The sequence below is a fragment of the Zingiber officinale genome, chromosome 6B, assembly GCF_018446385.1.
Source record: "Zingiber officinale cultivar Zhangliang chromosome 6B, Zo_v1.1, whole genome shotgun sequence".
NCBI lineage: Eukaryota > Viridiplantae > Streptophyta > Magnoliopsida > Zingiberales > Zingiberaceae > Zingiber > Zingiber officinale.
Genome location: NC_055996.1, coordinates 101,171,299 through 101,243,387, shown reverse-complemented (window position 1 = coordinate 101,243,387; position 72,089 = coordinate 101,171,299). Strand labels below are relative to the sequence as shown.

Genomic DNA, 72,089 nt, shown 5'->3' with positions numbered 1-72,089 from the left:
AGGGTTTCCATACGCACCGTTCGATCACTTCATCGGACGGCCTCAGAGCGTGAAAGAAATGGGCCGTCGACTAAAAGTAACCTGTCTATTTAAGATCTGACGGCGCAGCTGGGTGATCGATAAAACCCTAGCCGACCAAATTTGTTCAGGTCCACCTGCCAGATTCACCCACTCTTGTTTTGGTAAATCTAAATCGCCCCTTAATGGTTATTAATTAATTCTTAATGGCTTTTAAATTTTATTATTAATATTTAAAAAGATAAAACTTGTTGAAATTAAAATACTTATTTTACTCGTTTAAATCACCCTCTAAATCATTTGTATTCATAAAAATATTTAATAATATAATAAAAATTCAGAGAATATTCTAATATTAATTTACTTTTAGAAGGTATTTAAAAAAAACTGATAAATAACTAAAAACATATTTTTTATTATGTTTTCCCTCCATTTTCTTTTCACCTTCGTGTGTATATATATTTATTTCTACTGACCTAACTGCTTCCTCAATTTTTCAATCAAGAAGTGATGAGTTTGTGGACATATTAATAAATATGCTTTTATCAAGTTTAGGATAGTTTCGATAAAAGTACTAAATTTTCTTATGAAATAGTTAATTAAATGTAAATATATATATATATAGAGAATTGATCTGCTACGAATTATATATATATATATATATATATATATATATATATATATATATATATATAAAAAGACTTCAGAAATATAATTATGACCGTCTCTTATTTATCTAAAAGCATATTGCATTTATTTTCGATTTCTGGTAAGCACTTCAACAAGTACTATTTGATTTTTAATTGGAAAGGCAAGGCCGGCCTCCCATACTTTTTGAAAGGACATGAATCACAGCGTATGTAAAGATGTAAACGAATCCAATCGAATCGAATCGAATAGTATTAGGCTCGAGCTTAGCTTGTTTAAATTATATTTAAGTTCGAATTTGGCTCGAGCTCGAATCGAACTTTTATCACAAAACTCGAGCTCGGCTCGTTTTAGAATTATCAAACTCGCTAACAGTTCGAGTTCGGCTCGTTATTAACTCGATTATGAAAGTTAACGAGCCTAACTCGTTAACTGAGCTCGGGCTCATTTTCGGACTCATTTAGAGCTCGTTTTTGACTTGTTTTAGAACTCGTTTTTTGACTCATTTTAAAGTTCATTTTAAAACTCGTTTTAGAGCTCATTTTTTGATTCATTTTAGAGTTCATTTTTTTGGCTCTGCTTAAGGTTCATTTTTTTGACTCGCGAGCCTATAAACGAACATGTTCGTGAGCTCACGAGTCGAATATTCTTAAGCTCGAGCCCCGCTCGATAAAATTATCGAGTTCGAAATCGAGCTCGGTTCGATAAAATAAACGAACGAACTCAAACGACCTTTTTATCGAATCGAGCTCCGAATAACTCGGGAACCATTTGATTTATTTACATCCCTAAACGTGTGGACTCTTTTCATGGAAAACGCGAGATATCTAATGATAGATTATTAAAAATTCATCTCAACATCTTTTAAAATAATCATATATGTGTACATCAATTATACTAACACGGAGAACTTCAAGGATTAAGGAATATATACAGTGACGGGCACACCAAAAAGCTAAGAGAGGCTTCAGCCTCCCTGACTCGGCTGCCACCCGATAGTACGAATTGTGGGGGGTTACTTTTGTAACCTCCGCATATGCCAGCATCCAGCAGTAGCCCGCGCCTAGCTCAGGGTAGCAGGGCCACAAGGTACAACAGGCGTGCAGCCTGCGCCTAGATCACTAGGGCTGTAAACAAGCTGAGCCGAATCGAGCTTTGGGGTATTCAAGTTTGTTTGATAAGATAACCGAGCCGAGCCGAGTCGAGTCGAGCTTAAAATGAACCAAGCTTTTGAAATGAGTGTTCAAGCTTGGCTTGATTTATTTTTTATGAGCTTGAGCTTGTTTGAAGCTTGGCTTGAGCTTGGTTCGTTTAGATGTTATCAAGCTCTCAATTCAAGCTTGGCTTGAGCTTGGTTCGAGCTTGGTTTGAGCTTGGTTTGAACTTGGTTTGTTTACATGTTATCAAGCTCTCAATTCAAACTTGTTTGATTGTTTGAAACTTTTAATTGTTTGATTGATTATTAAGATTGATAATTTAAATTTATTTATTTATTTTATTTTATTTTATTGTTTATTTAGCATATTAAAAAGAATTTTAGTAATAAATATTGTTTGTGAACATTGTTCACGAACGTTAACGAGCTGAAAACATATGTGTTCAAGCTTGTTTGTTTAGCTTAACGAGCTGTTCAAGCTTGTTTGTTTAATTAATCTAATGTATATTGAACGAACATAAACAAGCTCTTACCAAGCCGAACACCAAGCTTGTTCACGAACGCTTGGTTCATTTATAGCCCTATAGATCACGGTAGCAGGGCCACAAGGCACAGACGCTACGCTTATTCTTCGACAGCAAGGCTACCCAGCAAGAAGGTTGCTTGTTTTTTATGTTTTTTTTATTTTAGTAAAACAATGATATTTTATTTTATTTTATTTAAACAAAATTAAAAATAATAATAATCAAATTGCTAACCAAAATGAGTCAAGTTATTGAACCCGTGGTTGTTTTGATATGATCAAATAAGTTAGGTTGAGTCATATTTTATTTTAATTTCCGTGTCTAAATGTGCAGGAGCTTAGGAACACAGGAAATCGAGCAGAAGACACAGTTGACGAGAAGGACGGTACAAGAAGGGAGTCGACGGGCTCGGTGCATCCGAGGGACGAAAGAGCTGCGGAAGAATATACCGATGGACGAGAAGAACGTACGCAACGTTCGAGGGACGAGAAGCCGGAGCGAAAGTCTTCTCGAGGAGAAAACTGGAAATTGGATTCGAGTAAACCCTATTTCGGTTGGCCGCAATCACCCGAGCGATCGGAGTTTCCGAATGCCTAAATGAGCTGGAAAAGCAAGTTGAAGGCGGCCCAATGCAGTGTTGAGGGCACCTCCGCTTTCTTCAGGCGGGAGGGCGCCCTCAAACCAGTCAACTTGACCGTTTGCAAGTGGATAAAGGTTTATCCACTCATCTTACCTTGGAGGCGCCCTAAAGCCTTTAGATAGAATTTTCAGGAGTTTTATACATCCAAGATTATCAACGAAAACCCTGTTTGGTTTAGGTAATCGATGATTCCCGAGTAATATTCCATGCCCGACACGTCAGCAAAAGGGGCATGCAATCCAAAATCGGAAAAGCTCGAAAAACTGAAGTTTTTTTTTATTCCAGGATTAACAAAAAAATTTTACCTAAAATATTCTCGAATAAGAGAAAATATGATAAAAAAAGGAAAATATAAAATATAAAAAATAAAATAAAAAACTTTAAAAAAAAAAAAGCATAATTTTTTTTTAAAAAAAAATAAAAAACAGAATAACAAATATAAAAAATTTTAAAATAATAATAAAAAACGTTACAAAATTTTAAAAATATATATAAAATAAAAAAAGAAAAAACATAAAAAAAATAAAAAAAACTTAATAAAAATAAAAAATAAAAAAACTTAATAAAATTAAAAAAAACTTTAAAAAATACACATAAAAATAAAGAAAAATGTGAAAAAGGGAAAAAAAATATAGAGTTTAAATAATAATAGTAATAATAACAATAATAATATATATGGTTGGTTTTATAACTAAGGGTAATATAGTAAAATATTAAAATAGATTATTCATTAAAACCTTTAAACAAATAAGTTTTTATTGCATTACCTAGGTTGAACTAAACAACATTTGGTTATGTTTTATTCCTCATAACTTTGGTTATGTAATTACTTAATAATCACATAACCAAGGTTATACATGATAACTTGAACCAAACACACCCTTAGAGCTTTCAATGTGTAAAAGGCTTCTCCGCCTTCAAAGAAGGACATTCTTAGTGAGTTGTTCAACCGCCTTGGATTAACAACCACCCAGGTTGTAACCAAGTCAACTGCTGAGTCTTCTTTAGTTCTGTTATTTTATTGTTGTTGCATTTTTAGAGTTAAAGAACGAGGAAGATATTTTTTTTATTTCAGATAATTCACCCCTCCCCTCTTGTCGGCCCGCTGCGCCAACAAATGGTATCAGAGCCCAACCACCTCAGAAGGACTAACCATCGTCTGAAGCAACAAGATCAAGACGATGGCCGGACCGCCAATCTTTCCACCTAAATTCGAGCAAGATTTTACGTCATGGAAGAAACGAATGGAGGTATTTTTCAAAACCGATTTTGAAATATTATTAATAATTAAATATGATTTTGTAGCTCTCAAAAATCGCCAAGGAGAAGAAAAAGAAGAGTATCACTAGACCAAGAAGCGAACGGACGAGCCGAGTTTCACCTACTTAGTGTGCTGCCAACTCAGGAAATAAATCGGATTGGAAATTACAACTCCGCGAAGGAGCTTTAGGAAAAGTTCTTGGAGTTACACGAAGGGACTTCCAAAACAAAGCTTGCTAGACGGGACGTGCTCCAGAATCAATTGACGAACCTTCGGTTGGAAGAAGGAGAGTCAGTAGCACAACTACACAGAAGAATCAAGGAGCTAATCACCGGACTAACAAACCTCGGAGAAATGGTAATGAATCGAGACGCACAAAGGTATGCGTTAAATGTGTTCCCAAGAACATCTGAATGGACAACTATAGTAGATTCCTACTATATATCCAAGGATCTTGAGGTAAGTACTTTAGAAAGTCATTTTTCTACTTTCGAATTACACGAATCTCGATGTGCATGACAAAGAAAAGGACCGAGTCAAAACGTTGCCCCGAAGGCAAGGACCAACGATTCAGACTCCGATGAATCAATTGATGAAAACAAAGCAACTCTTCTAGTAAGTAAACTCAATAAATTTGTTCGGTCTAATAAGTTTAAATCGTAGACAAAGAGAGATTATCGAAACAAAAGGAAGGTGCGATGCTACAACTACAACGAGGAAGGACACATCAAGGATGACTGCCCAAAATTAAAGAAAAGAGACATGGAGAAAGAAAAGTCTCAAAGATTGACATCCTCTAAATATAGGAGTCTGAAGGCCACATGGGATGAATCATTGTCCTCTGAATCTGAAGTTGAAGTCTACGCCAGACTTGCTTTAACAGCAATCCACCAAGATTAAGATGAGACCTACTCAGAAATGAGCATAGATGAAGGGGGAGAATCATCAGAAGAAGAAAGTAGCGATAAAGGAGGAGCATCAAAAATCGAGGTAAGTGAGGTACGTGCTCTATCTCCCAAACAATCCTTTAAATTTATTAAAAGTCTTGCTAAAGATCTAGTTAAATTAGAAAAGGAAAACACTGAATTAAAATTGAATTTAGCAAAATCATGTCCTCTATAATTGTATGATAACCTAAAATTAGAAAATTAAAAATTAAAAATTAAAATTGAAAAATTTGAAATTAGATACATGTTGTCAAAAATCAAATATTTTTCAAAAGGCCAAACTTAAGATTTATGGAAAATTAAACTTGTCACGCCCCGAGGAAGTTCCTGTCCGAAGAAATTTTGACAGCACCTCCCATGTACGGGTGACAATCTGAAGCATTTCTACAGACACAATATACATCAGCCACATGCGGCTGGAATATATACACAACCACGCAGATAATAATCTCAACCTACACAGCTGGACAAGTATAACAACAATCACGCAGTTATATATATTTTAAACAGCCCACTCGGCTGAAATCAAAACCAATACAGCAGAAAAACATAAAATACTAGCCCATACAAAACCAAATAAATCACTGCTAGCCGGCTAGGCTTACAACACACAACAACACAACACAACAATATAACAATTCCAGAAATAAAATCGGAACACAAAGCTAAAATACACCAATTATAAATACCGAAGTAAAAGTACACAAACGCGTAGACATGTCTTCTAATGTGATGTGGGGACCGGCAGCCAGGATACTCCAAGCGTCTCCATAAACAACATAGTACCTGAAAAAGATAGTGTCCACGGGGGTGAGTTCAACAACTCAGCAGATACCTAGTCGACATGTATAGTAAACTATAACAAATAGTAATAACTATGGAGTACAGTCTCCTGAACAAAAGAAGGTAATGCATAATAGAAAAGGCTGAAGAGTACAGTGCTGGAACCCCAAGGTGTTTTGATGTGATCAAACAAGCTAAGTTAGGTCCTGCGTTTGTTTAACCCTTGTGTCTAAGTGTGCAGGAGCTTAGGAACACAGGAAGTCGAGCGGAAGACGCGGCTAGCGAGAAGGACGGCACGGGGAGAGAGCCGACGGGCTCGGTGCGTCCGAGGGACGAGGTGACCGCGGAAGAGTACACCCGTGGATGAGAAGAACATGCGCGACGTTCGAGGGACGAGAAATCGGGAAGGAAGGCTGCTTGAGGAGAAGGCCGGAACATGGGTTCGGGTGAGCCCTATTCCGGAAGGCCGAGATCACCCAAGCTAACGGAGCCGGAGCAGAAAGACCCGGACCAGAGGCGAGCTGAACCGGAGAAGAGAGCCCGGACCAAAAGTCAACTGGGTTGACTTTTGGCTCCAGGGCGCCCGGAACCCTTCCGGGCGCCCGGAAGAGACTTTTTCACAAGATCGAGCTTTGACTCGATCCATCCGTTGGGGGATAAATTTTATCCCCCCAGGGCGCCCGGAACCCTTCCAGGCGCCCCGACCAAGGCTATAAATATAGCCTTGGTCCAAAAGCTTTTCAACAATCACGATCATTCTATCTCCAAACACTTGTATGGTTTAGTTGTAGTTAAGCTTCTGTTTTCTGTGCCTAAACGTTGTAAGAGGCTTCTTCGCCTGAAGGAGTTTTTGAGATTAATCTTCCTTGGATTAACAACCACATCGGTTGTAACCAAGTAAACATCTGGTGCCTCATTTTTTCTTTTATGCTTTTATTTATCTGCTTAATTCATTTTACAAGTGTTAGCTTAATCGTTCGAGGAAGGTTCGAGTTTTATTTTGTAGGGCAATTCACCCCTCCCCTCTTGCCGGCCTCCAAAGGGACCAACAAGTGGTATCAGAGCAAGGCGCTTCAGGAGGACTAACCGCCGATCGAAGCAACAAGATGGCCGGACCAAGCATCGTCCCACCAAAATTCGAGGGAAACTTCGCAGACTGGAAGCGTCGTATGGAGGTATTCCTAAAAACAGATTTTGAAATTCGGTTTATTATGAAATATGGTTTTGTAGCTCCAATAGATAAAGATGGAAAAGAAAAAGAAGAGAGCGATTGGACAAAAAAGGAGCAGAATGAGTCGGTAGCAAACAGCCGTGCGGAACATCACCTGCTGAGCGTGTTACCGCCTCAAGAGGTTAACCGCATCAGAAACTATTTATCTGCTAAAGAACTTTGGGAGAAGTTCTTGGAACTCCACGAAGGGACATCCTCCGCAACAAACTGATGAATATCCGTCTGGAGAAAGGTGAGAAAGTAGCCGGTCTACATGCAAAGGTAAAAGAACTAGTTACTGGTCTCGAAAACCTTGGTGAAACGGTAACAAACCGGGACACTATACGCTACGCGCTCAACGCGTTTCCAAGAACTCCGGAGTGGACATCAATCGTCAATGCTTACTACATCTCAAAAGACCTGGAGGTAAGTACTTTAGAAGAGTTGTTTTCTACCCTTGAATTACACGAAACTAGATATGCAGAGATATCAAAGGACACAACCCAGACTATGGCGCTGAACGCAACCAACAAGGATGAACCCGAGTCAGACTCCGAAGACGATCAAGAAGCGTACATGGTAAGAAATTTTAAAAAGTTTTTTAGATCTAATAAATTTAAAATGCAGAATAAAAAGAATCAAAAAGGTAGAAGAAAGGTACGGTGCTACCAGTGTCAGAAGGAGTGACACCTAAGGGAAGACTGCCCAGAACTCAAGAAGGTCAAAATGAAGACATCCAAGAAACACAACCTAAAAGCAACTTGGGATGACACTTCTTCATCTGAATCAGAAGCTCAAGAATATGCGGGGATTGCACTGATGGCAAGCCACGAAGGACAAAGTACATCAGAACCCAGCATCGATGAAGGGGGAGCGACCTCAGATGGAAGTAGCGAAGCAGGGGGAGATTCAGGCTTCAAGTCTGATATGGTAAGTGAGGTATGCCTTTTACCCCCTGATGAACTTTACTTTGGTATTAAGGCAATGACTAAATCCATGTATAAATTAGAAAATAAAAATGCCAAATTAGAAAATGAAATTTTAGAAACAAAAAGAATTTTGGCAAAATCATGTCTTATAGAGGATTTTGAAAAATTGAAAATTGAAAATGAAAAACTAAAAGAAGAAATAGAAAGATTGAAAAAATCTAATTGTTCAAATATTTCTACTTTTAGAAATTATAAATGTTTAAATTGGTATTATAGATTTAATCAAAGTCAAATTAGAAATATATCAAAAATCTATATACCTAAAAAATACTTGGTTAATCCTGTAGGTAGGAACCTCTATTGGGTTCCAAAAACCTATTTAATTTAAAATTAAAATTAGACTTAGCATTTTCAGCAAGGAAATTAAACAACTAATTTCTTTATGGGGCTTTGTCTAAGGAAGTGGTTGTTGTTCCAATAACCAAGAAGGCCTAGTGCCTCGCCACGACCTGGAAGCCAAGTATCGAAATGAAAAGTTTAATTGATTAACTGAAAAAGTATTAATTTAAATTACTTAATACTTTAAAAGAGTTATTCAATTTGTGTTAGAAAATATTTAAAAAAAAAATTTTGATCTTAGAAATTTTTATGAAAATTGACTTAGATTTTTTTTTTATATAAAGTAAACTTAGAGTTTTTTTTTAATATTGCCTTATCATTTTTTTTAAAATTGACTTAGAATTGTTTCTTATGAATATTCACTTAGAATTTTTTTTAGAAATTTTTTTTTGGGAATGCTGAGATAAGTTTTAAAACTTAAATTTTTTTTAACACTTATGACTGTTCTTATCTAAAAATTTTTATCTGAAAAATGTCTTACTTAAATTTTTCTCAAAAGAAAAATTCTGAAGATTGTCTTTAATTAGATATTTTTTCCACTCAAAGTTTTGATTGAATTTACCTTAGACTTGTTTAAAGCCCCAATTTTTTATGTGATCAAAGGGGGAGAAGTATGTTAAGTCTAGGGGGAGGTAATATAATTTTTCATTTGAAAAATACTTGGACTTATTTGAATATAAATTGTTTTTATTACATATGTTTACCCTAACTTAACTTGGGTTGCTCACATCAAAAAGGGGGAGATTGTTGGAACCCCAAGGTGTTTTGATGTGATCAAACAAGCTAAGTTAGGTCCTGCGTTTGTTTAACCCTTGTGTCTAAGTGTGCAGGAGCTTAGGAACACAGGAAGTCGAGCGGAAGACGCGGCTAGCGAGAAGGACGGCACGGGGAGAGAGCCGACGGGCTCGGTGCGTCCGAGGGATGAGGTGACCGCGGAAGAGTACACCGGTGGACGAGAAGAATGAAACTGGGAAGGAAGGCTGCTTGAGGAGAAGGCCGGAACATGGGTTCGGGTGAGCCCTATTCCGGAAGGCCGAGATCACCCAAGCTAACGGAGCCGGAGCAGAAAGACCCGGACCAGAGGCAAGCTGAACCGGAGAAGAGAGCCCGGACCAAAAGTCAACTGCGTTGACTTTTGGCTCCGGGGCGCCCGGAAGAGACTTTTTCACAGGATCGAGCTTTGACTCAATCCAACCGTTGGGGGATAAATTTTATCCCCCCCAGGGCGCCCGGAACCCTTCCAGGCGCCCTGACCAAGGCTATAAATATAGCCTTGGTCCAGAAGCTTTTCAACAATCACGATCATTCTATCTCCAAACACTTGTATGCTTTAGTTGTAGTTAAGCTTCTATTTTCTGTGCCTAAACGCTGTAAGAGGCTTCTTCGCCTGAAGGAGTTTTTGAGATTAATCTTCCTTGGATTAACAACCACATCGGTTGTAACCAAGTAAACATTTGGTGCCTCATTTTTTCTTTTATGCTTTTATTTATCTGCTTAATTCATTTTACAAGTGTTAGCTTAATCGTTCAAGGAAGGTTCGAGTTTTATTTTGTAGGGCAATTCACCCCTCCCCTTTTGCCAGCCTCCAAAGGGACCAACATACTGTACTCACCAGGGCCACCTATCAGAATAATTAGGTCGTCAGACCGGAAGTGTCATAAATCCTGTATGCATGTCAAACATATGCATCCATCCATATGCAACATATAAGTGCAGCAAACACAAGCAGTAAATGCATAAATGTGTATGATGCCAATGATGCGTCCTGGTCACCCCTGACGCCAGTCAGTCATCTCAAACACAATGGTGAGACCGAGTGGGTAGGGCTGTGACAACTGTGCACACTACCATCACCATACCTGATGGGTGACTGAGTGGACGGGATGCTGTCGGAGTACTCCTGTCCTCTGACCCCAAATCATAAATGGGGGAGCTCAATGCTCTCATCTCCTGGTACACGATGACGGGGAGGTATCTCTGCCGGCTACCACGCTGAGTCACCTGACCAACGGAGCCAAACAGAGTCCACCGTCTGCCGGCTACCACGCTGCTACACTAAATGTCAGCGGAGCCAAACAGAGCGGAACTGTCTGCCGGCTACCACGCTGAGTCCTCAGACCAACGGAGCCAAACAGCAGAACCGCCACACACCTGTCTGATATACCACTAACCCATGAGTGGTGGTGTGTGCAGTACATGTAACTGACGATGTGCTCTACCATAGTGGAGCCGACAATCGCACAGCATGCAATCATAATGCATGACACTAAGCATGGCAATAAACTGATCAGCATAATCATATCCATATACATAAAATGAGTATCATAATATCGATGGTCAAATACAAAGATCTAAAGTACACAGGTCAGATAAGATATCAAAAACCTAGGTCCTGAACATAACAAGCATGGTATGTCACTACCTCACTGAGCATATATATAATCATATGGGCACTAGCATAAAATGCATAACAGGTGAGCAAACAAACATGTAACAAGTATCCGGCAGTGACGTACCGAAACAAGGATGAACATAATTATTACTAAAGGTTATAACCTACTAGACAAATCAACAAGACATATCAAAAAGATAAGTCAAGATACCCGCCTCCAATAGAAATCGAGCTATTCAACCTCTATGTCGATGTGCTCGTCCTGACTCCGAATCCTGTAATAAACTGTACAGTTTAGCTAAATTTTATTATAAATAAAAATAGCTAAACCAAAAATCCTAATCCAAATAAAAAACTATGTTTCTATTTCCATTGGATTGTCCATATTTTCCTGCATAGCTAATCTCAGTATGAGTAAATCTAACTTGATTAGCTAATCCTATTAAACCAGGAAACCTTAATCCAACGATTAATTAACCAATAACCAATCCATCCCTAAATTATCAATCTACTACATAATGAATCAAAGCAAACCAAACAACTCACCCAAATTTAAATGCTCTGCTGTAGGACTCGCAACCAAAGAACCCTTCTGCTGGCCTGAGCTAGGTGGATCCACTGCTTTCCCCAAACAAGTACCTGACATTACAATCATCACAATCAGGCAATAACACATAACAAGCTCGAACCCCATCTAGCACTTACCTAAATCCAAATATCCTCCTGTTAACTCACGATCAAAGGGTTCTCTGCCGGAACAGGGTGATCAGAGTCGTGGCTCGCCTATGAACGATGCTGGCCTCACGAAAATGACAGTGGCACCCTCCAAATGAAATCACTGATGCTTGCTCAGATCCGACAGCAAGAGGAAAATATAGGGCACGGGGACAAAACCTAAAACAAATCCACCGACGATGACTCCTTAGGTGGTATCAATTATTACTCTGCTCGGATCCACAAACTAGGAAGTCATCACAAGAGATCCAAAGATAGGCAGAGGATTGTCTGCTTGTACCTGTTGCGAGGTGCGGCTTGATGCGTGATGAAGAGGAATCAGGATGAAGAGGAAGAAGATCGACTGAAGGCTAGTCTCGTCCTCTGTCACGAGCACACCTGATACTAGTGGCAGTGAAGATCGGCACCGTCGCGACCTAGCTTCGGCTTGTAGGGGTCGGCAATCGCGTGAAGAGGTTAGGGCAAAGACGAGCAAAGGAGATGGGGAAAGGCTTGGGAGAGGAGAAGAGGACAACGCTAGGGCAGAGAAGAGGCTCGGCCGGCGGTGGCTCGTGCTCGCCGGCGCTTGGGCAGGGACAGAGAAGAAGGAAACCGCCGGCGCTAGAAGGTTAGGGCACGGGTCAGAGGAAATCGAGAGAGGAGGAGGCGCGGGTTGAGGGAAGGAAACGACGTTTAGGGAGAAAGATAAGAAAGTAAAAATAAATAAGATAAATAAACTTTTCCTCACTTAAATGGGGTAGCCTAAACAGGCTTTCCCGGGGCCCAGTTTAATCCCCGTAAACTCGTCCATACAAGCTCCGAAAAATTCCCGAAAAATTTCCAAAAATTCCTAAAAATTCCCTTATTATTATTCGCCATTTTCCCGGTATTTTACAAAACTGGTACATTAGAAAATATCAAGGACAACTTAGAAGAATACCTAAAGGATATGTACCCCCCAAATATCTAACTAACCCAGTAGGAAGGAACCTCTATTGGGTTCCAAAATCATATCTAGATTAAAACCTTCTATTAATCAAGGCTTTCAGAAGAAATTAAATGTTTCAATTCCTTAAAAGGCTTTGTCTAGAAGTGGTTGATGATCCAATAACCAAGAAAGCCTAGTGCCTCGCCATAGCTTGGAAGCCGATTATCGAATTAAATGTTTAATTGACAAACTGATAAGCAATTAAGATAATGCTTTTAAATTCTTGTTAACTATTTAAGCATTTTAAGTTTTTTTTTTAATTTCTAACTTGGAAATTGTTTCAAATTTTGTTTAACTTGGAAATTTTGAAAATTTGAAAATTTGCAACTTGAAATTTTTCCTCTCGAATTTTTTTTCTATGTACCTTATTTTTTGTGTACCCTATTTTTTTGATGTGATTAAAGGGGGAGAGATAGGTACAAGCTTAGGGGGAGTTAGAATATTTTTTTTCTAAATTTTAATAGATCAATTCATTTTAGTATTGCAATTTTTTTTTTTGCAAACTTTATGTTTGAAATGATGTTAGTTCTATAATTTCTTTAAATTACTTGTTTATTTTACTCTAACTTGAACTTGGGTTGATGCACATTAAAAAGGGGGAGATTATCGGACCCCGTGATTGTTTTGATGTGATCAACCAAGTTAGGTTGTGTCCTATTTTGTTTTAATCCCTGTGTCTAAGTGTGCAGGAGCTTAGGAACGCAGGAAGTCGAGAGGAAGATGCAGTTGGCGAGAAGGACGACACAGGAAGGGAGCCAACAAGCTCGGTGCGTCCAAGGGATGAAAGAGCTACGGAAGAGTACACCGGTGGACAAGAAGAACATACGCGACGTTCGAGAGACGAGAAGCTGGAGCGGAAGCCTGCTCAAGGAGAAAGCCGGAAATTGGGTTTGGGCGAGCCCTATTTCGGTTGGCCGCAATCACCCAAGCGATCGTAGCTTCTGAAAAACCTAAAGGAGCTGGAAAAGCAAGCTGAAGGCACCCTCAATGCAGTGTTGAGGGCGCCTCCACCTTCTTCAGGCAGAGGGACGCCCTCCATGTCTTGGAGGCGCCCTCCATGCCTTGGAGGCGCCCTCAATGTCATTGAGGACACCCTCAAACCAGTCAACTTGAACGTTTGCGAGTGGATAAAGGTTTATCCACTCATCTTATCTTGGAGGCGCCCTAAAGTCTTTAGATAGAATTTTCAGGAGCTATAAAAAGGCCCCTAGAGCTAGAAAATAATTAATCAACTCTTGTACTAACTTCCTAGCAACTCTTAGAACTTTCAGTGTGTAAAAGGTTATTCTGCCTTCAAAGAAGGAGATTCTTAATGAGTTGTTCAACCGCCTTGGATTAACAACCACCTAGGTTGTAACCAAGTCAACTGCTGAGTCCTTTTTAGTTCTATTATTTTATTGTTGTTGCATTTTTAGAGTTGAAAGAATGAGGAGGATATTTTTTTTACTTCAGGCAATTCACTCATCCCCTCTTGTCGGCCCGCTGCACCAACACAAGTGACCCACGTCAAATAAATAAATAAAAAAATCCTTTACTTAGTCACAAGTCCCTCCGGTCAAATGACCCAAATCCTCTCATTATTTCTCGAATCCCCTTCTTCTTCCTCATTTTCTCTTTGTTGACAGGTGACTCATAGAAGAAAGCCAATGCAATGGATGTTATGGAAGAAAACTCTATGAAGATTCTTCATAATAAAATTCTGTTATGTTTTTACCGGGTCTGGGGCTTATTCACTATTTATAGGGATCATTGTAAACCTATTATACAACAACAATCACAAGAATCATTGAATGTGATTCTCTTGTATAGAGAAAATTCTAATAAAGTTTCGATCATTTTTGTGGAGTAGACACGTCGCCGAACGACGGTAACTGTTCTTCTTCTTCTCCTTCCTCGTGTTTGCTCCCCTTTTGTCTGTCTTTGTCATGTTGCTCCTCTCTCTTCATCTTCTTCTGCATTAAAGGTTGAGAGGTGTTGCCTCATTCTTTGCACAACAATTGATATCAGAGTTACAGGTTTTGGCTAATTTCTTCAACATGTCGGGGATGACTTCTGCAAAGTTTGATATGGTGAAGTTTGACGAAACCGGAAACTTCATATTATGGCAAAGAAGAGTCAAGGACTTGTTGGTGCAACAAGACATGGTGGAGGCGTTAGGAGAAAGGTAACCAGAAATCATGAAGAGATCAGATTGGAAAGAACTTCAGGCGAAGGTAGTGGCAACAATCATGCTTTGTCTTACGGATGATTAGATGTACCATGTCATGGACGAGGAGTCACCGATGGCAGTTTGACAAAAGTTGAAAAGTCGGTACATGTCAAAAGTCATTTACAAACAAGCTATATCTCAAGTAAAAATTATTTGGGCTGAAGATGACAGAAGGAATCGATTTGAGCTAGCACATCAACGTATTCAATCAGATTATAAGTGATCTGAAGCGGGTTGATGTGAAGTTCTAAGATGAAGACAAAACACTGATGTTATTGAATTCTCTACCTTCATCTCCTACATACGAGAATTTGGTTACTACTTTGATGTGGGGTAAGAAGACTCTCAAATTGGAGTAGATCATAGGTGTGTTGCTAGGTTTTCACCAAAGGAAGAAAACAAGCGATGAGGTTTCTCAGGAGAATGACTTGTGGTAAATAGCAACCAAGAGCGTGGTAGGAGCAAATCTTGACATGGATCTAGTAACGACAACAACGCTCGTTCTAAGTCGAGAAGGAAAAAGGTGATCACGTGCTACAAGTATGGAGGCAAAGGTCATATCAAGAGAGATTGTTTAGATATAAAGAAACATATTGCAGAGAACAAAGGTAGTTTCGTAAAGTCTACAAATATAGTTGAAGAGGAAAATTCAGAGAACGATGATGGAGATATGCCATCAGTTATGTTGAGTTTAGAGCAGCTGACGGATGCATGGATCTTAGACTTTGAATATTCATATCACATGACTCTAAAAAAGAAGTGGTTTGACACCTATAGGATAGTGGATTATAGTTCAGTGGTGATGGGAAATGATGTGTCATGCATGTAGGATTGGAAAGACGCTAGTGTGGGGGTGAATAGCGATCATCGAAAATTAAGAGTGAATCAAAGTACATAGTGAAAGAAAAGACAACAATGTTAATAATCCAAGTTTTATTTGGTTTGGAGCCTTCGACAACTCCTACTCCAAGACCCTCACTCATCGAGTGCAACATAGAAAGGAAATCTGCAGGACTCTTCATTCTTTGAACTTTAGATCAGCCTTTTAGTGTCATAGAAGCTTTTTCGGAGCTGCACGCAAGAGAGAAGATTGTAGTTGTTGTTATTTTGAAGCTCCTGGTCAAAGGCCTTTAAATAGGCCCATTCCCGAAGCCAGGAACCCCTCTGGGCACTTGGACCACGTGACACGGCCAGTCGATGCGCTCCACATCAGCTTGTGGATGAATTTTGCGGTCCATGTGCCTGGACCAACTCTGGGCGCTTAGATCGCCAGGGTGCCCTAGGCATGCCCGGGCGAGACTGGTTCAGGCGTCCGAACCCCCTTTTTAAACTATGTCTTTTCCTACAAAATAGGGTTACTCCTGGGCAACTAAAATAGGTTCATCCTATAAAATATAGTTAGTACAACTTAGCAGATAGAAGTAGTAATTAGATCTTATCTCTTCGAGACTAGGATCTAATCAAGATCTCAATTTAGGTTTCCCAAATGGATCTAAGTTGAATCAACACATATAGTTCCCTCAACGGGGAACACGTCCTCACTGATCTCTCCTCAGGTTGCTTACCTTCACTTACTAACTGCAGTCACTTGACTTGTCTTTGACCCACTAGGTCTTCTTGCCAGTTGCTAGATTCGCAGACCCAACTGGACATCGGCCGATTATCAGGTCCTGTGGATTCAACCGGACTTTCCGCCAGATATTGAGCCCCGCGGACCTATCTGGACTTCCCACCAGCTATCAGGTTTTGCAGACCTAACTGGATTTCAGCCTGGTGTCAGGTCCTTCAAACCAGTCAACTCCTGTACACTTGGTAGAAAAGTTAGACAAATATCACATCTAACTTTAACATATTTGTCATATATCAAAATTAGATTATTAGTGCAACATGCACCAACAATCTCCCCTTTTTGATGTAATAACAACATGTGTTAAAGTTAGAAAAAAATGCAATAAAGCAATTATTAAGCATAAAATGTTTAAAGTGAGTTGATTTTTCTAACCTAACCCACTATCCTCCCTCATGGGTATACATCAAAAAATAAATGCATAAAGCATAAATATTTAAATAAAGGTTTAGCAAGAAGTATTTTGCAATCTTAGTTCTTCGAGCAAGTTTCAAATAATTATGTCAAGTATTTCAAGGAATTTTGAAACAAGGTTTTGAAAACCAACTACTTAAAAAATTGCAAGTGATGTTTTTAAATAAAAACTTGATAAAGGAAAAACTCAGGTTCATCTGAGAGAGGAGTAAATATTTTCAAGAAAAATTTTATAAGTAAGTTTTTAAATATTTCAAAAGTAACAACTTTTCAAAACACTTTAAAGCTATTTTTCAAAATATTTTTATAGAATATTTTCAAGGAACTTCCAAAGAAGTTTTAAAGTAATTTTCAAAATAAATTTTAAAATACGGTTTTGAAAATAAACTTTTCAAATGATGTAAGTATTATAAAATACTTTTCAAGGCAATTTTTTAAAAAATGTTCTGAGTAATTTGTTTTCAAAATTTTTGAGTAAGCTTTTACAAAAATTTCTAATAAATCTTTTGAGAAAAGTAAATATTTGCAAAGTAATAAAGAAAAGAAAATTTCTAAAATTATCAAAGTAATTTTAAAGTATTTTTCTAAGAAAAATTTTCAAAGTACTTTTAAAGAAATAGCTTTTTAAGACAAATTTTAAAGTACTTTTTAAAGCAATAAAGAAAAATTTTCAAAGTAAAAAAGATTTTTAAAGTGGAAAGGAGGAAAAAATGAAATCATTTTTAAATTGTCTAAACAAATCCTCCCCCTGATAATTTTTCTAAAATTTGCAAATCATTTGAAAATTTGTTTGATATTAAAAGTCCTAGTCTATAATGCACATTCCCAGTCGACTTCATAAATTACTGAATTCAGATTCTGGTAGTAATTTGGTGAAAATGTCAGCTAAATTTGACTTAGATTTAATATAGTTGAGTTCAATGTCTCATTTGGCAACGTGATCTCTAATAAAGTGATATTTTATTTTAATATATTTGGTTTTTGAATGATGCACTAGATTTTTGGTTAAGTTGATTGAACTGATATTATCAATATGAATTTTTACATTTTTATATTTTAAGTTAAAGTCTTTTAATGTGTGCATCATCCATAATAGTTATGCTACACACTCACTCATTGCTATGTACTCGACTTCAGTAGTAGATAAAGTAACACAATGTTATTTTCTACTAAACTAGATGACAAGTGATGATCCAAGTAATTGACATCCACTACTTGTACTTTTATGATCTGGTTTACAGCCAGCATAATCAGAGTCTGAGTAGCCCATTAGTTCAAAATTAGGTATTCTAGGATACCAAATTTCTACATTTGGCATTCCTTTTAAATATCTAAAAATTCTTTTTACATTAGTTAAGTGGGATTCCTTAGCACAAGTTTAGTATCTAGTATATATACTAACTACAAATAAGATATTAGGTCGACTTGTAGTTAAGTATAAAAGAATGCCTATGACACTCCTATAATATTTTAGGTCTACAAATTTTCCATTTTGGTCACTATCTAAGGTTGTGTTAGTTGCCATTAGTGTTTTTATTGATTTGGTATTTTTCATTCCAAATTTTTTAAGTAATTCTTTGATGTATTTTTGTTGGTAGACATAATTTTCTTCATTAGTTTGTTTAATCTGTAATCCTAAAAAATAAGTTAGTTTACCTGCTAGGCTCATTTCAAATTCTTATTCCATTAAGATTATAAATTCTTATAAAAATTCTGAGTTGGTTGAACCAAAGATTATGTCATCTACATATACTTGGACTATAAAAATATCTTGTTTGACTGACTTTACAAATAGAGTTGGATCAATTTGACTTTGCTTGAACCCTTTCGAGATTAGGTAGGAGGTCAGCGGTTCATACCAGACTCTAAGTGCTTGTTTAAGACCATACAAGGCTTTCTTAAGTTTAAAAACATGGTCAGGATGATCTATACTTTTAAATCTAGGTGGTTGACTTATATAAACCTATTCTTTTATTAACCCATTTAAGTAGGCAGATTTAATATCCATTTGATAAAGCTTGAATCCTTTATGGGCTGCATAGCTCTGTAGCATTCTAATGGACTCAAGTTTGACTACTAAAGCATATGTTTCATCATAGTCAAGTCTCTCTACTTGACTAAACCCTTTAGCTACTAGTCTAGTCTTGTCTCTAACAATTTCCCTATTTTCATTTAGTTTATTTCTGAATGCCCATTTTGTTTCTATTATCTTTTTATTATCAGGTAGTGATACTAAGTCTCAGATTTCATTTCTCTCAAATTGGGTCAATTCTTCCTGCATTGCTATAATCCAACCTGGGTCAAATAAGAATTCTTCTATAGTTTTGGGTTTAATTTTAGAGATTAGGGATATTTGACTTAGGTTTCTGAATGATGATCTAGTCTGTACTCTTAGATCTGGGTCACCTATTATTTGTTCAATTGGGTGGTCTGAACTGACTCTTATTATTCTAGGCTATGTCTGTTCTTGTGGCTGATTTTGTTCAACTTCATATTCTTCTATTGGATTTTCACTTTCTCCCCCTCGGTCTAGCGAAATCAATTGGTTGGTATTGAGGTTGAGTTGAGTTAAGTTCTTTAGATTTAGTAATTTCGTCAAATTTTACAGTGGTTGTTTCCTCAATTCTTAGAGTGGTTTTATTATAAACTCAATATCCTCTACTATTTAAGGAGTATCCTACAAAGATTCTATTTTCTACTTTTAATGTAAAATTTTCCAAATATTCTCTTGTGTTTAATATGTAAACATGACACCCAAATACCTTAAAGTATTTTATATTTGGTAATTTATTATAGTAAATTTCAGATGGGGGTTTTATTATGTTTTTTATTTATTATTGTTCTATTTTGTACATAACAGGCTGCACTAATAGCTTCTATCCAGAGATATTTTGGTAATTGGTATTCATTAAACCATTAAGCATTATTCAAGTGACTTCTTGGAGAATTTCATTTTTTCTTTCTACTATTCTATTTTGTTGAGGGGTATTGGGACATGAGAATTCTTAATGGTACCCATTTTCTAAGTAGAATTTAGTAAAACTATGATTTTTAAATTTTCCACCATTATCACTCCTAATTCTTTTGATTTATAAGTCTTTTTCATTTTTAGTTTGTTTAAAAAATTACTAAATATTTCAAATATTTCATCTTATTTTTAAAAAATTTTAACCAGGTGAATCTTGAGTAATCATCAATTATTACTAGACAATATAAATTTTTATTAATAGATTTTATCCCATGTGAGCCAAATAAATCTAGTGAACAATTCAAGTGTTGAATTTGCTTGAATTTTATTAGTTGGTTTGTGGGTTGATTTAGTTTGTTTTCCTTGTTGACAGACATTACAAATTATTGATTCTAAGTTAGGTAGTTTTGGTAGTCCTCTAATTAAGTCATTTAGTTTAGTGAGATTTCTAAAGTTACTATGGGACATTCTCCTATGCCACAGTCAAATTTCCTCTTTTTGTGTCAAGTGACATTTAAGTGAGGAGCTGGCTAGGTTAATTGTATAAATACTATTATTCCTAAATCCTTTCAATTTTATAGTAGGATCTTTGATATGTTTAATTAAGCATTCAGTGGATGTAAACCTAATTTTAAATTTAGAGTCACACAATTGACTAACACTTAGCAGGTTAAATTTAATTTTTCAACAAGGAGTACTTTATTATAATAACAAAATTAGATTCTAATTTAATATTACTTATTCCAATTACCTTCAATTTGTCGTTGTTTCTAAAGGCAACTGTTCATAGTCTTTTAAAGGTCAACTTTGTGAACATTGTTTGATCCTCGGTCATGTGTCGGGAGCAACCATTATCCAATATCCATTTAGATTCCTAAGAATTAGAAGAAACAAGCTTTCAATTAATGTTGACCTAAGTTCACAATTAAGGTTAGATTAAAGTTAAGTATAGATTAATATTTTTTTAATTATTTACTTGTTAATTTTTTAATTTAGTTTAAAGTTTAATTTAATTAAATTTTAATTGATTTCATTATTTATTTAATTAAGTTTTAAGTTAGGTATCTAAGTTTTAAAAGGATTTTAAAGGGATTTTAAAATATTTTTTAAAAGATTTTAAAATAATTCTTTAAAAAATTAAAACAAATTTTAAAAGATTTTTAAAAAAGTTTTTTTAAAAAAATATTTTTTAAAATATTTTTTTAAAGGATTTTTAAAAGAAAATAAATTTTAAAAGGTTTTTAAAATACATTAATTAACATATGTTTAATTTAATTCTTATTCATCTCACCCGATCTATGTTTTCAATTAGAGAATCCTATGATTTTGTAAGATGAGTTAAGTTAAATTTTAGGGTTTGGTTTAACTTGTGTTAGATTTAAGTTTAGCTTTGAGTTCAACAAATAGACATTCTTTGGATAAATTTCTAGGCTGTGATGAGTCATCTGGATATCATTAGAGTAACCACACCTTCGAGGTTTTCCAAATACCTATCTATTGAACTTAATAACAAAACTTTAGTCTAACCAACTAGAATTGATAAGGAGTAGTTTTAATTAGTTTCACTAAGCCAAATACACTAGGTCGAAGTCATATCTTCCTAGACATGCATAGACAGAGCTTCCCTAACCTACTATCATCCAAAACTTCTCTAGTGCTATTTTTAAGTTAAACTTTTATCCCTTTTTATCCTAATTATATTTACCCAGCCGGGTAAACTATTATTTTGGAGGTGCCAGCTAATTTGGAGTCTCCCCTTGAATTATTAAACTTTTAGATTTTAGGTTTATGTCAATTATTTTTGTAGTTATAATAAACTTGATGGTAATTTAAATAAGCCTTGTAATTATTTGATTTAAATTTATTTAAGTTTGAATTGTTTGACTTCATTTTACAATTTGATTTATTTGATTTTATTTCATTCTTTAGTTTAGAATTTAGCTTTGAAGGTTTATTTTGGTTTGGTTTTGAATTAATAGGTTTAGTTGGATTTGATTTTAGATAATGAATTTTATTTTTAGGTATATACAATTGATTGAGTCCTACTTACAGGTTAGACACGCTTTCAAAATTCATGCTTTAATTTGTTTCTTATTTTGACTTATAAGTGATAAAAATGTTTTGTTTATTGAGCTGGACTTGTATTCGAGCCTGGATTTATTGTATACTGCTTCTTGGGTTATAATAATCAAATCCAAGTTTTTTGATCTAGTGGTGAAAGTTTCTAATAATCCTTTAAGTTTATTAATTTCATTTTTTAAATTTGTGTTTTCCTCTTCAAGTCTTATATCATGATTTGGATTTTTATTTTTAGTTTGTTCTTTGAGGCGTTGATTTTCCTCAAGAAATTATATGACGAATTGCATATGCTGGAAATCCATTTGAGAATCAATATGACACTAAGTGCCTTAGGATCGGCCGACCTTTTATCTAGCCAACCATGCATAGAGAGATTTATGAGGCTAAGCGCCTTAAGCCCGGTTGATCTTTTATTTGGACGGGCATGCATAGAGAGATTTTGTGAGAATTGGGGAGACCCACCATTATTCTGACCAGACTCATGGCTAGTCGATTGTGAGGTGGGTCAGACATTCCAATCGGCCTATAAGCTCGATCGTCTTTAAACCCACTTGGGCATGCTATCTTTTCTGTTCAAGAGTAAAATACTAAACCTCCTATGCTCGACCGGCTTAAGGGTCGGTCGACCTTCTCTCGGCCGTCTTGCAATTCGATCGAGCTAGACCTAAAAGCCTTAGCACTGGCCGAACAATCAAGCTAGGCGGGGAATGCTCTCTTCCCTTGACTTTGATTGTCACGTCACCTTGACTTTCACCATCATGTCGCCTTGACCTTGACCATCACATCATCTTCTGGGTCCGCTCGTTACAACCTGTATCAGTATATATATGAGTAGTTGTTCTAATAAATTTTAGGGTCAATTTTTAATGGATACAAAATATCTTACTAGGGTGTCTGATTTCTTTCATGCAAAGGATTGTTACGCTAGGACAAATGTCCACAGTGATCACCTATTTCAGAGAATGTGAATCTGCCTTGAAGGGGTCGCTAAGGTGATGGTTTCACCTTTTGTTTTAATTAATGATGATTGAATCCTTGAGAATAATCTCTTAGGGAATAAAATCTCTCGTGAAGCTACCTTGAAGGGGTCGTTAAGGTGATGATTTCACCTTTTGCTTTAATTAGTGATGATTGAATCCTAGAGAATAATCTATTAGGGAATAAAATCTCTCCTGACCTATTTGGTCATTATGGTTTACTCATTTCATCTCATTACAAGATTGATAGTGAGAAATACTTGGGATGAGTAACTTACCTTCTATTACATATTAGTGATGACCGATAGAAGATTAATTCAAAGTAGACTCACTGGCGATGAGAAATTTAAATTCTTTCTCTTAATTTGATGTTCGTAAACTCATCCGTCTTGGCTATTTTTATCCCAAGGTCTTCATTAGTACTAATTATTTATTTTTGGAACAATTGTTGGTGCAATTTGTACTAATAATCAAACTCATATTTTCATATATGACAAAAGGTTAAAGTTATGTGTTATGTTTGTCTAATCGTTTTACCAAGTGTGCAGGATTCAAAGGCTTAGGAACTGACACTAGGCTGAAGCCTAAATAGGTTGATTCTGGCAGGAAGTCTAATTGGGCCCACAGGGCTTAACAACTGGCTGAAGCCTGGGTAGGTTGATACTGTTGGTGCAAGAGTACCATAATCGAACATATGTTTGATGTTGTCAAAGGTTCAAGTTAACTCTTATTGTTATCTGATGAATTGATCAAGTATGCAGGAAGCTCAATTTGGAAAGTCCTAGTAATTCTGCTAGACTCGATAGGCAAGGAAAGTCTCAGCAGATTACAGAACTAGGTAGGAAGTCCAGATAGGTCAAGTGAACTTGACATCTGATGGGTGGATTCGATAGGCCTAAATGACCCGATATCGAGTCAAGTGGAAGCCTTGATAACCGATCTGATGCTAAGCGGTTAAGTCCGAATAGGTCTGTAGAACCTGATGTTTGGCAGGTGAGTTGAGGTAAGTTACTGGAGATAGTGCAATAAAGTCATGTCCTAGTAGGAACAAACCTTAGGTACTGATCCAACTGAAAAAACCAACAGAGGTTTCTAAGTTTAGATCAGGATAATCATTACTGTCTCATTTATGCATAATATAATCTTGCTCTGCATATTTATATTCTGACTCTATTTTGTAGAGTAAGTATTATTTTTATTTACTAACACTATTTTACAGTAAAAGTTGTTCTATCAATAGGACAAAGGTATTCAGTTGACAGATCTATGAAATATCAGAAGTGAAATTCGAATAAGAGCATAAAAGGGAAAAGTTGTTCAGTTGATGGATAAAGCATGATCAGTCAATGAAACAACGTAATCTCAGGGATTGGGCAGATTAGATCTGAGCACATAGAGAAACAAAGGTTCAGTCGATGGAAGGATCTTGATCCGTTGACGGAACAATGAGATTTTCATGATTGAATGGATTGGATTGACACAAACAAGGAAGGGACAGTGGATCAGTCGACGGATAGAGTTATCAGTCAACAGATCAATTCAGTCGATGGAATGAGCCCTATTAAAGAATCCCTCGAGTTTCGAGCTAGACAATATTTTTGGTCTTATGATTTTCTACTATGCTCATTTAGTGCTTCTACAAGTTGTGCCTACTACAATGCCGAGAGACTTCCGAAAGCCTACACTTCATTCTGTATTATTTTATTGTCAGTATATTTTATTTTACTTATATATTGCACTTATTGTGTAACATTATTTGATCATTTAGTGAATTTCTCAACGAAAATGATCAACGATCCCGAGCGTTGGAGTAGGAATCGTCGAAGACTCCGAATCAAGTAAAAATAAGCTTATCCTTTGTCTTTCTATTTTCTTTATTTTGCTGTGCACTCGAGTTTTAATGAAAGAAATGGAAAGTTTTAAAAGTGTCGAGATTCACCCCCCCCTCCTTTTCTCGATCTCTTACGATCCAACAAATACCTGGCAGGAAGTCCCTAACAACTAGTTGAAGTCTAGATGGGGAATTTGCCAGGAAGACCTGGTGGGTCAAAGAAGTTAAGTAAAGACTACAACTGGTAAATGAAGGTAAGTTACTGGAGGAGAGAGATTCGGTGAGGATGAGTCTCAATGGAACTATAGGCGTGGTCTAGCTTAGAGCCATTTTGAATGTCTAAGCTAAGACCATGACTAGATCCTAGTCTTGGGAAGACAAGATCTAATTAATAATCATTTTATTTTAACTGTGTTAACTCTATTTTGCAAGTTATATTTTGTTGTGTGTATTAACTCTTTTTTGTAGGGTTAAACACAAAATTAATGAGATGAACAATGTCTGACGCACCTCAAGTGGGATCTGAGGTGCCTCAGTTCACACTGGAGGTGCTCTAGATGGCTGAGGGTGCCTCCGTACGAATAAGCAGTGAAGATGAGAATTTAAAGTTAGAGGCGTCTGAGTTCGGATTCAAGGCATCTTAGATGGGATTGAGAGTGCCTTCGAGAGGATAACCTGCACAGTTTGCGCATCGAATCGGAGCTACGAAGTTAGGCATCTTAGTTGGGAACTAAGGCACCCTCAATGACCTTTATAAGGGCTATTCGTCCATGCAATCAAACACAATTGCTAGAAGAACTATTTTGATCATTCTGCAGCTTTATTCTCCAACCGCTGCAAATCTACTACACTTGACCGCTGATGGCAGATCGACACCAATACACAAACTCGATTAAATTCCATTCTTCTAAGTGTTGGTAGCGATTTCATTTATTGTATATCTTTTATATTTGCAAAAGAAAATTATAGGATGCTACACTTTCCTCATTTATGTACTTGACTATTCAATTGGGAGTTTATCGATAAAGAGACTTAGTGATTACCCATCGAAAAGGTTTAAGGGACTTGGGTCTTGGAGTAGGAGTCGTCGAAGGTAGGGATGACAATTTCACCCGAACCCGATGAAGGATCCGACATCTGACCCGAATGGAGGAGGGTATGGAAGGACTATCAATACCCGATACCCGACCCGAACATCCGATTAGATAATACATATACATATATTAAAGAAAATTTTCTTTTTCCAAAATCAACTTACTATTTTTGTTGATATTAGGAAGAGACTATATAAATGTTTAATCTATTTTTTTAATTATATATATATATATATATATATATATATATATATATTTTAATAGGTGATTAATTTTAATATATTTTTATTGAATGATAATAGTTGGATAGAAAGAAGAAAAATTATAATTATAGAAGATATCCGATCATTTAATGGGTATGAGTATACCCATCGGAGATCCTATACCCGATGGGTATGGGGATGAAGGATATAGAATCCGACCCGAACCTGACCCATTGTCATCCCTAGTCGAAGGCTCAAAACCAAGTAAAATCTCTTGTGTTCTTCCATTTGTGTTTTTGTTCGTTTATTCGCTATGCACTCATATTTCTAAAAATTGAAAAAGAAATATTTTAAAATACACGTGCCCTCCCCCCTCTCACGTGCATCAGTCCTATAACAACAACTTATGAGTTACTTTTATAGTTTGTGGGATGATCCTCAAGTTTCTTCAATTGACTGTTAGGACACTTCGACGATCTAGAGGGAGGGTGATTAGCTCCAATTGCTTCGTTGATGATGATTTGCGACGGATAATTGAAACAAAAACTCCACAATGCTAACACTCTTAATTTTACTTAATATATATTTACCTTCTTAAGGTGACTAATCTAAGGGTCTACTCTTCCTAACTCATAGATATACTATAAAATCGTCCTTCTAGAAGATGGAGAAGGCTCGTACAAACTCGAACATGAGAATACACGAGAAGTACAACAAAAGATATAATAAAACAAGAAAAGTAAATACAACAATGAGGAACCTTGAATTTGATCTTTTATTGCTTGGAAACGCCTCTTGTAGGCTTTGAAATGAGTATCACTTCACACAAAAATCTTTTAAGAACTAGCGGAAAGAGTGGAGAAGAAGAATTGTGTTTGAATCTTCGTCGTCGCCTTTATACCCCGCGGATTAGGGCTCCTGATCGATTGGTCCGATCTAAGTGCATCCAGCCATCCAAACCTTGCAACGACTCTTTTTCCTTTTTGCCAATTAATCACCTGATCGATTAAGCACTTCTATATTGATCACCCAATCGATCCAGATTACCTTTGTGCTCTCACGAGAATCTTCGTAATCGATTAGGCACCTTCATAATAGATTCACCATTGTCGCGACACAACTACTATGCTTTGTGAAAAACCAGCTCCCAATCGATTGATTGATCTATTGGCACAGCTCACTCGATCACCTGATCGCTTGGGAATACCTCTATTGTATTATGGAAAAGTGCGCTCAATCGATCCACTAATCAATTGGTGCATCTCTCAATTGATCAGTGGATCGATTGAGAATGCCTCTACGTCACAGAGAAGTGTGATCAATCGATCCACTGATCGATTGCCACAATATTTGATTAATTGCGCAACTCTAACTTGTCTTGCCCAACATCCGATCAACCATGACCTATTGGTACTTCTCCACCAAGTGTCCGATCAACCTTTTGACTCACTTGGACTTTGCTAACTTCCCATTCGAGTTCCGATCACTAAATGTGGTTCTCCTTTACCCACTTGGATTTTTCTCTTGCCTAACATCAGTTAGGACTTTATCTTGCCAACATATGATCCCCCTTAACCTAATTGAACTTTCCTTTGCTTAATCACAGTTAGGACTTTTCTTTGCCAACGTGCGATCCTTTTTGATCCACTTGGACTTATTTTCCTAACCGGAATTAAGACTTTTCTTGCCAACGTGCAGTCCCCCTTGACCCATTTGAACTTTCCTTGCCAACGTGCAGTCCTCCTTGATCCACTTGGACTTTCCTTTACCTAACAGCAGTTAGGACTTTCCTTACCAACATGTGGTCCTCCTAAACCCACTTGGACTTTTCTTTGCCAACGTGCAATCCTTCTTGACTCACTTGGATTTTCCTTTGCCTAACCCTCGAGTTAGGACTTTACCAGTCAAGTACCAGTCCTCCATGACCTACTTAACTTCTCTCACATATGTCTTACAATATATTGTCCACAATATATTGTCCAAAGATCAAAACTCAAATTCAACTCCACTCATACTTAGTCAAACTGGTAAACCTGAACCCGGGGAATGATTGTACCAACAATTCCCAACATTGACGATTTGGGAATTCTTGCTTAGAAATTAGTTGAAATTGAAAACATTTAGTTTTTCCATTGGTTTATCATATGATAGAGTTGACATTAGTTTTATCAGTTGTAGCTACTTCTATTGAAAGAGTTTTTTCTACAATGAAGATTATGAAGACTGATTTACGTAATAGAATAGGAGACGAATGAATGAATAACAACCTAGTTTTATACATTGAAAAGGATAATTTTTTGCAATTGAAAATGAGCAAATATTGTAATATTTTCAACAAATAGAGTCTCATAGAATCCAATTGTCTCCTCTTGTACTGACTCATTACAGTAGGTCCATATCCAAGACTAATGCTTCATCTAGTGTCAATCATCAGTAGCTTTATAATTATATTTTTTTCATGTATTTTTATATTTTTTTACCATTGTTAATGTAAAACTTTAATTATTAAATATATTTATTTAGTTGCACAAAAACAATTTGACCAATTTAGCTCCCGAGAAATTTTTTTCTAGTTCCGACCCTTGATATATATGGAGGGGTTAAGGGGCACTATTTGTTTTTTAATGTAAATTTTCAAAGTTGGTAAGGGATTAAGATTTTATATATATATATATATATATATATATATATATATATAGAGAGAGAGAGAGAGAGAGAGAGAGAGAGAGAGGAATGATTCCCTACTTGACCTTACGTGAGTGACCGTGGGTGACATCCGACGTGGGCGGTTTGACGTAGCCAAAATCTAATTTTTTTAATCTCTCTCTCATTTACATGTAACAACTTTTTTCTCTTTCCTCTCTCATCTGCATGCAATAACATTTCTCTCTTTCCTCTAAAATTCTCTCATTTTCTCTTTCAATTGAATGCAATAATCACTGTACTGATTTTTAAAAATGAACATACTACATACTACAAACATGTAACAATTAGTAACTGCTACAACATATAGTACTTGCTACAACGTATAATAGTTAGTAGCTACTACAACGTGTACAAGTTACTGTGTTGTAGCTGCTACAACATAGTAGCTGCTATAACCATAATTAACTTTTATGCTATAACAGTTACGATTTTGTAGGCATTACACAATTATAGTAGCTACGAAATTATAGTAATTGCTATAACATGTGTAGTTGCTACAATTATATAGCAAATTTGCAAAGACTATTACTTTTGATTTGGATATCATAATGAGACAGTATTTTAAAAAAAAGTTTTATTCTGATATTCAAGTTAAAAGTTATGATTTTTGGAAGTTTTTTATACAGTTGTAGCAGCTACATGTTCATAGTAGTTATAGCAATTACGCAACCGTAACTGCTATAATAAGAAAAATAATTGTAGTTGTAGTAGTTATTGTTGGTCCCTTAATGGTCGGCTAGAGTGAGGTGAATAGTCTGCACAATAAAAATGAACAAAATCCTTTCTCGATCTTTATTGCTTGATAGAAATATACACTTGTATAAAAGGAATTAAGAAGTAAACTAAAGACAGAGGAACACAAGGAATTACTTGGTTTGCAATCAGGGAATTGCTAATACAAGAGAGTTGAAAGCTCACTAATGTCTCCTTCGCGCAAAAAGCCTCTTACAACAATCAAATCTCACAATTATAAAGCTAAACTAAATTAGAATCGATTATAAGTGTTCTTTTCTCTTTTTTCAGTGTTATGTAGCTTCTGGGATTATGACTGTATTTATAGCCTTGATCGGAGTGCCTGGAAGGGTTTCAGACGCCTGAACGTGGATAGAATTTTATCCGCTTTGCAACGGATCACACTATGTTGTGTTCCAATAGAATTTTCGATCCGGGCGCTCAAACCAGCTTTGAGTTCCCGAACCAAGTCCAAGCGCTCGGACCAAGTCAACCTGCTTATTGACTTTTTGGTCCGGGCTTCTTTCCAGCTCTGCTCGCTTGGGTCCGGGTCTTCCGCTTCGGCTCCGCTCGTTTAGGTGATTTCGACCATCTAGAATAGGACTCATCCGAGCCCATCTTTCGACCTTCTCGAGCAATCTTTCACTCCGACTTCTCGTCCCTCGGAAACGCTGGGCGCTTCCTTCTCGTCCGCCAACGTACTCTTCCACAATGCCTCGTCCCTTAGATGCACCGAGCCCGTCAACTCTCTCCTGTGTCATCCTTCTCGCTAGCTGCGTCTTTCGCTGAACCTCCTATGCTCCTAAGTGCATGCACACTTAGACACAGGGCATCAAAACATAACAAGACCTAAGTTGACTTAGTTTGATCACATCAAAACTTCCACAAGGTACTTATAGTTATGAAACCGTAAATGTTACAACATGAAAAATAATTATAGTGGTAGCAGCTACGAAACCATTACTGCTATAATTTTATAGAAGGTAATGCATGTATTAGAAGAGAGAGACGATTCATGCATATTGTACTGGAGGGATAAATATGTGATTTTTTTAATTCTGACGGAGCACTGCTACGGGAAAAAATTATTTAAAAAAAATGATGGGGCGTTGCTACATTAAAGTCACACATATATATTTAATTAAAGTACATACCTTACCATACGGATGGTATGCACGACCTATATATATATATAAAAAGAAAAGTTACGTTGCACGATAGGCTTATGTGTCTATCGTGTGCATGTGAGAGGGAAGGGCCACATAGACATCTCCTACGTGGGTCTATTAATTTTAATTCGAACCCAATTTAATTTAAATTTAGCATCCTCATTTGATATTCATAATTCTATACATCCATATTTTATTTATTTATTTAGGATTTTAATATTTTTTTCAGCACTTAATCAATTTTGATGGAGTTGAAATATTAAAAAAAATAAAAAATTATTATTATTATTGACCAAGTAGGTGGGGTAGAGCCCACTTCACTTCTTTATCTAATTCTTGGCTAGTCAGGCACATCCTCTATTTTTTAGCGCAATGTTGATACAATTAGGTGGGGTAGAGCCCACTTCACTCCTTATTTAATTCTTGGCTAGTCAGGTACCTCTATTTTCTAGCGCAATGTTGATACAATGCAAGTACAATGTGGATTAGATGGGTCATGTATAGAGGAGTGACTTCCTATGGAATACAGTGTTTTATAAACCCAAATAGGCATAGGCTATCTACAATGATGGACGAGCTATGGAGCTTAGCTGTCAGCGCACTACCACGAGCGATTTGAGAATTTATCTTTAGTGACTAATGGATAATTTATGTGGAATCGAATCAGTTATAATAGTTATAATGACGGATGAGTTACGGAGGTTGACGATTGTCAGTGCACTACCACAAGAGTAATTTTGGGATTTATGTTGGGTGGTGATGGAAAACTTTTATGGAGGTAAACATGTCATCAAGATTATAAAAAAAAACGGACGGTTAAATTTTAATATTGATTTGGATAAATAATTTGTCTTTTGGCACAGTGTGTGGAGAGAGACTCCGCTGAGAAGAAAATTTTGCATCATTTAAATTTATCGAAGTACTCATTTTTTTTTTTTTATAGTATTATTGGCCAAATTTGCTTCATTGAATCTATTATTTACAGTCAACTGAAACTTTAAATCAACTTCAGTCAATTATTTATCATCAAATATTTACACCAAAAGTGCTTTCATATATATTATTAATTTTTATTTATTCTGTCGATAGGTAATATGATGTTGGCATTTCTGCATCATGAAAATTAACCAGCAAAATACTAGTGACAAAAAGGGCAGAGATGTTGGAGAGCAACTCTCTTAAGGATAAACTCCTGGCAAAGGTCATTTTGCCTCAAAGATTAATCACATGAATAGGTATCAATTCATGCCTGCCTCCTTTTTTGTTCTTGAAAACAAAAATTAAAGTTTGAGTTTCTGAATATTTATTAGTTACCTCAATTAAACATTCCTTTGCAGCAAAATTCCACACTGGATAAGACCTTCTGTACCTGCTAAAGAGCTAACCATGCAAGAGGAGTCACGGAATGACTACCCTGATAGCAGAACAGGCGGCTGATGTATTTGCCAGAGTGTTGTTGTTTGATAAATTAACGAGCTGAAAATAAGAACTTCAGTACTTTTCTTGTTTTCTTCGTCAGTGATGAAGGTAAGCATTTGAGCTCTACAAACCTGCATTTGAGTATCTAACTCTCATCCTATATGTAGTAATATCAGTAGTTTAAGTAGTGTACCCTAACTATCAATACAGTGTTCCCATCTTACGCAGTATCTATGATAGCGTTGATACTTGACCGTGTGTGATCCAATTATGACAGCATACGAGTTAACGAATGGAAGTCCCTGTTTGGGGCATTGGAACTCATGAAGTTTAAGCAAGTGATAGTCTTACATAAGGTTATATTTAAATCTTTAATTAGAAATTCTTCAAATCTAACTGGTTTTTTATAGACTAAACGAGTATTAGTACGCCGTTTGCAACTCCATAAGGCTTCATAATTACTTAAATCATAATAATTCGAGATTTAATTATAATTAGTCTTGAAAAAAACGCAGCATGGGTACTACATACATGTGGAGCTAAGAGCATCTTCAATACAATTTTTTTTTCAAGATATGAGTTGAAAAAACTCAACAAAAAATACTCTAATGAGATTTTTAATTAAGAGGTTTAATTTTTCAAACCTATTTTTTTTCATATCAAACTTAAAATGGAACTATTAATCATTCAAAAAAATAATATTACATGTTTAACTTATTAAAATCATTAAATATTTTATTTAATAATTAAATTATACATTTTTTTAAAATAAATATATTTGATAAATTAAAAAAAATATAAATGACTATAATTAAATTAAAATTTACAAGTTAATTAAATATAAAACAATTAAAAATTACAAATAAATTAAATTAAAGATAAAACTAATTAAAATATTAAATAAAAATTATATAGAGATATTAAAAATAATAATAATAAATAAAGATATATGATATGTAATGTAAAATTAATTATGATAAAAATAATAAATTTTTTATTTTGATATGACATTAATATGACATATTAAAAAATTATGAAAAGATTTAATTATTAGAAATGACCTATATTCAAAATAAGTACAAGATAAAGAACAACCGACAAACCATGCATTAAAGAAAAAAAAATTAGAAATATGAAGTCGGATAAACATATCATAACACATAAGTATTAAGTAGCATGCATCACATCAAATAGAATTCATAAATGGTCATCAGATTATCAAATGGAAAGGTTCACTGACAATGACATCGGCATATAATGGAGAAAACGGCAGTAACCTAATGCCACAAAATCTTATTGCAAAATGCCTCTGATTCTTCTACTCGAAACCATGTTCGTTCCTCAAGCCTCAGCAAACCTGCATTACGATAAAAGAATAATGGTTTAGGTTGTTTCGTGGAATTGTTTTTGTTGATGATTGACAACGTTCAAGGCGTAGTTACATACCCCAATTCTGAAAGCTTCAAGTGAGCTTCTGCATAATCAGCGAAGAAAGCATCCTCATCCTGGGACATAAAATCCAAATTTTTGAAAATATTGGAGAACAGACAAAACGTAAGGAAACTACACGGTAATGTTGTAACAGTTTGACAGATAAGATGAATCATACTGCAGCATATTTTTCGACAAGAGGGCGGAAAACAGGGTCTGATAAGAGAGCCTTGTCAGAAGGCAGCTGAAGAAGGTCTTCCTTCTCTCCACACAGGAGTTCCCTGCCAGTAACAAAATGCAGGTGTCCTCCCAGTTACAAATAGGATTTTTTTTTTACAAGAACAGAAGCTAAGCATTAAGCAGCACAATTGTAACTTACTTGAAGTATGAGTTATCAAAAATGAGGGGATTGGCTGTCCAAGCCCCTTCAAAGCCGGATCTCTCCTTGTGGCACCTTCCCTGCATGAATGGAGACAAGGGTATAGTTTAAGTAAAGATATCAATGGATATGATGACAAGAGATAGAAAACAATGTTACCAATGTGTGACCCCCGGATAGTGCAACAATATCCTGATCGCTGAGACCCATGTGACCAAATACATCCCTAAGGTGATCAGAACCTACAAAAGTTTTAGAGAAAATAAACAATTTTTTCCTGTTGCAACAGATAACTCGTCCTTCAAAACAATAACAAGGAAGACATAACACTATATCCTGAAATGACTCTCAATTGCAAAAAGATGAACTTCTGAAAAATATAATTCAGCAAGATGGAAGTTAAAAATTATAAGGTTGCACTCTCATCTATGTGTCATTTTTTTGGGTGCATTATTTCATGTAATACAAGGAAAAATATAATTTTTGTTACAACAAAAATGATGTTTTGTTAGCTAAAAAATCAAGTATATCTACAACCCAACTGCAAAATATTGTGTAGATAACTTATACACTAGCACTTTATGTAGATAACATACCCTTGGTAGCATCAGGAAGTCGGCCTTCGACTGGTGGCTCTGGCTTGTCCTAAATATTTTTTTTTTTAAAAAAAAGAGAAACTAGTAGTCAACCATATGAATTTGTTTAAAAAAAAGTTTATATAGACAAGTAATGCAATTATACAAAAGATTAACATAACTAAGAAACAATTAAAAAAAATATATCCAAGTTTTAATATGCATGTTAATAAAAGAAGATAGGAGAGCCATAATTGACTTGAGACGAATATTTTATCAATTCATCAAAATTACTTAAAAAAATAAAATATAAGTCAATCACTATGGGAAGGATCCAGGGAATAACTAATTGCATTTGAAGAAGGGCATAACAATAACACGAGTAAGAACTGCATCATGGTGAAGGGGGGAATCAGTTTAATTTTCAAGAGGCATAAGGATGGCAACCTTAACCTGATTAGAAAAAGGTGCAAGGTTGAGATTAAATTTCAAAGTACAAGAGACATGCTTGGAGGACACAGTGACCTTTAAGAGGTCAAGTATAATTTAGCAACTGATTACATGGATACTTAAGAGAAAAAACTAGTTAAGAATCTGAGGCAATGATTCTATGCCCATTTGATGGTGAATCCATAAGAGATATTAACTTTTCTTTGCTTATTTGTAGGTCTCTTCATTGTTTCAACTATTTTTAGTGCACTTCTTGAACTGAAATTTGTTCTTACTTCTCAAATTTAACTATTCAGATTTCATAGCATTGTTCAAAACCTAACTCTTACAAGCCCTATCCTCCAACATCCATTTTATATTTGAATGCTTTCTTAGAGGAAAATGAAACAATTTAAGAGAAAAAGGGGAAGAAAAAAATGACATAGATTATCTGACTTCCATTCTATTTCTTTCATCGCATTTCCTTGTATGACACAGAAAGAACAGAAATAAATAAAATCAGTATATGCTTAAATTTCATTTCCACCATTTTCACCTGATTAGGAAAGGAAAAAAAAAGAATTGGATGGAATAAAATTCCTTATCTCTATTTCAAACAAGAAAGATTGATACTTCTATATCGATCTGTTTCTTTTCACTCCAGTTCAACTAAAAACAGAATTAAAGACTAAACAAGAACCTTTTTTTTATTTCAGAAGTACTAATTTATTTTGAGTTTTAGGTTGATTGCCTGAACCGCAATATAAAGGTCGTAGATTTTTGCAGGTCGAGTCTTTTAAAAGTCTTTGTGTGAAACGGAGATATATATGTTGAAATTATAATTCTTTATATCAAGAAATATTTACTTTATCACACTAACACAAGTCCTATATCAACATCCTGGAAGGGGATCGATCCTCACAGTGGCAGTCTAGATATATTTAATGGGTTGCCTAGGCTTTAGCAAGGTTTGCAGACCAGTAAAGGTGGTGAGCCTGGTCCAGCATGAGCTAAGACTTCTGGCTCGAACACAGGGCGTATGCTGCATCTAACACATAAGCATAAGCCATTCCTGAACCAACCAACGGTCTATACCCAAGACCTAGGTCAGGTTCGAGCCTGACACAAGGCCCTTGCTGCGTTCAGCAAGGATCTGGGAAGGGGCCAGATTGAGCTGGATACGCAGGCTAGCAAGCATCTGCCAACCCCAGCCTCAAAAAGACACTGCATCAGGCCTAGCCTGTTTAAGGCCCAGGTTAAACCACGTCAATTCCACTTAAAATACTTAGCATATGGTTTGACCCAAAAATAGCTCATCTCACCTTGTTCAACCACGAATTTTGAATTAACTAATGGTGAAATACACTAGAGAAACGACAAACATCTGATAGCACATCAAGTCATCAAGGCAAATTACAAAAAAGGGCAAAAAAAAAAAAAGAAAAAAAAAAGACAAATGGAGAGGTGTAAGATCGGGATCTATACCTCCCTCCCTGGATGGAACGGAACCTCAGGTCCTCCGGTGACTTCCACGGCAACGACTCCAGCAAGCTGGCATTAAAACAAAAAATGTAACGAAGTACGATGAAAATAAAATAAAGAAGTTAGATCGTAAAATGAGGAACGCACCTGGTAGAAATCGGCATACGACAAAGTGGGGAACTGCTCCTTGATAGGCTCCAAAAGCCTGACGGCGATGTCGAGCCCATTATTGGCACCGTGGGCAAGTTCCGCCGAGAACCTCATGGTCCCGAACGGTCCCCCAGTCTTCGACACCACATCGTACGTCCCAGCTGAATGCCATCTGAAACAACACCGATCTCAACGTTCCTTTATCAGATCTAACTAAAAACACGAAACCAAGGCGAGATCGGGTTCACTTACGCGAGCCGGAGCATGAGCGGGGCGCAGTTCTTCTCGGCGATGAAGCCGCGCAGCTTCCTCTTGGCCTTAGCGACCGCGGCCTTGTACTCCTCGCTCACTGCCGGATACGATTTCCCCATCTCTGAAGCGGCGACACTGCAGCGTCAACGGAGCGAGAACAATGCGCGAGCAGATCACACGACCTGCTCCTCCGCTCTAAGGTATTTAATATAAGACGAGAGAAGGTTCTAGTAGCGAAATGGTATCCGTTGGATCATTAAAACCGGCGTCCCAATTTCCAGAGTTTGAACGGCAGATGCAGATCGGGCGACGTGGTGGACGGACCATTGAATTAGAAATAAACTTGAAAAGACTAGACTAGCCTTATGTTTAAAAAGTGTTTTAGAAAATATTAGGGGTAGATAAGTCGTTTCAGCAAAAGAAGGTGTGAACAGGTTGTGCTCCCCAAAAGATTCCATCGCGCAAGCGAGGAAAGGAAATTTCCAACGAATAGGACGTAGACACGTGTCGATTAAGGATCATGTCAAACACTGCATTATAATTTCCAACTGCCTTTAGTGTCAGGCCAAATGCCAGTGCTAGAGTCGGCCCAGGCCCAGGCCCAGGCCCAGGCCCGTCTCTGTCTGATTTAAAAGGGAAAAAGAAATTTCCGTTGCCGGGACTCGAACCCGGGTCTTTCGGGTGAGAGCCGAATATCCTAACCAACTAGACTACAACGGATTACATCAAACAGGGAATATTTAAATCTACTTGTAAAATAATAATTGAGTAATAAGTAAAATTCTTCCAAGATGACAAAAGACGAATACGCTCCCCAGCGCACCCGTCCTAAAGCAACACGGAGAAGGTAAATCACAGACGGCTACTAGCCTTTGGAATAATGACAATACCTCGTGCGCTAGCCACTAGATCCATCCGAGGGAACAAGTAAAATTCTTCTAAGAACGTTATAAGAAGAACCCATCTACGTGGTCTCAGTTGATCACACACATTTCAGATAACTGATGACTGATTATAATAGCTGATGGCAGTGATAAAGATGATAATTATGTTCATACAGTGCAAATTGGAACTCACCAAAAGAATCAACCATAGGAAGAGAAAAAGAGTAGGATGCCAACAGATACAAACATTTCACAAAGTTCTTGAGACAACGATTATCATGCTTATAGCAATGGAAAACTAAAATAGCACCTCAAGTTTGTCAACTTTTCATTTGATCGATGCCTTTTTTGGGGTCCGTCATGATTGTCATCCGAGTTTAATTTTGATTACGATATGTATCTATAGGAAAAGACGTGTTTAATAGACTCATCACATAAGCTAGCGTAATCTTCTAAGGTATCTTTCACAAGCTTGTTTGACTTAAAAACTTAAGCATGCGAGTTTAATTGTTAATGTTATGTATTTGTGATGATAAAAGATAATTACTTTTTGATACCCGTTTAATGAGATACTATAATATCATAGAATCTCAAAGGTCCACAAATTGCAGAGAAATATTGAATGTGACATTTATATGGAAAAAAATTATTTCAGTCCTTTTATTTTAATTTTTTAACTATTATTTATTTTTCTAGTAATCATTGACATTGTCATAAGATATTTGATGGTTCATATAAAAATTAATTATATTCTGCATACTACAAATAAAGTGCCAAAAGCTCGAGTGACCAGAAAATAGCAATCGTAACAATCTTTTAATCTTATGGAAGTAGCTTGGATTTTAAGCACAAACACATGAGGATGATCCACTGACTTAGAAAATTATTTTGTTCTCTAGATTTATATTCCTGATATATATAAATAAAATTGATCACTATAAATCTTTCAGAATTTGGGAGCATCTAAATGCATCAGAATGTACTGTTCTGGTACCATGAAGGATAATGTTGATAGAGAAGGAAAGGAGACTTGTTTCTCAGTTTCTGGAATCTTGAATAAGTACAAGAGCGAAAGAAAGACCAGTGTTTGAACGATAAAAGCAGTTTTCCTTCCAAAGATCCATTAATCATCTGAATTTGAGAGCCAAAATCTGAACCTTGATTCACATTTCTGCAAGAGCCAAGAGATGAATCTGCCTCTGGAGAGCCCTCATGAGATGGTATCTGCAATGTCCAAGTTGAAAAGAGCAATTCTACCTAGACCTGTTCAAAATAACTTCTCAAGTTGACACGGTACAAATAGCTTGAAGCTGTTCAAATTGTCTCATTGACTTACCGACTGTGAATTTTAGTCTTTTGTTTCTGAAAAATTGGAAGAATGCGTGAAAATATCGATGTTTTTTTGGCCTTGAAACCATAAAGGAAGGCGCTTAATGGTACTCCTGCCGTATTTGGATCATGTTTGCCTCTAGATATTAATATTTGGAAATTCTCATACAGCTTAGCCAACTGCTTCTCGATTTCAGATTGGACCCCCTTGATTTGATTAAATCCCAACAGAAGGTGGCTTGAAGCCTTATTGCTCATATGTTTCATGCTCATCACCTCACTTTGTAACCTTGCAGCTTCATACGGAGTAAACAATGCTCCCTCAGATGATGAACTTTTGCTCACAACACTAGATATCTCCTCTTGCATATCGTTGAAGGATAAGTACCGCTTCTCCAGTTCCTCTCTCAACAACGTGCTTTGCTCTGACCATAGCAAGAGTTCAGTCTTCAATTCACTCAGTCTTTTGGCAACTGATTCTGACTCAGCATTGTTAGTCTGATTGTTGGTATCAGTAGAATTAGTGCCTTCTGTCTTATTGGCATCCAGTTTATTGATATCAGATTGTAGCTCTGCGTATTTGGCTTTGAGCTTCTCCACATAGTGGTATGTAGTGCTGAATCTCAACCAAAATTCTATGTTTTTGCCGAGAAAATGATCAATATTCTTCCTAGACTCTTCAGAAGGTTGAGTTGTATTCTGTTCATAGATACACTCTACATTAATGCCATTTACAGATGAATCTCTCCCGAGAGTAGATAGAGACATCTCAGAGTTTGAGGATATCAATTCACTGTGACAAGAATCAACAGATGAAGCAACTGTACAAAGACCAAGTCTTGTCTTTAGAGATGCCAATTGCTCTCTCAGCAAGCGGATTTCCTCATCTCTCGATGCAATGACATTCACTAGTTCCCCTATCAAAGCCATCATCTCTCGGATGTAATTTTCATTCTTGTTCTCTACCTCTGAAGCATTTTTGAGTGAAGCAACTTCCTTATTCTGCAGAAAATCTTCAAGAAATTCAACAAGTGGCTGAGTTGCATCAATCTCTACCAAGTCTTCCTTGACATCATGGAATTCAGTTACCTCTACAACCTTGCACTCACGATGTGATTCAATGATACAAGAGGAAGAGGAAGAAGAGGCTTCCTCTTCCTCTGGGAATGAAGCTTCATCGCAACCATTTTCCATGAGTGTAGGAGGCAGAATCTTCTCTGAAATAGCATTAATTACCTCTACATCCTTGCATTCATTATGTGATTCAATGATAGAAGCTTCTTCCTCTGGGAATGAAGCTTCATCGCAAGCATTTTCCGTGAGTGTAGGATGCAGAATCTTCTCTGAAATAGCATTAACGCTGTGACAAGCTTCATTTAACTTCTCACGGAAACTAGATTCTTCATCCTGGATAATTTTCTCAATTGCTTCAACTTTGCTCAATTCATCTTGGGCTTCCTTGAGTCGTTCAGCTAACACATGTGAGTCCTCAGATAGAATCAATTTCTCCTCTTCCAAGTTCTTCACATTTTTATCTAATTCACAGCTAACTGAGACAAATTGATTTATTTGTAAAACCTGTGATGAGAATGTGAGATCTAATTCAGTAACTTTGTTGACAAGGTTATCTATGTGTCGAATAATATCAGCAGTGGAACTTTCAGTGCTTGTCTCAAAGAATTCCTTGATTTTGTCCTGTATATTTTGCAGGCTTAGCTTTGCTTTGTTCAGAGAATCAGCTTCTTCTGCCATGTTTTCAGCAGTGAAGCTTATCTCTGTTGTTTCACTAGCCATCTCTACCTTATCCATCTCAGATTGATCACAATCTCTCTTTAGAGCCTCCAGCTTTTCTTTGGCATTTCTAGTTCTTTCATATTCTAGTTGTACTTGTTCCATTGATGTCTTTCGCTGCTCCTGTAATCTGAATATGACATCTTCGCAGGATTTAATGGTTTTTTCTGTCATTATAACAGGCTCATTGACATCTTTGAGGACTTCACTGCTACTAAACTCATCTCGCCACCAGCACATTTTGTCATACATGTCCATGATTTGCTTCTCAAAGTCCCAATACTTGACTATACCATTCTCATATGAGCTTTTGATGAATTGTTTTTCAGCTTGCAGAAATAGTATTCCTTTATGAAGCATATTTATTTCCTCTTGAGCTTTTACTTGATCAGCCTCAGATTTGGCCCTCACCTCACCTGCCTTTATAGACGATTCACTTCCTCTTCTCTTCTTCATCAAACCATCAACCGTTCTCCTGTTAACTTTACTTGGGTCGATTGGGGTAATTGCTTTCGGAAAATTTTCCTCCTCCTCCTCTAGCATGGCATAATGGACTTGGTCAGGACAATGAGTTGCTATTGTGATGTTGGCCTTCTGTAGTTCTCCGGAGACATGGTCAAATCTTGCAGCCAATGCTCTATATGCTTTATGGGCATCTTCCACAAAGCCTATCAATTCTGGCCTCCTCTTGAAATAGAACTCTGCTTTTTTAGCAAAGGAGTCAGCGTCTGATTCGACTACCTTAAGCATATTTGTCACTGTATACTCCATCTCTGCAGTGAGTACTCTTTGAATTAACAAAAAAGCGAGACAGAGACTAATGTTTGTAACTATAAATGTTTATTGATTTTTATAGAATATCCACTTCAGACACTTTAATAAAAGAATTATAGAGTGGTAACATGAATCAGGTAAAAATCTAGTTGAGCTTTCATTTTGAGCAAATAGACTAATGATCTCTGATGGAGAATCATAGCTCTTGTAATTTACGATAAGAAGCCATTAAACAATGTTCAATAATTCAAATCATATCTTTGGAAAATCTTGCATACAATGGAGTTCAGGACAAAAAGAATCTTGCATATAGTTACAGTGCTTCAAAGAGCTATATGTCTAAGATCAATTTGCCCTATGTATGGGCTGACACCAAAGCAGTAATTTAATAAGGCACTTACATCCTTAAATATAGTCCATAGATTGTCATAAATGAAAAAAGGGCTTCATAATTTTGAAGAGGAAATTTTATACAGAGATTCAATCGGTAACTTGTCGTAAACTGCTTGTTTATGTCTTAGATAAACTATCCATTCAAACAATCGGATCCTTCGTGCCAACCAACACTAACTAATATATCCTCAATAGAATTTATTCGAAAAACATTATTAATGGCCAAAATGATGCTTCTATTACATTACATCAATTTTTTAAAGTGGCACTAGAATTATGTTTCCACCATTGAATATGAAAATTAGTTTCAATATGAAATCAAAATTGCTTTCTTTCAAATCCAGAAATCTTCCAAAAGAGAAAAAATGATACAAATTGGAAACATAGGAATCAAAATCTCGATTCAAAAGGATCATGAAATTTATACAACCAATTCACGGTTCTAATCGGAAAAACAAAAGAAGAGATCATATAGAGAAGAAGAAAAAACAGGGAAACGGTTAGGGGGCAAACCTCGGAGGTTGTTGTCGAGCCATTTTGATTGCTTCGTCCTGATGTTGCTTGCCCACCACCATGAATAGGCACCGCTCTCAGCCTTCTCCAGCATCTCGTGCAATTCTTCCTCCGGCCCTCCCTCCTCTCTCTTTCTCTACTAATCAGGAAAGCGAATCGCAGAGAGAGGAGGAGGCGGAGGCGGAGGTGGGGAAGAACAAGGAAAAAAAATTGTTTTGGAGAGAGAGAGGATTAGGTTTTCCATAGGTCATAGAGATTAAAATAGCTTTAAAAAGAGACTGGTAAAATACGAGCTGGAGTTCCGAAACAAATGGAAGAGGAGGAAGAAGAGGAGGAGGAGGAGCGGACGGCATCTGGCTTAGTTGCCAGAATATACTCTCTGTCTCGAACTAATTGGGAAAGGAAGGAATCGTCGTCGGCGCCGCCAAAAGCGGGGATTTCGTTGCGGAAGCCACACGCCAAATGTCTACCTAACTCGTCTTCCTAATGTGAAGCCAGCCCTCTAAAAGTGCAGAATATGGTCGAGCGCTGCGGTGCTACTGATCCAAATCCAGAGACGACGGCGGCGACCCAACGTCGTAGCCCTAATCGACGACATTTGAGTGCGGTCTTGAAGCTCACACCGGTGGATGGATAACGATTTTCCAGAGAGAGGGCCCGCGGAGTTGATATCATCGACGATGGCCGTGACGATGTGTTCAGCGTGGTGGTCGCCGGCTGATCAGATCGCCAGTCGCTGGTGGAGCGCAAAGCTCTGCTTTCCGCACCGAGCCACCGACGAGGGAAGTGAGACGATGGGAAATTTTCACTTAGCCTTCCGTAGTACTTATATATTTGTTTATATCGGAAATATATTTATTTTAACGTTCTATTCAAATAATTTTTAAAAATTTTTAATTTAATTAAAAATATATAAAATACTTTATATATATATATTTTAATAACTTTGAAGGTTAAAATCACCGGCTATTATAGTTATTTTTCCTACATTAGAATGATTTTAATAAAATTTAAATAGTTTTGATGATAAATAATTTTTTATATAAAAATATTTAGTATTTTAATTTTGTACAAATTAAATTAATTTTACTATATGTCATATTTTAATTATAACAAAAGTGATTATGCTGTCTCCTCATAATTATGTCTATATAATCAATCAAGTGATAAAAAGATAAGGATGAGAGGAATAAGAACTTTTTTTCAAAGATATGCACTTATTGAATTGATCTCCGTTCTGTTGTAATGAATTTGTCATCTCTAGTCAGCTAAGCCGTAAAGATATTATATTTTAATAATTATTAATATAGTTGTTATAATAATTTAAAAATAAATGTATTTTTTAAAATGAAAAATATGATAGAATTATTATTATTATTTTTTGAAAAAAAAAACCTTTAACTACAACATTGACGAGGGTCTCTTATTCCAAATTTCATCACTTCCCTCTCTGTAATTTTGAGTTTTTAATGTACGCTCTAAATTTTTAAATTTATCATTTATATGAATCTAAAAGCGATTAATTAATCAACATAATTTTATACTTAATTATTTTTATTTGAATATGTCATCCTTAAAATCATAATATAATATGAATATATCAAAAACTTATTATTCTTTCTAAATCTAATTATTTAAAAAGAATTATTTTTTAAAGTTTTTAAACCCAATTTACTGTGATACATATAATTTTATCTATTATCTTGGCGTAATGTAAAAGTGAAATTGTTAAACTTCAAGAAAATCATTTATATAAACATTTATAAAATGTTAAATTTATTCCATTGTTGTAACTCTCATTATCCATATGAACCTCCGATTTAATGTTGAGAAATGAGAAATCTTCGAATTTTAGTATGATTGGACTCACCACCACCCCCTCGATATATTTATTAAACAATCAAGACTCAATTCTCTTGTAAAATTTACCTAACGATTAAACTACTGAACGCCATTTCAGAGACACCACGCTTTCTAATTTTCCTTGGTAGACAAAAATCGATGCCCTATCTTAAAATTAATCAAGTTATAACATCTAGATACCTGATACATATATAAAAAAAATCTTCGAATTTTAATTCAAAAAAGTTAAATTGTTTGGTGAAATAATTTTAGTGACTAAAATATCTTTGAAAAGGCAAATACTCATTTAATGTTATAGATAAATTTATTCTTAAATCCTAAAAAAGGAAAATTAATTAATCTCTATTCAAGTTGTTCATATTTTATTAAAATATGTAGTGAAGCAGCTCAAAACTGAAATTGACATAATTATTATTTTTAAATATGTAGCCAGGAATCAGAAATTGAGTTGGAAGTGGCTTATACTTAATGAAGTGGACTGAGCTTTGAATAAGAAAGGAGTGGATTTTAATGGGCTAAATAAAAAAATTTAGATAGGTAATAATTTTTTTTGTTTTTTGAACTGGGCTTTACAGGACGGCCCTAAGCAAGATCCGTCTGTCTGCCCCACAATCCGCAACCGGCACATTTAAATGGCTGATTTACACCGAGAAATTTATCGTAAAATGAATAAGAAAACAAAATGTGCAAGAACTATATAATTATAAGGATGCAAGTAATTTAGCATGTTGGGGTTGGGGTTGGGGTTGGTGTGGCTCAATGAAAAGCTTTAAAGGTCTTCAACAAGCTGGTTTCAATGTGATCACAATCTGCCGACCAGACGATGAGCATAGTAAGAAATTTCCCCAGGGAAAACAGGAAAAAGGAAAGGTAATTTCAAAGTAATATCATTTAGTAACTTTACCTTTGTTTTCTCATTTGTACCGATATAGTCGCATAGTCTTTTGCCTCTAACAAGTTCTTTCCCTGCCCACCATAGCTGCATTTGCTGATGAACCTCACAATCTAGTTTGATATTAAAATATATCACAAATAGTTAGCAGGTAGTGTGAGCTTTTTCGACATCTGTGTGAAACAACATATAAGAAAACTATGCTAAATTCAGGTTAGAAAGCTGAGACATGGAAAATTAAGGTTGCCCAGTTTGAGCATTTGTGAAGATTTTAAGGAGAAATTCAGCAAGACTTGCATGAAGATGGTTAGTTCGTTGTATTAACAGTTGTTTGTAAAAATTTGAGTAACTAAACATCACAAAAGAAGTTAAGAAAGAGCTAAACTTTAGAATTAGAACGAAGCACAATCGTGGATGAAATTTTATTTGTGTAAGCTAAACGTATGGGCATTTGCCCAAATGGCATGGTGTGTTAAAATTTGATTAGAAAACTACTCTAAATGTGGAAGGTGATCATATTAACCAAGAACTGAAACTAACTATCTCAATAATTGGATTACTGATGTGGAGTTTCTTCAAATTGCGAAGTTCAACTGTTCTCGGATCATTGTACTTTCAGCACTTAACTAATACTTTAGGCTAGTTTCGGATTGCATCAGTGATAGCAAGTGTAAAACTTCTTTGGATAGCATGAATCATTTGATAACATTTATATTTTTGCGATATAGAATGTTTGACTCTCTACAGCAATCACGGGATTTTCACTTCTAAAGACTACAACATGCTTTCATACTTAATCAAACAATTCCAAGAAAATCATATGTACTCATGAATCTTAATGAATCTTTCACTTCTTTCAATCCTAACCAACCAAATCGCTAATCTGTTAATAACAGTTGAAACTAAAAAGGTGCAATTAGGATCAGAATTCAAGTTGAAACAAATATTCTTAATCTTGCCTTGGACAAACTTAGTTACAGAACAAATGGAGTGCTGCTGATCCTGTAGCAGGTGCCTTGTGATACCATGAATTGTACCAAGCATGTTGTTTCAGGAGAAAGCTTAACATACAAAGAATTTTGAGAAGGCTAGTGGAAACAAATTTTGTGAAGAAAAGGTGCTTACATTTTATGAGTTATTTATGTATACAATTCTATAGGCAGGTATTTCAATAGAGTTATTTATGTATACATTTCTATAGGTGGGTATTTCAATGACCGATAAATTATGCAATCGGATACGTTAATTGTGTAGAGTTGAAGATTTAATGGATACAACAAGACCTAATAAAACTCTTTAAAGTAATTACAATTGAGATAGAAATATCAACATCACCATCACAATAAAACCTCTATGCATGGCTTCAAAATGAGGTTCTCCAAATTAATCTTAGTTTATTTTTCAAGGTTAGAGAAAAGAACTAAAGAATATAACAAGGGTAGCTAGATCAAAGTGTGTATGGTCAACTCCAATAACATAACATCTATGCTTAAGTGAGTTAAAACCTACCTCTGCTGACTAAAAACAAAGTGATAAGTTCCTTAGCCGAAAATAATGCTAACTAGTATTATAGCTTACCTGCTTGCACCAATCAGAGACATTAAGTGAACCCACAAGCATAATGTTTACCAAATTAGGCAATGCTTGTAACAATATAATAATGTTAGTACATAATTTTCTAAAGAATCCAATTATCCAAATAGAAATAACATATCAACAGATTATGAAAGGAAAAAAAAATTCTTCTCTTTTTGTGCAACAAACCCATTAACAACAATACTTTTTTAAGATTAAAAAAAAATGCATCATGGAAACAACAAATGATACCAGGAGGCTGTGGTAGATCACAATCAAGGAAACCCTTTGACTGAACAATCTTGATTTCTTTCTCTATGTTCTTAACATGGGCGCGCAGGGCATGAGGTGATAAGAACCTGTTGTGCTCAACTTGATCCTGCAGCAATGTTTAAAAGCACGTATCAGTTCAAATAGTCAGTTTCTGGATTTTGTTGCACATTTTTCTTCATAGAGAAGCTATAAACTTCTATGCATCTGGACTATATCTAACCTTTGAAACATAAGTCTCTGCTTCCGATAAAGATCTCTCCAGGGCAAGAGCTGGGTCAGAAGAACTGTCTGAAACAAAATAAGAAGCTATGTAAGTAAATTCTTAGTATAGTTTATGGAAATATGGATACAATTTTGAATTTTTAATGATTCATTATGTTGCAGAAAAGATCCATTTGATAGGTTACGGAGGATTGTGATTAGGGCTATTAAGAATTTTTCCCTTTTGGTATGCTGCAGAACAGAAACACAAGAAGAAAGCTTCTCTAGTTACATAAAACGATTTAGGGTACCAAAGATTCACCTGAGAATGAAGGGTCGGAAAGCAGGCGTTGCCGGAGGAGAAGTGAGAGGGATTGGATGTGAGACTGCAGGGCGTGGATGCCCAGGATGACGTCGGCCACCTCATCGATGGCCGAAGTGGAGATGCAGTGGTAGAGGAACTGCTGCTCCTCCAACGTCGCCGCCTTGACGTGCACCACCACCATCGCTTCTCGAATGTTGCCCCTTCGACGCTGTCATCTCTCTCCCTGCGGCGATTATGTTAAAAAAGTACAAAAACAAATTAATCATTTTATGTATTATCATTTAGATTAATTTTGGAAATGGCCCAATATTTATTTATTTTTAAAAAATACTTTAAAATGTTTTATTTTGTAATTAAAATATTCATTATTTAAAATTAAAATATTAATATATTTTTATCCCAAAGTAATAAAGAGAAAGTTTAATTAATAATAATAAAATAAAATTTATTTAAATATAAATAATAAACTTATATAATTCATCCTATTTAATGGGATAAAATTTTATAATTATTATGATTGTTGTTGCATGTTAAAAAAAAATAAATAATGACCCTTAGAATTGAATTAAATGGGAACTTAACTCAACAATACTTATACTCATCTTATTGAATAGGCATGATGGCCTTGGGTTGGGTGCGGTGGAGACATTAGGGATAAATGATTTCATCTTGATTGCAGTAGATGATGACCTCAATAATTAGATTGACGAGGGGGATCTTAGTCAACTGGAGGATGATATCAATAGGCTCATTAACTAACAAATAAAATATTTATATTTGAAGTAAACCAACTGGATACTCGACTAGTTAAGTTGAATCGGTTAGACATTCAATTCAATTTGAGTCTCTTAAATGAGTTAGAGATAGAGAAAAGTTAAAATGATGACCCTCTTTGATTTTCATTTGTAAGCATTTGTTGCTACTTATTGCCTATCATCCTCATTGATCACACTTAACTTTGTTGATTTCGCCGACCTCGTCCAACATCCTCATCGCACACCATTATCGATCAATTCATCTAAATTCATAGAAATGATATTTCCGTGACTTTAATATCTGCAACTATGAATGAATTTAACTACACGATTATTATAAATCTCTAATGAAACATATTCATCTAAATTAATTAAAGGGAAAAATATAAAATTTTCATGTATGAAAACGTAAGAATGTTAATTACATTTCATTTTGTTATTCAAATCTTGAATTCATCAAACTAAACTAGACTAAATTAAATTAATAAAAGAATAAATGAAATCAATAATTAATTTTGGTTCAATTTTAATGTTTAATAATGAACATCCCTATCAAAAACATAATTAATTAATTCCAAATATCGCCCATGGAATCACCATTGGAATAACAGATAAGTATATAATATAAGGAATTTTGAAACTTGCACTTTATTTTCACTTTCAAAATCGATCAACTTCACTTTCAAAATCATAAAATCATCCTTAAACATAAAATCGATCAACAATTTACTTCCTCACCTTGCATATTTTCAAACATGTGATTAAAATTTAAACGAGAACTTTGATTCTAGCTAGTCGAGATGTGTCACAAGGAAATATCTTACATAAAAGTAAAAATTGGCACCAATAAATTCTTAACTTAGTTACAATAAATTAGATTTGAGGAGGCCCACTGGCACATATGGTCTATATCGGTGCTAAATAATTAGAATCTAGTCCACTAGAATATTTTTTTTAAAATAATTTTTAAGATCATTATTAAGAATATCTAAGTAATATCATATTTTATGAGTTAATTATATAATTTTTCATATATTTTTATATTTAATTTTTAAAAATTATCTTTATATATTAATTGATCCTATCTGAGAGTCGAGGCGTTGGACGTTGGGGGTGTGGCGCTCACGTTGACTGGATGTGGACTTCGAACGACTGAGACCTGCAACCACAAAATGTCAGTGCCGAGCCAGGGAGGGGTTCCCCGGCGTTGGCCCTCCGACGCTCAAGTCAGATCTTCGGCGAAAGCAATAAGGAAGTGAAGAGAAACGAAAGTGGCAGAGTAACAGTAGCTACAGTAGAATCCAACATACCTCTGTCGAAGCTTGGGGTCTCTTATATAGGGCTCCCGAGAACGTGCGTGCATGCTTCTCGAGACATGCACGCATCTCAAAGATTTCCCTGATAAGACGTGTCAGAAAAGTGTTCCTGATACCATGCCTCAACAACCCGAGCATATCCCGACAAGACAGTGGAAGCTTCTCTCGTACGATTCTCTGCCTGACCATACCGTCCACCATGCTGTCTGTCGGTGGCATGAGTCTCTAAGAGGATAGCGATCAATCCTTGTTTTGTCAGTTATTGGGCCGAGCGGGATGACCACTCGGCCAGCCTTCCTCAGGCTAGCTGCTGCTTTGCCCTTCGGTCGAGTGGTGTATCCGCTCGGCCCACATCCACTGTTCGCACCGAGCGAGCTGTTCGCTTGGCCTATGCTTTGTTGGTACAGAATTCTGAGCGTCGGAAGCTCAATTCGGTGGGCGAGCTATGATACTATCAGGTCAGGTCTTCCGATCGGGCAAGTGAGTTGCCCCCAAGCGGACGATGGTATGAGGGCATTGACTGCCTTGACTGCCTTGACTCTGACCTTCCACGTGGCCATGACCCCCTCCGAGGCGGGGGCTCCATCTTACCACCGGATCACGTACCTTCCCCTCAAGTCTAATCGAAAGAGGTTGCAAGTCCGACTGACTAGACAATTGGGTTTGGGAATCGGCAAGACGATCGACCGTAATATTAGTTAGCTCAGAGTGTCATCCGGCCCGAGGGCTTACTCTTAAGGCCGATCAATGCCCCACGTATTCATACTTAAGAGAATTCTTCATCCGCACCCCTAGGCCGAGAGCAGTCAAAGCTGGCGTCATCCAAATCTCCTTGGAATTCATGCAAATCACCTCATTAAAGTCGAGCACACGCCCACGCCTGATAATGGCGCCCCTTAAATGTCGCCCTGTGGGAGTGTGCCACATGTCGCCGCTGCAGTCACCGCACGCCCGAGGCGACAGCTGTTGATGTGACGCTTGGCGGTTTGAATTCAACGGCCGGATTTGTGCTTCGGTCGCCGAGACCTAGATCCGACGGCTCTAGTCGACCGAGTCCTATCTTTATAAAGTTGCGGCACCGCCTCCTTTTTTCACCTTGCGTCTCCTTCTTCCTCGAGAGCTGCCGGTGACCCTGTGCCAGAGCTCTGGCTACTCCCCATCTTCTCCCCCGGTGACTCCTCCTTTCTGTAAGCCTCCTCGAACTCCCCTGTCATTGGTCTTTCGTAGTCCTGCCCTTCTTGTCCCACGCCTAAGCCCGACGTCTGCTGTGTTTTTCTATCCCAACTCCTTTTTCCTCGACCTCTATATCCTTCTTTATTTTCCGGCAATGGCCAATTCACCGTTGGCGGACCCTGCTCCCGGACTCTGGTATACCACAATGGAGACCAGGTTCGATGTGGGTGACGCTGCGGGCCTTATAAATGCCTTTGACATTCCCTCCGACCACGAGATAATTATGGCCTCTCCATCCGATCGACCGAACGACCCGCCAGACGGCACAATCTGTCTGTTCAGAGACCAGTTTTTGGTCGGACTCCGATTTCCCATCCACCCATTTATACTCGAAGTTTGAAATTACTTCTGTGTCCCCCTCCCATAGCTCGTCCCTAACTTCTTCTGTCTTCTATGCGGTGTTGTCGTGCTGTTCCGGCTGCACGACATCCCACTAACTCCTCGAGTCTTTCATTATTTTTATTATCCCAAGCAATTCTAGCTGGGAACCTATCTCTTTCAGTCACGGATCGATCTGGTATTCTTTGATAAGATGTCCACTTTGTTGGTGCAATCGACCTAGGTTTTGATCGGTACGATCATAGTTTTGATGTGTGTGTCAAAGAGTTTAAGTTAGGTTCACCCTTGTATTTGATATGTGTATTTGAGTTGTGCAGGTTTGCAGGATACACATACGACTCAGGTTGATGGCTTTGGGTCCGGTGAAGGATGAAGCATCTGAGGGACCGTGGACAAGGCAGCGAGGACAAGGGCCGAGGGAAGCGACTTCGAGGCATACGCGAAAGATGGCATTGGGGACGAGCCACGGGCTTGAATGCATTCGAGGGATGAGAGCCAAAGGAAATAGGCTTGAAGGCAAGAGGTTAAAGCTGTAAAGGAAGCGTCAAATGAGTCGTAAGGGTGAGGGTACGAGTGCATGAGAAATTGTACTCGGAGTAAAATCCTAGTTTTAGGGTTTTACTGTAGCAGTACTGTAGTGTTACTGTAGCAGTCGACTGCATATTTTAGCAGTCGACTGGTGCAGTCGACTGGGTGCGAACAGAATAGTTCTGTTCGTTTGGTCAGTGTGGATCAGTCGATTGCATGTTTTAGTAGTTGACTGTACCAGTCGACTGCATGTTTTAGCAGTCGATTGGTAAATGACCATTGGCATACTGTTGGTGCTGCGAAGTAGCCGTTGGCTACCTCCAACGGTAACACCAGTGGACTGATGGTTTTTCCAGTCGACTGGTGCTGAGATGAGTTGATATGATGATCAACTCTCTCCTCTTATTTATAGGAAGCTTTGGGACTTGAAGGAGGTTACTCATGCTTGTTGAATAACTCCTTAGCAATTGTCCAAAGCTTCCAAGCTATTCTCTTCCTCCTAATCTAAGTCTTCATCTTGTAAGAGGAAGAGAGCTTTGTGAGAGGTTGTACTCCACCGAGAAGGAGTAAGAGCTAGCCGGAGATTATCGGGGATTGATCCACCGAAGGATCAAGGATTCGTCCACCTCAAGAACACGCCGTGGAGTAGGAGCAAGCAATCTCCGAACCACGTAAAGGATTTGTGTTAGCATTTGTGCTTTCTTGCTTGTTCTTATTGTTTTTGTTTAGTATATTCCGCTACGCACTAACACCTTATAGAGAAGAAAGTAAATTTGGGGTGACCTAGCTATCCAACTCCCCTTCAAACCGGCCACCGATCTCCCTACAAGTGGTATCAGAGCGAGGACGCCCTTCAACGGACTAATCGTCGAGAAGAGCACTTAATCAAAATGGTCGGCTCAAACATTTATCCACCCAAATTCGAAGGGGACTTCTCTTGGTGGAGGAAGAGAATGGAGGTATTTTTCGAAACCGATTTTGACATAATGCTAATCAAGGAAAATGATTTTGAAATGCCTAGGGATCAAGACAATAAGATACTTGAGAAAACAAGGTGGAGCAAGAAGCAAAGGGAAGAACATTTAGTGAATTCTAAAGTCATACATCATCTACACAATGTTCTTCCCCAACAAGAAATAACAAGGGTTGGAACCTACTCAAGCGCCAAGGAGTTATGGGAAAAGCTAGTGGAGCTTCATGAAGGGACATAGGAAGCGAAATTGGCAAGAAGAGACCTCCTTCGAACTCAACTCAACAATATCAAGCTTGAGAAAGGAGAAAAGGTATCAATTTTATATTCTAGAATTAAGGAAATTATTAATGGACTAACAAGTGTAGGTGAGACATTTTCAAATCGAGACATGATGATGAAAGCCCTAAATACTTTCCCAAGAACCACAACTTGGAGCTCCATTGTAGATTCATACTACATATCAAAGGACCTAGAGAAATCCTCTCTAGATGAACTCTTCTCAACAATGGAGCTTCACGAAACAAGAGTTGAAGAGTTAGATGGAGAAGCTCATAGATCAAGAGGAGTAGCTCTTGTGGCAAACAAGGGAAAGGGAAAGAAGAAGAAATCTTCATCTCCACCATCCTTCGACTCCGAAGAATCAAGCGCCTCAATGGATAGCGATCAAGAGGCGTATATGGTAAGGAAAATGAGGACATTTAAAAAGTTTTCAACTAACAAATCTCATGCTAGGAAAAGCTCAAGAAGCAAAAGTAGAACAAGAAGGGTCATTTGCTATAACTGTCAAGGAGAAGGACACATAAGAGATGATTGTCCTCTCTTGAAGAAGAAGGAAGGGAAGAAGGAGGAGAAGAAGACAAAAGAAAAAGGAAAGAAGACTCAAAACCTAAAAGCAACATGGGATGATCCATCATCATCATCGGAGGAAGAAGAGCACAATGTAGTCAATTTTTCTCTAATGGGAATTGATGATGTAGCCTCCACCTCATCTGAAAATGAAGAGGGAAAGAGCTCAAGTGAAGACGAAGAAGGGAGCTCAAGTGAAGGGGGAGGTTAAACATCGGATTCGGACGTCTCGGTAAGTGAGGTACATAATCTTCCTCCTCATGTCTTAATTAAAATTATTTCAAGCACAAATGATGATTTGTTTAAGGCAAAAAGAAAGAACAAATCCTTGAAAAATGATATTTGCATGCTTAAGGAAAAATTAGAATCTATGACTATTAAGGATAATGATATGCATGCTTCTTCTACAAATTCAAATGATTCATGTTTAGAAGAAGAAAATAAGGCTTTAAGGGAAAAGGTAGAATACCTTACCAATGCCCTTAGCAAATTTGAAATTGGCTCTAAAACCCTAAGCATGATTAGGAGCCAAAGGGCAAGTTTTAAGAAAAATTGGTTAGGATACAAGGAACTCAATAATGAAAAGATCTACCATTGTCTACTTGCTAGGGGCCAATCAAAAACTAAGACTATAGATAGAAAATGGATCCCCAAGGAATATTTGGTTAACCCAATTAGAAAGAATTTCTATTGGGTGCCAAAATCAATCCTCAAGGGTTAGAGGATTTTAGGTTAGTCAACCATTAAAATCATAGTTCAAATCCTTGAAAAATGGTTGACTTGAGACCTTAAGGGGGAGCACTTAACCTTGATAGAAATTCATGATCAAGGGGGCTAAGTAGAAGTTATCTTCATCTCATAATGATTTGCATTATTTTCTAACCTTAAATGTGAGATGATAGGATGATACAAATAATTCACTTATGCTTATGGCATCTTGATGAGTTATGAAATGAATCAAGTTTTAGTGATCGTAGGCCAACTATGGGGAAAGCAAATGTTTAATTAATGGACATCTTGCCCATAGATCATAGTTGGACATTTTAAATGTTTTAAAAATATTTTTATGTTTTATTTACTGCGGTTTAGCTACTTTGAAACATATGAATGCAAAACAAGGTTTCAAATTGATACCACCTTGAGTGATTTTTAAAGTGTTTGAGTTTTTATCAAAAATTCAAAAATATGATGAATTTTCATGAAAACATATTTTTTCTTGGTAAATAACATTATAAGAAATGTGTGTTCAAAATTTCATTATTTTCCTATTTTTCTATAATTTTCTATGTATTTCTGAAGTTGGCTTTAAAATGCTGAAAATCGGATTGGTTTGTGTCAGTCGACTGCGACAGATAGCAGTCGACTGGTAGCTATTTTCCAGCACCTTCAAGAGCTAATTTTGGGTATTTTAAAGTCCACATTGATACCATAGTATGTGTACATGTTTGATACAATTTTAGATGGTGTCAAAGGGGGAGAAATGCGAAGGTTTAAGTTAGAAACCTAACTATGTGCACAACTTGAAAATTATGGTTGAGAGCATATGTTAAAGGGGAGCTTGGGTATTATGCTTCATGTTTACATATCGCTTCTAATTTTCATGTTGATATTTATGCCTAACTTAAACATATTGCCACACATCAAAAAGGGGGAGATTATTGGTGCAATCGACCTAGGTTTTGATCGGTACGATCATAGTTTTGATGTGTGTGTCAAAGAGTTTAAGTTAGGTTCACCCTTGTATTTGATATATGTATTTGAGTTGTGCAGTTTTGCAGGATACACATGTGACTCAGGTTGATTGCTTCGGGTCCGGTGAAGGATGAAGCATCTGAGGGACCATGGACAAGGCAGCGAGGACAAGGGCCGAGGGAAGCGACTTCGAGGCATACGCGAAGGATGACATTAGGGACGAGCCACGGGCTTGAATGCATCCGAGGGACGAGAGCCAAAGGAAATAGGCTTGAAGGCAAGAGGTTAAAGCTGTAAAGGAAGCGTCAAATGAGTCGTAAGGGTGAGGGTACGAGTGCATGAGAAATTGTACTTGGAGTAAAATCCTAGTTTTAGGGTTTTACTGTAGCAGCACTGTAGCGTTACTGTAGCAGTACTGTAGCAGTCGACTACATGTTTAACAGTCGACTGGGTGCGAACAGAATGGTTTTATTGGTTCGGTCAGTGTGGATCAATCGACTGCATGTTTTAGCAGTCGACTGGTAAATGACCGTTGACATACTATTGGTGCTGCGAAGTAGCCATTGGCTACCTCCAACGGTAACACCAGTCGACTGATGGTTTTGCCAGTCGACTGGTGCCGAGATGAGTTGATATGATGATCAACTCTCTCCTCTTATTTATAGGAAGCTTTGGGACTTGAAGGAGGTTACTCATGCTTGTTGAATAACTCCTTAGCAATTGTCCAAAGCTTCCAAGCCATTCTCTTCCTCCTAATCTAAGTCTTCATCTTGTAAGAGGAAGAGAGCTTTGTGAGAGGTTGTACTCCACCGAGAAGGAGTAAGAGCTAGCCGGAGATTGCCGAGGATTGATCCACTGAAGGATCAAGGGTTCGTCCACCTCAAGGACACGCCGTGGAGTAGGAGCAAGCAATCTCCGAACCACGTAAAGGATTTGTGTTAGCGTTTATGCTTTGTTGCTTGTTCTTATTATTTTTGTTTAGTATATTCCACTACGCACTAACACCTTATAGAGAAGAAAGTAAATTTGGGGTGACCTAGCTATCCAACCCCCCTTCAAGCCGGCCACCGATCTCCTACACACTTTAAATAAACACTGGAAGGAGTACTTCTTCTTCCTAAGACTCCCCGAGAGGCCCAGCTTCCAGACCCAATGGAAGGTCGGACTGCCACCTCAACTGAACTTGAAGAAGTACAAGAGCCAGTCAGATTATCTCCATGCAGCGAACATGCTGGCTAGCCAGAAGTATGACATCCATAAGCTACTGCTGGAGGGTATTCTGTACATCTTTGAGCTCAATTTGATCCGCACGAGACTCCCGAGCAGCTTAGGTATGGAATTCCTCAGCCCTTTTTCCTTTTTGTCTAACTGATTTCCTTTTTTATTTTGTAGCCGACATCATGATGCGAGCGCGAGTTGCCGGTATGATAAAGCTTAAGGACACCGAGATTGAGGCAGTCACTGTGAAGGAAATGACGAGCCTCGGCCTGAGGCTGGTCGGCTTACACGAAGGTACACCCGAGAGCGAGGGCGCGCCAGCTGTAGACGAAGGCGTTGCCGATCGGAAAACTTGCCTAGAAGGGGCGAGTGACCTACCTCTAGGGATGTAAATGAACCAAACGGTTCGCGAGCTATTCGAAGCTCGATTCGATAAAAAGCTTGTTCGAGTTCGTTCATTTATCGTATCGAGCCGAGCTCGATCTCGATTTCGAGCTTGATAGTTTTATCAAGTCGAGCTCGAGCTTGAGGATATTCGGTGTAGGTGCAGCGGAGGCCGGCAAGAGAGGGGTGAATTGCCTGCAAATAAAAATTATACCCTCCTCGTGCTTTTAACTCAACTAGTGCAATAGTAAATAAAATGATAAAGCAATAAAGAAATACGAAGACAGGAATTTAACCTGGTTACAACCAAGAGGGTTGTTAATCCAGGGCAGTAAGAAGAGCGCAATAGAAAAATCTCCTTTGCTGAAGGCGAAGAAGCCTTTTACACACTAACGGCTCAGAACTATTGCTAGGAAGTTGTTACAGAGTTGAATGAATAATCGATATTGAATTCCTAGCTCCAGGGGCCTTTAAATAGTCTCTAGAAATATGATCTTGAGGGTCTAGGGCGCCTCCAACAGGGGTCCAAGGCGCCTCTATCGAGTGGGTGGATAAAACTTTATCCAAAAGCTCAACGTTCAATTCTGCGGGGTCCGAGGCGCCTTCAACAGGGGTTGAAGGCGCCCTCAAGCTGGAGGCGCCTCCAAGCTGGCTGGCAGCTTTTCCAGCTTGGTTGCTTCTTTACTTCGTGGCAGCTTTTCCAGCTTGGTTGCTTCTTTGCTTCGTCTTCCGAAGTCTCATTCTTTTTGGGTGATTCCGGCCAACCGAAATAGGGCTCACATGAACCCAATTTCCGGCCTTCTCCTCGAGCAGGCTTTCGTCCAGCTTCTCATCCCTCGAACGTCGTGCACGTTCTTCTCGTCCACCGGAGTACTCTTTCGCAGCTCTCTCGTCCTTCGGACGCACCAAGCCCGTCGACTCCCTTCCCATGTCGTCCTTCTCGCTAGCTGCGCCTTCCGCTCGACTTCCTGTGCTCCTAAGCTCCTGCACACTCAGACACAGTGATCAAACACAAAGCAGGACCTAACCAACTTGGTTGATCACATCAAAATACCCACGGGGACCAACAATCTCCCCCTTTTTGATGTGCATCAACCCAAGTTCAAGTTAGGGTAAAAATAAACAGAAAAGTAATTTTTTAAAAGAAAATTACTAAACTAACATGTCAAGCATAAATTTGCAATTAATAAAATTGTAACTCGGTTTAGAAAAATATTTAAAAATTATAATTTTCCATTTTTCTAACTCCCTCTAAACTTGTATTTTTTTTCTCTCCCCCTTTGATCACAGCAAAAACGGGGTAAAAATAATATTTAGCAAATTCTTAAGTCAGAAAATAATTTCTAAGTAAACTGTAGGAAAAAAAATTTCTAAGTGGAAATGATTTTTAGAATTTTCCAAAAAAAAAAAATTTCAAACTAAAATGAATTTTAAAAAAAAATTCTAAGTTAAATGACTTTTTAGAATTTATCAGAAAGAATTTCTAAGTAAAATGAATTTTTAGAATTTTTTAACATAAAAAACTTTCAAAGCATTTTTTAAGTTTAATGTTTTTTCAGAAAGTTAATTAAACATTTTATTTCAATATTTCAGCTTCCAAGTTGTGGCGACCTTCTTGGTTATTGGAGCAACAACCACTTCCTTAGATAAAGCTTCATAAAGAAATTCTTTGTTTAATTTTCTCTCTTGAAAGCCTTAATTAAATAAATTAATTTAGCACTGATTTCGGAACCCAATAGAGGTTCCTTTCTACAGGATTATTTAAAAATTTAGGGGTACATAGTTCTTGGGCATTCTTCTAAGTTGACCCTGATGGTTTCTAATGTACCAATTCAATTTTCCATAAATTCTAATTTTTGATTTTGGAAATCTATTTAGGCATGCATCCTCTAATTTCAAATGTTCATTTTCTTTTTCTAATTGATCTAACTCTTTAGAAAGAGACTTGATAAATAGAAATGACTGAGTAGGGGTTAGATTACGCACCTTACTTACCTGACTTGGTGATGCTCCCCCTTCACTGCAACTTTCTTCTTCTGATGTTCCTCCCCCTTCATCTATACTCATCTCGGAGCTTGAGTCATCTTCGGGAAGATGGTTAGCCATCATCGCTAACCCGGAGAAGGCTTCGACGTCTGATTCGGAAGAAGATGAAACTGATCAAGTGGCTTTCAGGTTCTTGTGCTTGGATGATTATGGTTTCTTATACTTTGTCTTTTCTTTCTCCTTCCCCTTTTTCTTCAAGTCTGGGCAGTCATCTTTGATGTGCCCTTCTTTGTTGCAATTGTAGCAACGAATCGTCCTTTTTCTTTGCTGATGCTTCTTTGTCTGCGATCTAAATTTATTAGATTTAAAAAATTTATTGAAGCGTCTTACCAGTAGTGTCGTATCGAATTCGTCGACCGAGGCTTCGGAGTCAGAACCGTTTATTCTTGCCTTTAAGGCAATGTTCTGACTAGTCTTCTCTACTCCATTGGGCTCTGCAACTCGAGATTCGTGAAGTTCAAAAGTAGAAAACAATTGTTCTAGAGTACTTACCTCGAAGTCCTTAGAGATGTAGTACGTATCTACTAAGGAGGCCCACTCTGGAGTTCTGGGGAAGGCGTTGAGCGCGTACCGGATCGAGTCCCGGTTCTTTACTTCTTCTCCAAGGTTGCTTAATTGCGTGATCAGCTCTTTAATCCTCGCTTGGAGTTGCGCTACCTTCTCGCCTTAGTTCATCCAGAGGTTCGTCAACTAGGTCCGGAGGATGTCGCGCCTCGCTAGTTTCGCTTCGGAGGTACCTTCGTGAAGCTCCAGGAATTTTTCCCAGAGATCTTTCGCGGAGTCATAGCTTCTGATCCGATTTACCTCCTGAGGTGGCAAAACGCTGAGCAGGTGGAACTCAGCCTTTCCGTTGGCGACAAAATCAGCTTGCTCCTTCTTGCTCCACGTGTTTTCTTCTTTATCTTTTGGCGCTGCATATCCATATTTCATTATTAAAAGTATATCAAATTCAGTTTTAAAAAATACCTCCATTTTTCGCTTCCATGTGGAGAAATCTCCGTCGAACTTTGGAGGATGAATATTTGTTCCGGCCATCGTCTTGATCATTGTGCTTCAGTCGGCGGTTAGTCCTTCTAAGGCGGTCTAACTCTGATACCAATTGTAGGTGCAGCGGAGGCCGGCAAGAGGGGGGTGAATTGCCTGCAAATAAAAATTATATCCTCCTCGTGCTTTCAACTCAACTAGTGCAATAGTAAATAAAATGATAAAGCAATAAAGAAATACAAAGACAGGAATTTAACCTGGTTACAACCAAGAGGGTTGTTAATCCAGGACAGTAAAAAGAGCGCAGTAGAAAAATCTCCTTTGCTGAAAGCGGAGAAGCCTTTTACACACTAACGGCTCAGAACTATTGCTAGGAAGTTGTTACAGAGTTGAATGAATAATCGATATTGAATTCCTACCTCCAGGGGCCTTTAAATAGCCTCTGGAAATCTTATCTCGAGGGTCCAGGGCGCCTCCAACAGGGGTCCAAGGCGCCTCCATCGAGTGGGTGGATAAAACTTTATCCAAAAGCTCAACGTTCAATTCTGCCGGGTCCGAGGCGCCTTCAACAGGGGTTGAAGGAGCCCTCAAGCTGGAGGTGCCTCCAAGCCTGATGGAGGCGCCTCCAAGCTGGCTGGCAGCTTTTCCAGCTTAGTTGCTTCTTTGCTTCGTGGCAGCTTTTTTAGCTTGGTTGCTTCTTTGCTTCGTCTTCCGAAGTCTCGTTCTTTTTGGGTGATTCCGGCCAATCGAAATAGGGCTCACCTGAATCCAATTTTCGGCCTTCTCCTCGAGCAGACTTCCGTCCGGCTTCTCATCCTTCGAATGTCGTGCACATTCTTCTCGTCCACCGGAGTACTCTTCCGCAGCTCTCTCGTCCTTCGGACGCACCAAGCCCGTCGGCTCCCTTTCCGTGTCGTCCTTCTCGCTAGCTGCGTCTTCCGCTCGACTTCCTGCGCTCCTAAGCTCCTGCACACTCAGACACAGGGATCAAATACAAAGAAGGACCTAACCAACTTGGTTGATCACATCAAAACATCCACGGGGACCAACATTCGGCTCGTGAGCTCGTGAACATGTTCGTTTATAGGCTCGCAAGCTAAAAAAAAAAGCCTTAAAACGAACCTTAAACCGAGTCAAAAACGAGTTCTAAAAAGAGCCAAAAAATGAGTTTTAAAACGAGCCTTAAAATGAGCTTTAAAATGAGCCAAAGAACGAGCTCTAAAATGAGCCAAAAATGAGCTCTAAACGAGCCCGGGCTCGCTTAATGAGTTAGGTTCGTTAACTTTGATAATTGAGCTAATAATGAGCCGAGCTCGAACTGTTCGCAAGCATGATAATTCTAAAACGAGCCGAGCTCGAGCCTTGTGATAAAAGCTTGATTCGAGCTCGAGCTGAGCTCGAGCCTGAATATAACTTAAACGAGCCGAGCTCGAGCCTAATACTGTTCGGCTCGGTTCGGCTCGTTTACATCCCTACCTACCTCCTGATGTGTCGTCTGTTGACTTTCCGCAAGTGTACGAAAATATCGTAAGTAATAATAAAAGATATTATATCCACAGGGACTAGAATAAGCACTAAAGATGTCTCAATGCGAATTAGCCAAACAACTATTCAATTGGTTTTCAAAAGCTAAGTATGACTATGAAATGTAAACAAGAAATGAAAGAATAAGAAACAAGAATAAGGGCGACGATAAAGGGAATGCTCTAGGAGTTTTGGTTTCTTTCTAAGGATTGTTCCATGTAAATGATCTACCAAATCTTATTCCTCAATTGTCCATCATTTGTAGAAGGTTGTCGGTTCACTCTTGTAATAGACAACCGGCCTAGGATTGAAATCTATACCTAAATGTGATCAATTAGGAATGAACCTATGTTGTCTTTACACGGGCTTGCTTGTCACATGTGTCCCTCGGATAATCAACATACGAATTCATCACTCATCAACCGCATCAAGATATAAAGATTAATGCACACAATCTATCCTACCTCCTTGAATTATCCTATTTCACCCTCAAGATTGTTCCTCAAACGTCCTTACACGGGCATGTTCTTGTCACGAACGCCCCTCGGAAAATCGAATGAGATACAATCTCTACAAGATCCACAAGATATCCAAACATCTAATCAAGCATGGTAATTAAGCCCTAATCACAACAATCCATACAAGATAGAATGAATACAAACATGGAAAAATCATAGAAATAGGAAATTGGCACATCCACAAGAGTTTTACATCAAATCATCTTTACAATTACTCCCTCCATCGTAGAACAAGAAATCTACTCCATAAAACAAGGAAAGAAATCCGAAGAAAAGAAGATTACAAGCCTTCTTAATCCCCTCAAATCCAAGAAAAGAGAGAAAGAAAACTTATCTACAAAGAAGAACGTCTTCGGATCCAATCCTTGCTTTTCCGGAGTCGATTCAGTGAAGATCCGCCCTTAGATCGCCGAAAATCCCTCCAAGAATGGCAAGGAACGCCCCAAATCTTGTTCCCCCCTAAAAGGGAGAAGATCCCCTCTCAAAACATGAAGGAGGCTTTATATAGAGGTGAGGTTTGGGCACCACACGACCTCGAGGCACGACCGTGTGAGGTTCACACGACCAAAACCATTCCCTTCTCTGCCAACCTTACACAGCCATGTGTAGTACACGGCCGTGACATGCATCTTCCATGACCCCCCTTACATGGCCGTGTAGATCTACATGGCCTGGACTGCTTCTGCCTCTGGAAACCTGGCACGGTCATGTGGTGTACACGGCCAGAGCCCTCTTGCTCACTGGAAACCCTACACGACCTGTGTGGTGTACACGGCCAGGGCTTCCCTGGTCTCTGAAAATCTTACATGGCCGTGTGGTGTACACAGCCTGGCTTCATTTGGCTTTAAATCTTGGCACGACCGTGTGAAGTTCACACGACCATGGCAATTTCCTCCTCTGCTGCAGCCACACGGCCTGGGCAACCCCCCATGGCAGGGCCGTGTGAGGTTAAGGAATGACACTTTCCTCTCTAGCTTCGCTTGCAGATTTGGCCTTGAACATGAATCATTCACCAAATTTGACTCCTGTGTTAAGAAAATGCACAAAAGCAGATCTCTGAACAAAAAGAGTAAATATGCTAAAAGGAAAGCTAGAAGTACGAAAATACGTAGACAAAATATGTGCAAAGTATGTGAATGTGTGTCCAAACATTCATAAAAGGTGTATATAATCTACACACATCATACCTCCAGACTTAAACCTTTGCTTGTCCTCAAGTAAAATGCCACAATCTAAATTCACATGTTTTACAATGCTCTCATATCCCTAATGCATTCTCCTAACTCTATCAAAAAGTTTCATTAACAAGCATGATCATGGAAACAAGATAAGTATGGCTCAAGTATAAGTCTCTTGTGCACAGTGCAAGGTAACTCAAAACTCTTCAAGTTTCAATCTATGTCCTAGTCAAGTCGTCATCAAATTTGAATTCCTAATGTTTCCGGTGATAGACAAGTAACCAGTGATAGACACTTACTTGCCAAACACTTGGTTCATATTTCCCAATCAACCCAAGGTCTCAAATGCGTGCTCAATCTCAAGAGAAGCTAACCAGTCATTTCCCCAGTAACCTAACTCGGTCTCAAAGGGGTGACTTGATAGATTCCACTCACGACAACTATTTTTTTATATCCCTTATTCACTTTTTTCTGTTTATTTTTTACTTTTTTTTCATAAGTATTTACATTGTGCAAAACTTATTTACAAATGTACTTTTAGTACAAATGTTGGGATATCTTGATTTTTCCAAATGAGCTTACATAATTTGAGCCTCATCCAGTAACCAAAATAAAATTTGAGAAATCATCATGGAAACCAAGTACTAAACAAATAAGATGAATCATGACTATTTCAATGATGTCAACCATTCAAGCTCAAGTATAGTGAAGTGAAGGTAAGATCCTTAAGGTCAAGCCAAAACTAAAACTCATCTCCATAAGATACTTAGCTTATGTCATGCTACCCAAGATAGAGAAAAGAGGTTCATTAAGCATACTACTAGCATCACTTAAAACATCATGAATCTAGATAATGAACGTGTTAACATTTAAACTTGAAGACATGAAAGCATATAAGTGAAGTTTTGATGTTCTCAAGATATATGACATAAGATTTTCAAAAGATAGTCAAGTGACTATCAAAAAAAAAAATCAAGCAATCAAAGCAAGAACAAATGCAAAACAAAAACTAAGCATGCAGAAAATAAGCAAAAACTGAAAACTAGAATGCAAAAAAGAAAAATCAGGTTCAACACCCCCTCCCCCCCTCCAAGACTTAAACCTTTTATAGTCCTAATGAAATCAATATGGTGGAGGAGGTGGAGGTGGACGAGGGAAAGGAGGCCTACGACGTGGTTGGCCAATGGGAAAACTAGGAAAACCTGGAGTTTCGCTCAGGATTATATGATACTCAAACAAAGCATCTACTTGTTGGCTAGTGACACTCATGCTTTGTATAAAATCTCTCATTCTAGCTTGATCCGTATCATAATCCTGGACAAATTCAGTCACTCGCCCTTGAAAATTTCTCGTGAACTGAAAGTGATTTTGTACCTCTCTAAACTGATCATTTGATAAGGAGAAGCGACCTTTCAACATTTCTCGTTGGGCATTTTGCTTCTCATGAAGTGATTCTAGAGATGCACAAAAATTTGAGAAGTCAAATCTGGAGGGACCCGTACCATAGGTAAAAGAATGCCTAGCAGAATCCAGATGTCCGGAGGACTGCGGGTGTCCAGATCTTGAGGGCTCAATGTGTGGCTCTGTATCTCCGGATATGGAAGGAACATTCTCAGGGTCTAAATCAGTGATTACCCAATTAGTTGGGTTGCAAACTGAAGTTTGATCAGGACAAGGAAGAGGTAAAGGAAAATCATTCGACCTTGGAAATGTAAAACCATTTTCATCCCGACAGATTATTTTCATAGCAAGACATGCATCCATGTCGATCATATCATTGCCATGAATAACTTCCAACCCATCTAAATCAAGTTCCAAGTTAATGACTATTTAAGTAATCAAACCACCAAGCACTATTGATCCCGAAGATGACCTCGCAGTTCTCACTAAGGTTTGCAAAAAATGAAAACCAGAATCAAAATCAACCTTATGTAACATAACCCATAGAGAATAAAGTTCTACTTTCTTGACGACTCCATCACTTCCCCCTCTACCAAAAATAGTTTTGCTCATGACTCAATGTAGGTATCTAAAAACAGGGTTTTGCATGTGAGAAGCCTTGGCTCTAGAGGGCTCACAGGGTTGATCTAATCCGGTGATCGAACTCCAAAAATTGTTCCAATTAAACCTAGAGTCAAACCTCTGAGAGATACCGGAAGACAATCTAAAACAAGTGTTAAAGTCACTAAATATCCATTGAAATTCTTGACTCATTAATCTAAAAGTTATCTTGTCAACATAATCATCCTCATTGGCAAAATGGACATCTAGTGAACTTAGAAACTCCAAAACAAGGAGAGGATAAATAGCTAGATGTGTGTACAAAATATCACTCCAATCCAAGAACCCAATCATCCAATCGATATCATCTCTAATTCCCATCATATCTAAAACGGTTGGGTCCATATACCTAGTACACACGATCTTTCTATTGACAAGAATTACAAATCTAGTTATTTGATCATCATTTCTAAACACGATATTGAATTCGTTGTCATTACCTTCGTCGCGTGAGGTCCTCTTTCCTTTGCCTTTCACCGGTTGTTTCCCTTTGTCTTTGGTTGGCTCCTTCCCTTTGTCTCCACTCGATCCCTAATTCCCAGTTTGTAAATGCTTGCCCTGCTACAAGCATTTAAAAGAGAAGAGACATGGTTAGAGACATTAGAAAAATCATATTCCAACCGTTCCTTACCAATTATCAAAGAAAGTTTATGATTTTTAACATCTATAATAGCTCCAGCTATAGCAAGGAATGCCCTTCCTAATATGATAGGAATTTTTGGATCCTCCTCCATGTCTAACACAACAAAATCTGTGGGAATTATACTCCCACCTACCTCTACCGACACATCTTCAACGATACCCATAGGGTACCTGCAGGAATGATCAACAAGTTGCAGTGTCATAGTAGTAAGTTTAAAATTTTTGAGACCTAATTTATTACAAATAGAATAAGGAATGAGGCTAACACTTGCCCCCAAATCACAAAAATCTTTCTCGATAAATTTAGTTCCTATATTGCAAGGAATATAGAAGCTCCTTGGATCCTTCAACTTTGGGGAAGTATTCTTCTCAAAAAGAGCACTGCATTCCTCTGTAAGCGCTATGGTCTCTATATCTCCTCTCCTTCTTTTATTCGACATGATGCCCTTCAAGAATTTGGCAAACTTGGGCATTTGTAGAATTGCATTAATAAGTGGCACTTCAACACATATCTCTTTAACCTTCTCCAAGAATTTACCAAACTCTTCATCCTTCTTGAGCATTACAAGTCTTTGAGGAAAAGAGACAACTCTACTTTCTTGGTTAAGTGGAAGAGTCTCTTCAACCTTAGTGGTACTCTCCTCATTATCTTGAATCTGATTTTGTATTGGAGGAGAGAGCTCTTCTTCAGTGCGCATCCCTTTTGGAGTAGACACTTGGGAATCTCACAAGGTCCGCCCGCTCCTAAGCTCAATTCTATTGCAGTGCTCCATAGAATTGACATCAGACTTGCCAGGTAGTTGTCCTGGTGCTCTATAAGATGAGGAAGCTAGTTGGGTAATTTGACTATCCAGAATCTTTAAATGTTTATCAGAACTATCCATTCTCTGAGTAAGCCTTAAAATATCTTGTTGCATTTCATTCTGATTAGAGATAATTTCTTCAAACATCTTTTCAATTTTAGACATAGGAAAGCCCTGAGAAGATTGTTGTTGTTGAAAATTCTGCTGCCCAGATTGAAAACTAGGTCTTGCTCCCATAGATGGTCCTTGATCTTGGTTATTTCTGTAAGAGAAATTAGGATGACTCTTCCATCCAAGGTTGTAGGTACTCGAGTATGGGTTGTTCTGCTTTTGATTGAAACCCATGATTGCATCACATTGTTCCAATTGATTAATTTGTGCAGTTATAGCTCCCAATGGGCATGAGTCATTTGTATGTTTAGAACTTCCACATACTTCACAAGAAGAAACAATAGCATTGACCGTACTTGAGTTAGCTCCCATATTCTCAAACCTTTTTGTGAGAGCATCCAGTTTTGCAGCCAATAAAGTAACTGCATCGACATCAAACTTCCCTGATGCTTTTGTTGTTGGGTTCACACAAGAATAGCCACCACTTCTTTCATTAGCCCATTGATGGTGATTTTGTGCTACTCTTTCAATTATTTCTTTGGCTTCATCCAAACTCTTGTTCATAAGTGCCCCTCCAACAGCTGAATCAAGGGACACCTTTGTATGATAATTGATGCTATTATAAAATATATGTAGCACTAACCACCTTTCTAAACCATGGTGTGGGCATTGTCTGAGCATACTATTGTATCTATCCCAAGCTTCAAATAAAGATTCTGAGTCGGCTTGTTTGAAACTTGCAATAAGATTCCTCATATTAGCCGTTTTACTTGGAGGATAGAATTTGTCAAGAAATTGTTGCTCACATTGCTCCCATGTGGTGATGCTATTTGGAGCCAAAGAGTTTAACCATTGCTTAGCTCTATCTCTCAAAGAAAACCCAAATAGTAATAAGCGCACTACCTCAGAAGGAACACCATTTATCTTCATTGTGTCGTATATCTCGTAGAAGACCTCCAAGTGTTAATTTGGATCTTCATGCGGTCCTCCACCAAACTGATTTTGCTGCACCATAGATATAATTGCAGGTTTGATCTCAAAATTATTTGCTTCAACTAAAGGCCTTGAAATACTAGATCAAAAACCCCTAGCGTAAGGTGCTGCATAATCCTTTAGTGGTCTATTAGCCATGATAGAATGTTCTTGTTCTTCTTGTTGTCTTTGCAGAATATTTCTTCTATGAAATGTTCTGCCTATCTCGGGATCTAGAGGAAGAAGTTCTCTTGCAAAGTTAGATCTTCGCATACACAAGAACAAAATTGCAAGATATGTATAAAAGAAGAAAAAAGAAGTTGAATCAAAGACAAGAAAAACAGAGAAAGAATTAAATTAGAATGTTAGAAAATCAAAAGTGCAGAATTAGATTTGCTACAAGTAAGAAGTAGAAAGGAATACAAGAAAAAGTTATGAAATCAGAATTCTAAAAATTAGATTTAACTATGCAAATGAAAAGAAAATAAGAGTCATGTTTAGTCTAACTCAATTGATAATCTTTAATGTTATAGCGCAGTCCCCGGCAATGGCGCCAAAAACTTGTTGACTCTCCACAAGTGTATGGAAATGTCGTAAGTAATAATAAAAGATATCATATTCACTGGGACTGGAATAAGCACTAAAGATGTCTCAATGCGAATTAGCCAAACAACTATTCAATTGGTTTTCAAAAGCTAAGTATGACTATGAAATGTAAACAAGAAATGAAAGAATAAGAAACAAGAATAAGGGCGACGATAAAGGGAATGTTCTAGGAGTTTTGGTTTCTTTGTAAGGATTGTTACATGTAAATGATCTACCAAATCTTATTCCTCAATTGCCCATCATTTGTAGAAGGTTGCCGGTTCACTCTTGCAATAGACAATCGGCCTAGGATTGAAATCTATACCTAAATGTGATCAATTAGGAATGAACCTATGTTGTCTTTACACGGGCTTACCTGTCACATGCATCCCTCGGATAATCAACATACGAATTCATCACTCATCAACCGCATCAAGATATAAAGATTAATGCACACAATCTATCCTACATCCTTGAATTATCCTATTTCACCCTCAAGATTGTTCCTCAAACGTCCTTACATGGACATGTTCCTGTCACGAACGTCCCTCGAAAAATCGAATGAGATACAATCTCTACAAGATCCAAAAGATATCCAAACATCTAATCAAGCATGGTAATTAAGCCATAATCACAATAATCCATACAAGATAAAATGAATACAAACAGGGCAAAATCATAGAAATAGGAAATTGGCACATCCACAAGAGTTTTACATCAAATCATCCTTACAATTACTCCCTCCATCCTAGAACAAGAAATTTAATCCATAAAACAAGGAAAGAAATCCGAAGAAAAGAAGATTACAAGCATTCTTAATCCCCTCAAATCCAAGAAAAGAGAGAAAGAAAACTTATCTACAAAGAAGAACGTCTTCGGATCCAATCCTTGCTTTTCCGGAGTCGATTCGATGAAGATCTGCCCTTAGATCGCCAAAAATCCCTCCAAGAATAGCAAGGAACGCCCCAAATCTTGTCCCCCCCAAAAGGGAGAAGATCCCCTCTCAAAACACGAAGGAGGCTTTATATAGAGGTGAGGTTTGGGCACCGCACAACCTCGAGGCACGACCGTATGAGGTTCACATGGCCAAAGCCATTCCCTTCTCTGCCAACCTTACACGGCCATGTGTGGTACACGGCCGTGACATGCATCTTCCATGACCCCCTTGCATGACCGTGTAGATCTACACGGCCTAGATGCTTCTGCCTATGGAAACCTGGCACGGTCGTGTGGTGTACACGGCCGGAGCCCTCTTACTCACTGGAAACCCTACACGGCCTGTGTGGTGTACACAGCTAGGGCTTCCCTGGTCTCTGAAAATCTTACATGGCCGTGTGGTGTACACGGCCTGGCTTCATTTGGCTTTAAATCTTGGCACGGCCGTGTGAAGTTCACACGACCGTGGCAATTTCCTCCTCTGCTGCAGCCACACGACCAAAAATCTCCACACGGCCTAGGCAACCCCCCATGGCAGGGCCGTGTGAGGTTAAGGAATGGCGCCTTCCTCTCTAGCTTCGCTTGTAGATTTAGCCTCGAATATGAATCCTTCACCAAATTCGACTCCTGTGTTAAGAAAATGCACAAAAGCAGATTTCCGAACAAAAAGAATAAATATGCTAAAAGAAAAGCTAGAAGTATGAAAATACGTAGACAAAACATGTGCAAAGTATGTGAATGTGTGTCCAAACATGCATAAAAGGTGTATATAATCTACGTACATCATCGTCCGCCGCTCGGACCGAAGGCTCGAATTTTGAGGGTGTTAGCCTTTCGCTCAATAGGCGTAAGCGACGCCGAACAACCACACCATCCCGTTCTGCCACTTCAGCGGTGTGGGTCTCAGAGCAGGGGGCACCTCATCATCCGCGGTCATTCGTGAAACGGTAGAAGCCATTTCCTCCGACTGGGCCCCCGTCATTTTCCGATCTACCTCCCGAGCCCATTGTGGCAGAGTCGATCGCGTCCTTGCCACCTCGTTGGAAGATTTTACGATCTGACATCCTCCCGGCTTCAACCGGTCAGTCCTCTGGTCCTGCAACGTCAACTCAATCTGCCCCGAGCAACCGCCGATCCATGACGACCATTCTTCACCTCCCAACGGAGGAGTTTTTGGCGGCTGACGATCAACCGCTAACTCCAGAACATCAGATACTCATCCGTGGGCCGCTCGCTAAGGTTTGGGAGGAGGTCCGAGCACGTGCCGCAACCATGCATCCAGGGCTGCTTGCTAACAACCACCTGCAAATGTCCACCGGGATATGTATACAATGATCAATTCATGGTTTTACCTCCGTTCGACATTAACATTCTTTAGTTCAGCGACAGTACTGGGTGGAGAGCGTGGCGATGTGCCGACGCCTAGCGCTTGTGGAGGATGAGCTCAAGAAGCTCAAGATTTCTGGTGGAGCTTCCTCATCCCAGGGGCCGTCAATTGTCGAACTACAGGCTGACCTAGCCAAGACCAATAAACTTTTGGAGGCTGAGCGGAAGACATCCCCGGAAGCTCATGTGTGGACCATGGGAAGACATCGTGGTTCTATTGGAGACACGCGATCAACTCAACTTTTTGCTCAGCCTCCAGATTGGCGGCTATGAAAGTAGTAGCTTCTGCTCGGCTCGGGTGGATCGACACCCCTTCTTTCTCTTCATACACCAAAGTAGGGGGCTTTTCAGTTATGACGCTTACCTCTAGCCGGAATGTTTTTCGAGCGGACTTAGCCTCGGTCTTGACCATCTCGGCATAGCAACGCCGAGAAGCCAACTGGTCACCCTTGACTTCTCCCACCTGATCTTCCACCGAGAACTTGATCTTCTGGTAGTAGGTGGAGACTACCACTCGGAACTCATTGAGGATCGGTCGGCCCAAGATGACGTTGTATGAAGAGGGAGTGTCCACCACGATGAAATTTGTGGTCCTCGTCCTTCTGAGTTACTCCTCCCTGAGCAATATGGCTAACCTCGTCTGGCCGATTGGCAAAACTTCGTTGCCAGTAAACCTGTATAGCGGGGTTGTCATTGCCAGCAACTTACCCCGGTCGATTTGGAGCTGATCAAATGCCTTCTTGAAAATTATATTCACCGAGCTGTCTGTGTCAACGAAGATTCGGTGAATAGTATAGTTAGCGATTACCGCTCAGATGATGAGGGCGTCGTCGTGAGGAACTTCAACTCCCTCTAGATCTTTGGGCCCAAAGCTTATCTCGAGCCCATTCACCAGCTCTCGGCTGTAGCCTACTGCGTGGATCTCCAGTTGCCGGGCGTATAATTTCTGGCTCGGTTGGAGTCTTCGCTGGTTGGACCGTAAGCGATGATGTTGATTTCACTTCGTGCAACGTTACTTCTGTTCTCCTCCTCCTAAGCGGACGGTCTGCTTTGCTCGCGTGCAGCTCGGGCGGGGTCGACGCTTCTCATATGGGGATGCTGGGGCGATCCCCTTGCATCCTCTCGCCGTTAGGCGTTTTGATGCCCGGGTCGCAGGTCAGGGGAGGGAGACCGTCAGCGATAGCTTCTGGGCGCCGGGTGTGTGACCGAATTGAATCCACGATAATAGCGGGTATTGTGAGTGTTGGTCCCTTTGGAGACCGACAAGAGGGGAGGGGTGAATTGCCCTACAAAAATTAAACCAAAAACCTTTCTCGGATATTCAACTAATTTAAAAGATCTACCATGTAAATTGCGCAAGAGTTTTGGTTTCTTTGTAAGGATTGTTCCATGTAAATGATCTACCAAATCTTATTCCTCAATTGCCCATCATTTGTAGAAGGTTACCGGTTCACTCTTGCAATAGACAACTGACCTAGAATTGAAATCTATACCTAAATGTGATCAATTAG

The 72,089-nt window shown here is 38.0% G+C and overlaps 3 protein-coding genes and 2 non-coding genes across 6 annotated transcripts; 1 reads left to right on the top strand and 4 right to left on the bottom strand.

Annotated features, from left to right (window-relative positions):
- Positions 1-33,228: 33,228 nt before the first annotated feature.
- LOC121988513 (L-ascorbate peroxidase, cytosolic-like) lies at positions 33,229-36,942 on the bottom strand. Its single transcript, XM_042541967.1, has 9 exons — positions 36,736-36,942; positions 36,481-36,655; positions 36,337-36,402; positions 34,444-34,492; positions 34,007-34,089; positions 33,848-33,927; positions 33,647-33,749; positions 33,484-33,542; positions 33,229-33,394 (listed from the first exon to the last, which is right to left on the bottom strand). The coding sequence occupies exons 1-9, from the start codon at positions 36,852-36,854 to the stop codon at positions 33,379-33,381; spliced, it is 750 nt and encodes a 249-aa protein (XP_042397901.1). The 5' UTR covers positions 36,855-36,942; the 3' UTR covers positions 33,229-33,378.
- Positions 36,943-37,382: 440 nt separating this feature from the next.
- On the bottom strand, positions 37,383-37,455 carry TRNAE-CUC. The gene has a single exon. It is a non-coding gene; the product is annotated as a tRNA-Glu (tRNA).
- Positions 37,456-38,436: 981 nt separating this feature from the next.
- Positions 38,437-43,213, bottom strand: LOC121988512 (protein NETWORKED 2D-like). Its single transcript, XM_042541966.1, has 3 exons — positions 42,420-43,213; positions 38,956-41,512; positions 38,437-38,882 (listed from the first exon to the last, which is right to left on the bottom strand). Exons 1-3 carry the CDS (start codon positions 42,511-42,513, stop codon positions 38,873-38,875), a joined length of 2,661 nt encoding a protein of 886 aa, XP_042397900.1. The 5' UTR covers positions 42,514-43,213; the 3' UTR covers positions 38,437-38,872.
- A 1,570-nt stretch (positions 43,214-44,783) lies between these two features.
- On the bottom strand, positions 44,784-47,797 carry LOC121988511 (cilia- and flagella-associated protein 298-like). 2 transcript variants are annotated; one of them, XM_042541965.1, is made up of 5 exons: positions 47,546-47,797; positions 47,243-47,310; positions 47,002-47,128; positions 45,187-45,287; positions 44,784-45,091 (listed from the first exon to the last, which is right to left on the bottom strand). In XM_042541965.1, the coding sequence occupies exons 1-5, from the start codon at positions 47,727-47,729 to the stop codon at positions 45,062-45,064; spliced, it is 510 nt and encodes a 169-aa protein (XP_042397899.1). In that variant the 5' UTR covers positions 47,730-47,797; the 3' UTR covers positions 44,784-45,061. The 2 variants fall into 2 exon arrangements, 1 of the variants encoding a protein (XP_042397899.1); XR_006114037.1 differs by having other exon boundaries at positions 45,187-47,128.
- A 19,554-nt stretch (positions 47,798-67,351) lies between these two features.
- LOC121993386 lies at positions 67,352-67,458 on the top strand. Its single transcript, XR_006115241.1, has one exon. It is a non-coding gene; the product is annotated as a small nucleolar RNA R71 (small nucleolar RNA).
- The last annotated feature ends 4,631 nt before the right edge of the window (positions 67,459-72,089 follow it).

What these genes read in the sequence shown, in the direction of transcription:
- LOC121988513 (XM_042541967.1), bottom strand. Translation starts at nt 36,854, where the DNA reads ATGGGGAAATCGTATCCGGCAGTGAGCGAGGAGTACAAGGCCGCGGTC. An exon ending in CGTATGCCGATTTCTACCAG is followed by an intron (nt 36,403 to 36,480) that starts GTGCGTTCCTCA and finishes TTTTAATGCCAG; the next exon opens with CTTGCTGGAGTCGTTGCCGT. An exon ending in TTGTCGAAAAATATGCTGCA is followed by an intron (nt 33,543 to 33,646) that starts GTATGATTCATC and finishes TTTATGTCCCAG; the next exon opens with GATGAGGATGCTTTCTTCGC.
- LOC121988512 (XM_042541966.1), bottom strand. Translation starts at nt 42,513, where the DNA reads ATGCTGGAGAAGGCTGAGAGCGGTGCCTATTCATGGTGGTGGGCAAGC. An exon ending in GCTCGACAACAACCTCCGAG is followed by an intron (nt 41,513 to 42,419) that starts GTTTGCCCCCTA and finishes TACTCACTGCAG; the next exon opens with AGATGGAGTATACAGTGACA.
- LOC121988511 (XM_042541965.1), bottom strand. Translation starts at nt 47,729, where the DNA reads ATGGTGGTGGTGCACGTCAAGGCGGCGACGTTGGAGGAGCAGCAGTTC. An exon ending in TTCCGACCCTTCATTCTCAG is followed by an intron (nt 47,311 to 47,545) that starts GTGAATCTTTGG and finishes ATTTTGTTTCAG; the next exon opens with ACAGTTCTTCTGACCCAGCT. An exon ending in GTACAAATGAGAAAACAAAG is followed by an intron (nt 45,092 to 45,186) that starts GTAAAGTTACTA and finishes TCTGGTCGGCAG; the next exon opens with ATTGTGATCACATTGAAACC.